Consider the following 63,527-nt stretch of genomic DNA (forward strand, 5'->3'; position numbering starts at 1 on the left):
GTGCTGAAGCCCATCAGACCAAACAGGTTCAGATGATGTCGAGTAACAACAAAGTGAGCATTAGTAAAGCTGGAGAAACACAGAGAAAGTCACGTTAGCTCGCCGGCAGTTGCTAATGTTATCCGGTGCAAAGTTATATCACTTTACACATTACTTTACCAACTAACGTGACCCATGTTACTATCCTGTGTACCACTGTTGATTTAGCCTGCAAGAAAGGATGTTAGGGTACAGTAAAAAGCAAATGTGGAGCTAATTGTTTACTAACGTTAGCCTAAAGTGATGCAGCCAGGAGCAGCCAGCTAACGCTACAGTAGCTCGGACGTGCCGCTGTTTGCTTCGTAACGTTCAGTTTGTTTAGTGTGGTTTTACCAATACTCAGGTGCACAGCATCTCCACCTCTCAGTCGCTGTAACTAATGTGTCCCACATAACATAAAACACTGCAACAAAACGGTCACAACAACACAGAAGAAGAGCCATGCACTAACACTAGCTACAGTAAAGTTACTTCCTGTGGTCTAACTGTTACAAAGTGTGACACAATCTCATTATAATATCCATTCCAGCTCACTACCCGTTTCATTATCATCCAATACATGTAGCTGTGCTGACATTGCTGAGCCTCCAGTGACATATTCACAGATAGTAAAGATGGTTAACGTTACTGAAAAGCAGCATGCGAGCTAATGATGTAGCACGTTGGCTAAATGCAGTAAATGTACCGTTATCATGTAACGAGCATGGATTAGTTCAACCTACAGCTGATAAAACTATTACTGTAATGTTGCAGTTGGTGTTTACCTGAGTTTCCAGCTCTGTCTGTTCTCCCTTTCTGTTCTCCCTGTCTGTCTTTAGCCGCTGTCACTCTGCCTGGAGTATTGAGCCAATAGCGGCTCGCTGCGCTGAATGAAAGGTACTGCGCCAGTGTTGATCTGCCTCTGAGATGGGAACGTTGAAGTAACAGAGCCTGAACATGTCTGGAGAAAAGCCACAGCCTGCATGCTGGTGTTTCTGCGTCTATTGTGGTATTTCTGTATGAAAGTGGTAGTGTTACGGATTATGCTCGCTTATGGCTTCAAGCGAGCACGCGTACGAGCACACGGCTGGTTGCAATCTTAGAACCGCACCGCTAGTGGCCGCTGGAAACTACGCAATGCCCCTTTAAATCAGTTCACCTTTGTATTCTGGGTTAATTTTGATTAGATCTACTGCTATTTTAGTGAGTTTTGCAGAGTTTTATTCCTGTCACAGTGGGGCTTGCTTCTGACTGGCTTCTTCTCCATAGAAACATATTGTTATTGTAATATTTAAAACCATTTACTAGTTTAATCTGACAAGAAACTGTGATTTTTAAAGTTGAAATAATTAAAACTGGTAACCTAAACCTACAGTACCATTTCATTCATTGTGTACGTGGAGGCTCATTTTTAATTTTATTAAAAGAAAACTTTAAAATGGATATGTACACTACACTGCAACTCTGTGGCTTATTATTTGTTCAACAAGGAATACAAAACACATTATTTGTCTAGCCAGTAAGGCCAAGCATACTTTCTTAAAGCTTGAAGGACGGTGTATTTTTAAAACGACTATAATCAATATTTTTAAATGAACCGTGAATCAGAGTATTGTGTCTCTCATAATGATGAACTCACAGAGAATTATCGCCTGACTGCAGTTCCTCAGCTCTACAGAGTATTTTAATGTCTTTCAACTCATTAGGCCTTATGCAAGCACATTTTTGTATTCTCTTACTCTTTACTGTCTCCTGTTTTTTTCATATGGTGGGCCTGTATGAGTGTGTCACATCAGATTCAGCAAACTTCAGATATGTGTGTAAATGACCCGCGTAAACATGATGAATGCCTTCTGTCGATAACTAAGCCTGCGTCCATGAGAATGTAAATTAGCATAACTAATAGCATATAAGGCTACGCCTGCCCCATATGTCAGGAAGTGTTAATTCATAAAAATGGTTTGAAGAGTAATTAGAATTTTACGAATTTGCTTTCGAAGTCTATCATTTTTAACAGCGTCAGCAGCAGTGGAATTAGGGGAATAGGATTGGATCTGTGTGTCTGTCTGCGGAGTTGCTGCTCTAACAAGTTTAACATTTGCAGAAGCACAGCCCATGGCAATCTAAACGACGACAACAACCATTCATCTGTCTCTGCCAATATATCAGCATGCTGTCACTCCCTTCCAAGGGCCTGATGCACCAAGGCATCCAAGAGATTACACTTACAGTTGACCATATTATATACAGAGAGAAATTAACCTTCAATTAGTGCATAATTTAAGTCATTTTGCAGTTTGAGATGTTTATATTGATATGGTTGTGTTATACATTAGCATCAAAATCCAATATAAATGCATGATGTTGTTGGGCTTTAAGAATACATTTCGAAATGTCAAACAGGATAATAACATAATTATTGTGAGTTGAGTTACGCCAGGAATCTACTGACACCGGGAATCCACTGACTCCAGCTACGGCACAGTCTATGGTTACGGCTGCGCCACGGTTTTGATGCGTCTTTGGCCGGCGTCAAAGTCCACTGGAAGCGTCTGAGAAGCGTTTCAGCAGTGGAGCGTGCAACCTGCCCCACATTATTTACTTGTTATTAATTTGTCCTTTTTGTGCTTCTACTACCTACTTCACAGCTCTATGCGACCCTGTTTCGTTCCGTCAACTTCAGGCTGCATTTCCCACACTACAGCCGCTTATTGGACGCTTCTGGGACGCACTGCGGCCGCATCTGGTGGACTGGTTTGACTTGACTATAATGGCCATGATTATGTCCGGTAACCGCAGCGCAGCTGAAACGCGCCATAGCCGGAGTCAGTGGATTTTAGGGGTTTATAGGATCTCCAAACTCAGAATTGCTTCAAAGCAATGAAATATACAATGCATAAAATTTAGGTTGGGATAACAGCAGACTAATTACACTGGACCCCTATGACAGGTTTAAAACAATAGAGGAAAATTGGTGAATGCAGCCAGTTCTCCTAAATCACTCATACGGTTGGTTAAGAACCAATCTGTTTGTATGAGGTGCATGGCGTTTTACTACTGGTGCCGGTAAAAACAAAGGAAAATATATATTTTTAAATATAGAATATCACTATTTTCGAAACTCCTGACCCATCCCTAGTAAATACATTCACATTTACAAATACATTTAACTGCTAAAGAACCAGATATTTCCCTGAGGAGTTGATAAAGACAAAAACAGATCCAAAAGAGGAGTCAACATTAAACTTACATTCATCAGTTGGACAGAAACATTTCCCCAAAAGTTTGCTGAAGCTTTGCTGGATGTAAAAACACACTAGCTACAACAATTTGATGAGATTATATGTCAGTGTTGAGTTTACAGCTTGATCCACTTCCAGCAAACTTTGAGTTCCCTTAAAATTCCCTTAGAGTTCACTTGTAATCTACATGCTCTCTGTGACTTGGGCAGAGAAAGGATAAAAACAAAAACAAGTCAAAACCTAAAACGCAGCGCCTGAGAACCTGTTTATGTGAAAGGATAGTTTTCACAACATCATTGATTTAAACGCTGTGGTGGTTATGCAGTTAAGGGCCTCTGGGCTGAATCTTTACTGCTGTTTGAGATAAAAAGGATGTGCTCTTTATCTGTTCTATCTCTAACTTCTAGGTCATGAAAAACAACGAGCACAATAGAAGCAGTAAATGAGCAAATACCCAACAGCCTTGTTTAGACAAAACCTGCATGTGGCTGACATTAAATTTATTAAGCCATTTGAGAATAAAACTGTCAACGACTAAATAATCAAATTACTCATCAAAAGTGCACACCAGATACTAGATAGTTAGAAAGCCATTATTATATAGCTTTCAAGTGATACAACATTTGCATTGATATCACCTGTGTTTGTTTATACTCAGCACTAATAGAGTTTCACAAAAGGCAATCTCTCCCAAAGCATAGTCAGCCTGCCACAAACGCAACACATACAAGCCATCTGAGATGCAGCAGTGTTCTTCATTGGATTTGTTTGTTGTTGCTGTGACACTGATGAGATCATTGCATGGATTGCACTTGTTTGACAGCTCTGTGGGACAAATCTGTTGAGGCGCTCTCTGCAAGAACGGCATCAGGTCAAGGTGTAATCTGTGGACTACAAACTGAATTTGTCATTCATTACACGTCTGTGTTTTTGTCCATGACACGGGTGAGAGAAAATGAAACCCTGACCTATTTTATTGGTTAATTATGGCCCTGTCCATCTCCTGATGATTAACATGAAATTATTTGATTCTTTTTCCCATCACAAACCTTGTTTTTTTTCATAACAAATTACTTTGTCAGAGCTCTAAATTATATGAATTTGCAACAGCAATACACCATCATTGAATCAGAAGACTGGATTCATACGAATATAAGGGCAGGGACACAGACTGATGAGGGGGGTGACAGGAAGGGCTGCTTCCTGTCCAGACAGTGTGGATGCGGTGTGATGTGCTGATGTGGAACATGGCCTGGGGCACACCCCTGCCTCTCCGCACGGCGCCCATTATCTCCAATAGTGTACAAAGCAGCCCTGCTATGGCGAGCATTTCCTGCTTCCTCTCCTGCGGCAGAGCCAGGTACGTGTATGAGGCAGTAACATGACTTCCCACTGTAACACAGCTGGAGAATAGAGGATGGAGGAGAGCATCTTGCTGGGTCTTGGCCTCTAGATTTAGTGGGCAGGAAGCATTGTTAAAGAACAAAGCTGGTCTGTCTTTTGGAGCTACAGTGCTACAAGGAACATGCTCAGTGAGGGTGTGAAGTTGTTGGAGAAATAAAAACAGATCTAGTCTGACCCTGTCATTTTAGCTCAGATTAGCTAGATTCAGTATACTGGCCAGCATTTGCAGGCACAAAGAAATGTGTTTTCAAAAGGAATGTGTTTTGGGGCCCGTTGCAGTTTTTGCTCATGTAAATGAAGAGTTTGAAAAATACAAAATAGACTAATTCCATGTTGACTGCTTTCATGAAAGTGAAGCACATCATGAGGTTAAGTATTAAAGTGACCTGTAGACATCTTTTCAAAATGATTTCCTAAAACCTCAAGGGAAATGCAATTGGGTGCAAATTTGAACTGAGGCGCGACCGTCCAAATTCAAACATTTTCAATTTGAGCAAAAAAATCGTGCTTATGCTGAGACTTTGTGACTCCAGTTCATACATGTAAAGGAAAAATAATGAGACACTGGAGGAAAATAGAGAGCCAAAATGAAACCAGAACCTCCAGGTCAGAAAACTTAATAAAAAATCCCGTTGACATTTATAATAACACAAATAACATCTAGGCTTGGAGCATAACCTTACTTACAATATGCAGTATGGTTCACAATATGTGTTAAGATACGGATGGTATATATTGTTGTAAATTATATTGTTGTTTAGTCAATATTTCAGCCTTTAATAAACACCATTTCCAATAATCCAAGACCATCATGAATTCAACTTCAGGGATTGACCAAAGAGGTGAGCCATGTCATGTCATAACAGCAGGACAGATGAGCAAATGGTGTAGATGTTTTTAGCAGAGATGACAAATAAAAAGTGGAAAACGGATATATATGTTTGGCTGGTCCGCCCCCACTTTCCAACAAAAAAAACGGGTCCAAAAACAGTACGTGCATTATTTCATTCTTTCATTTAAGTCTGAACACACTTATATCATGTGATATTCTTAGTTCTGCAAAAGGGTTTTTTTTTGGCAAATAAAAAATGCTGATATAGTCACATACGTCTGCACAAACAAACAATGTTGCCCTGATGATAGGGGCACCAGATCAGAAAACACTGATAATTCCATAAGGCATTGACAACTTATTTTGTCATTTAGGTTGGAGGACTTGTTGAAAAAAAACATGCATGTTGAAGTGTATTTCAGCAAGTATGTTTGTGTATTTCAATGGTGGCAAAAAGTTTTTCCTCCGTTCCCAAGGGCTTCAGGTGACTCAGTTCCACTGTGAAGGCAAATCAAAGAGGATTGGTTGTTTTGCCAAAAAATGCAAAGCAGCCACTTTGTTTAAACACTCTGCTGAAAGAACGTCTCTCCCAAATGCACAGCTTGGGCCTGAACAAAACATTTTTCTTTTCATGCATCTGACACTGCCGTCCGTCTGCTGCTTGGCTCGGCTTAGCTTGATGCATCTGTTTGTGGAAAAAAAAAACACCTGCATATCTCTCTCCCGGCAGAATTGCTCAGAAGTGCTGCCAAGTAGAACCGGACAGATGTGGGGACTGGATCTGCAGTAGACAACTCCATCACTCTCCCTGCTCATCCCTCTATATAAATCTCTGTCTATCATGGCTGCTATAGTTGTCCTCTGAATCCCATTAGGTTTTGTCTGCTGCAAAGGGCATTGGGGAAGGGCATTCAGAGAAGAGAAGGGAAGTAAAAACATGAAGACAAAAGGGTTGCTGCTGCTCTACATGCTGTGCACTGTAGGTCAGGAGCAACATGTGTTGCCCATCATGCCTTGACATATTACTGTCCTATGCGGTGGCGTGTAGCCATCCCCACGTTAGGCTAATGATGTGTCTACTCCTAAAAATGTACTCTCATTCAGCAGGGGACTGAGTCACAAAAGAAGTCAATGAGGACAAGCTATCATAGGCCATTTCCTGTAAACCACTCCCGCCCCTGACCATATTCTGCATCATCATTAAATGTGGTATTCGTTTCTCATGCAGACCGGTCCAGAGCAAAAAAGCGATGTCCACAGATGTGTTTACGGATGTAAGCGAGTTACCGATGATTACGTTTTCTGAAAATTCTAATTCTAATTCTCCTTTGCTGTCTTTCTGAGTATGTCTAGTTGTCCTATGCTTTACTCCCACACAAATCTGAATACAGTATTCCTTTTAATTAGGCTTAAATATGTGTTGGCGAGTGGTTTGCAAAAAGAAGTTCTCCAAACAACACGTATGGCTCTGACTTATTTGTCCTTTCAAGTCTTTTTCCCATCATGCCTCTTTCTGTACGGGCTGATTTCTCAAGTTGGGTCACTGAGTCAACATCATAAACTCTGCATATGCAGTTTTAAGCACAATTAAGTTTTCAATCCTGATAACATTGTTCTCACCAACTAAATTGCTAAGCCATTTATTAGAGTTATTTCCAGGAAACATCTTGGAAATTATTATGAAACTATTCTAAAATGAAGCAATATAGAAGTTTGTTTATTTGTCAATTAATCAAAATAGAAAATATAGGCCTATTTTAATGAATGAATTTTAATGGTGCAAACAAATGTTGATAACGTTTTAGGCAGTTTAAATTTTGTATGTTGGATTTCAGTGGCTTGGAGACACTTTTGTTTACATGTATCCCACACATTGTACCTTTAACCTCCAAGGGTTATGAGGTAAGTTATCTGGCCTTTTTGCTCCCTCTTTTGGAAACAGTAGAATCAATGGCCTGTTTGATCATATGAACCAGATGTGTGAGATGGGAACATGCCACCATTAATGCTGCTCACCCGTAAGCCTGTGCAAAGGCTTCAGCAATGAGGTGATGTATTTTTACATTTCTGTTTCACACTCTATTTGTGAGTCAGGAGGTTTGGCATTCACACTTCATGCTGGTAAAAATGCACTTTGGCACTACGAGGGTCCCTTTAGGGTAATAGTTGAAACTGACTTTCTTGTTACAGTCTTGTGAATTTGACAATGACATTCTTCACATGTTCTATTAAAGATGATTATTTCTCGGTCACAGCTCGGAAAAGTGACATACCCTTTGACCTGTATATTGTTTCTGTGGGCCAATAACTAGTGTATAACATACTTGGTTACTTCCCTGGCTTGTCACTTGGTACATATTAAAAATTGGACATGTGTGTGTGTGGTGGAAAGAGGGCGAGTACAAAGGCATTATTCACTGTGAGAGACAGAGAGGGGAATGAAATCCAGATTGGACAGAACCAACAAGGGTTGTTAGGCAGAGCAGGAGATGAAAGCCTGCTCAGTCAGTTCAAGTGTCCAGGGAGAAGTGCTTTTTAGACAGTTTTGAAATGATATGCGAGGCAATGAAAGTCACAGCTACGGCGTATGGTTCTGGTCATGGTCATTTTAACTCCCTCTCCCCTCGTGTCTTCTGCTGGAGCATGAAAATAAAAACAACACGTCTACTTTGACAAGAATGTGGGACTAATCAGTGCCAAAAAAGCTGGCGCTCAAGTACTTGATGCCTTGACTTAGATGTATGGATGTTATGTGAAAGGCTTTTTTGTTATGTGAACGAACATTTTAAACAACGCTTTCCTCAATACAGTTTTATGTCATGCTCATGTCAAATCAGAGTTACCATAATTACCAGTTTATGACTTTTAAATAGCATTTACATCAACATCCAAGTCCCAATTGCAACTGGGAACTTGGGAACAGCTTTTTCTGAAAGTTCCAATTTTCTGACTTGTTGCTTAACAATACCAAACAAACATGGATGCCTCATGTGAACCGAAATCCGTTGCTCAAGATAATTAAACCCTAATTTTATTGAGTGTTAACTGCACAGTATTTTTAATGCTCACAACACCAACTCTCAATATAACTTTCTTGAGAAATCCATAAGGCAAAATCAGGGAGAAAATTAGGCTAGTGTTATTCTATTTTAACCAATGCCATAAAAAGACCAAAGACAATAATGTGTAGTCTTCTTCTGACTTCTCTACCCTGTCTGTGGTACTCAGCCCCAAGGACTCCGCTGCCTTGGAGGGCAAAAAGACGTTCATTTCCGTTGCCTGCCAACCAATATGCAATTGATACACTGTTACTTACTTACTAAACATTACCGCAGTCCGAGCGGTGCCCGGGACCTGGCAGTAGAAATATGGCAGTGGATGCTGTAACGTTGTATGGATCAGATACACCCAACACCTGCAGTTTGTGTTCATATCTTTCTTTTTCTTAAGTTGAAAGGTGATCCAAATTAAAGCCGCTATGTTGGTCCGTTGTTTTGCCCTCCAGATCACTGTGCATGTCACGTGACTGAAAACTATGAATAGCACAAAGAAATGAGCTACACACACTTTGAATCAATTGGTTTTGATCTTTTCATGGAATATGTTGACAAAAAGAAAAATATAGACTATCAACTGACTTTGTCTTTAAGAAATTTCCAAAATATTATATTTACATCGCGTGATATTATTATATTATGAAATAGCTAGCTGTTGCCACGTTAGTAATGCTGCAAAACTGTTTTGACTGAAGGCATATTCAGTTGTGCACAATGCAAAGAGACTGAGCAAGCTGAGCAAGATCTGGGTCCAAAGAATATGTGTAAATCTCATTAGCTGTATATCCAACTGTCCTAGTCGTGCAATTACTAAATTATAAATGTGAAATTAATCAGAAAAAGGGCTTGGTGTTTGTGCGAGGGGATTAATCTTGTCCTTGTTGCGCCAATGGCAAGAAGCATTATTCATGAACCCTCCATTTCTCACTTCCCCCCTCCTGGAATGAAAAATATAACTCCGAGCCAAGAGCAAGCATTTACTCTCCAACTCCACAGATCCTGACAAAACAGAGTTGTAATTATGTGAAATTATTGACATAAACAAATTGATGAATGGCCTTTGCACTCAGTGTGCTTTTCAGATATATGTGTGCATGAACGTACAGTATTTGCATGCATGCATGTGAGAAGGTGCATTTTTGTTATAGTAAAGTGGATGTTTGCCCTTGAGTGAGTGAGCAAATGAGTGAAGTGAACAGGTCTTTGTTTGAGTGAGAAAAACTTTGAGTAATGTGGTGTGGATTGGGGACCATTTCTGTTTCCAAATTAATGCAGAATAAATATTATTTCATATTGAGACTATTATTCATAAAAGCAGAGGGGGAGGGGATTCCTATTACTTATCAAATGGGGAAAAAATAAAGTCACAAATGAAGAATACTAAAAATGTTGAGGTTAGGTGGCACTCGAAACTGGTTGTAGCACTAAATTGAAACTGTACAGCTCTCAAGAGAAAATATCTGTGCCAAACGCAGATCTGCTTGGCAGTAAAGAGGAACAGTTAGGAAATCTTTAACGGGCCACAATCCATTACGAAGAGTCATAAACGTCCTCAGGAATATACACATCATTGCAGAGTGGGATGTGACCGTACTCTTGCAAAGACTCATCCTCATTTATGTGCCCATAAGCTGAGCTTTTATGAGGACTTTGAATAAGTTTGTGAAAGTTGAGCCGAGGCTGCATTATGAGATTCTTAATATATATAATATTCACATGGTGAATGTTCTGTGGCATGAAAATCCTGGGTATACAAACTACAGCTACCTGCTTTCAACTGTTTTTACATGACAACACATTATGTTAAACAGGTTGACTTTTGAATTCTTTAATTTCCCTTTAATAATAAGAAAAAAGGTTCCCATTCCTTCCCACGGCATGAACATACACAATGAGCTCACTGAAGTCCATATAGACCTCAGTCTCTGCACTCTGACTCCACTTACATTCACGTCAATCCTGGTGATATATTCAAACCTGTAACAAATTACTCACTCCCCCACCGCACTGTGAACGACAGGGGCGTCCTGTCTCTGATTGGTGGGCTTGGCCCTCATTTGTCTTTGACACCCAGCACTGGCCAACCAGTAGTGCCATTTATCTCCCATGTCACTGGCAAACCAGGGCAGTCATGCTGTGAAAGGAGAAGTCTGGTCCTCCTCACAAACCACCGTTAGTGCCAGGTATATTCTTTGTCTCAGAGCCTTGTCAGGACCCCACAAGTCTGACTACAGTATCTACTGTAAAATATGATTGGCAAATTTGTCCCGGTCCAGCGGTTGTACTGGTCCAATTGCAGATGCAGTATCGCAGATGGCTCTTAAAAAGTGAAATCTACTTGATACTGATGAATGGGAATGTGATGAGCGATTGTCTGATGTCAACAGTGCATGACATTTTTGAGTTACAAGATGTTTGCACAACTCACACAGTGTGGCATGATGACCAGTCAGCCATCCTTGACAAGCGTAAGATTTAATGAGGCGTCTTCTCCCCATATGTCAAAATTTTAAAGTCATGCCACTCACACTTGTATTTAAATCAGTATTTTTATAACTGTCCATCCTTGACTTTGTCAAAAGGCTGTTTTGTCAGATTTGGTTTCAGGGTTGAAGTTGAAATTTTATATAGGTCAAGGCAAGGTCCAAAATTAACTTTTTGGCTCATTTGCCAATGGCAGGTAAACTGAGAAAATATACCAGCCAAAAATATTTTTACTGTCCATTGGACTGTATCATGCATAATTTGGCTCAGGTTTTCAAGTACCTCAAAATTGTGCAACACTACAGTAAATGTACATAGAAACATCCCCCCACTAGGTAACATTTGGGTTTAGGCAATGTTGTCAAGAGCCTTGTGGATGGGGTTAGTGTAAGAAAATGCATGTCAAAGAGGGAGTGTGTGTGAGTGTGTCAGTGTATACACAGCATTACTAAGAAGTCACATTAGTCCCTATATGGTGTCGGGGCTATGACCCCATGAACCGCCTCGCCCCTCTCGCTGTCACCCATTGCAGACAGTTTGCCCTTCAGCAGTTTCCTTTGTAAATAAGTCAAACCAAACAAATCCATGGTTGAGAGTGATGCTGAACTGCTTGCCATCAGGCCCGAGCTCTTAGAAGGCTGGGAGAAAAAGAAAACGGCAAGTTGCCAAGCAATTCCTCTGTTGCTCATTAAGTTTTCATAATAAATAATGTTTTTTTAATGGTAACCTTTGAAACGTGGAAAGAAATGACTGAAGAGAAACCACAGCATGTTCCCCTTTGTTCTTTTGTTCTGACACAACAGCGCGCCACTGAAAAAGCTTGATCCCACAATGTTGGAAGTGCCTTCATCAAAAGATCAATCTGGATGTGGCACTGGCTGGTACCATGAGGACATCGCATGTATGACATATCAAGCCATGCCATTTCCTCATGAAATTAGCATCCAACAAATTGAGACTCTGCTTTTCTCCTTTTCTAACCATATTGCTGTTGCCATGTGTCTGTTAGCCATTATTCATAGAGCATTCTTAGATCCTTTACTTTTTTCATATTTGGGGTTTTACAGGCACTTTTATTGGCACACCTGAAAATTCCCCCATGAGGGCCCCAAAAATTGAAATATTACGAGTTACAGCTCAGCACCTATCAGCCTTGCCAAACAACAGTCCTGTTGAATACTAAACAACTGAACTCAATTTGTGCCTGATATCCAAGTGCAAAACATCCTGCTTCATCCGCTTTCCACCACATCAAACCTTCTGTCTCGCCTCATTCTCACTTTGTCTCTGTACGAGGTGACTGAGACAAACTTCAAGTTGAACTACCTCCCTGTCTCTCTATGCATCTACTTGGCTCTAATTCTTCAGTAGACTTTCTGCGCGCTATAAAAAGACGGGGTTATCTATCCTTTTAGTTGAGCCAGAGTAGTTTATGGTCCCAGCCGTCCCTCTGGATCTCTGCCACAGTGTGAGAAGTCTGAAAGGCTCCACACTCGCTGAGACTTTTACAGAGAGAGACAGTGACAGAGAAGTACTTTGTACATCTTGTTTTTCAGCCGTGGCCTGAAATGTCTTCATTACGCTAAAGTCCTTTGAACATTTAGCTCTGGACTGAGATGTTGGGAAATCTTACTCTTAGTTTACTATATCTGCACCAACTGGAAGGTCATATTCCCACTATACACAATAATACTTATCAAATGAATGAGATTGTGTTATTTCTATGACAGCGCAGAAAACAGTCAAAACAAACATATCGCACATGAATTACAGTCTTAATAGGTTGTCCATTAATCTCCATGACCTGCAGCCCTATTCATCAGCGGTTGCTGTCATCACCGTTTGTGCTGTATTAGGGCTCTGGTGACGCCCCACTGTGGAACTGCTGATGTCTAAGGAATGATAAGTGGAGGGATAAACCTTTGTGGGGGTACATGCCAGCAAACAGACCCTCGACCACAGCTAAGCATCCAGTTTCAAGACTTCAGAGGCACACAGAGTCCCATTCAAAAGTTCTTTCTGTTGTCGAATCTCAATGTACATCATAGAATCACATTTGGTCTTCAAATGCACAGGTGGCTCAATACTGGGATGTCCCCAACACTAACATTTGAGAACCCACTGAAATGAGTCAGTTGATTCTTTTGATCATCTCTATAGTTGAAGAAATTGTTTGGCATTTTATGAAATACAGTATACCTAGTTGCTTTCCTTAGCTGAATGAGAGGATGCCATGTTGATGTCTGTATAGTAAATATGAGCCAGCAGCCGATTTGCTTATTTAGCATAGCATACAGACTGAAAACAAAGGGGAAACAGCTAGCCTGGTTCTGTACGAAGGTGCAGGACAGGGCTACGCTAGGCTGTGTCCCCTGTTTCCAGTCTTTATGCTAAGCTAAGCTAAGCAGCTACTATTTGTAGTTTCATATTTACTGTGCAGACATGAGAGTTGTATCCATAACACTCTTTTCTGACCCTTTGGAGCTTGTTCACCTCATTAATATATGAAAGATGATCAGTTAAGAAACAAAAGTATTATTCTTTTAAATATGAACCATATATTTTGATGGTTAATGAGTCTTTAAGCAAGCACTATAGGCACTCTGTTGGGTGTAAACCAACTGCAACACTGAATAGTTACAAAGCTTTGGCCCGTGTAAAGGTTTATGTTTATTTGTGTGTTAAATGCAGCCAAATAATTAGAGCAGGATTAAATCCTAGATCTGGATCACCACCTTCTCTAATGAGCTAATGCACTGAAGCAAAGGACTTCTGCCCATCAGATTTTATCCAATTCAAACAAAGACAAGTGAAAACATAACCTCGTTCCAAAAATGGAGAAACATTTGTTACCAGATTGACCATATTTTAAAAAATATGTTAATGAAGAGAGTGGGAGTATTCAAGAGCAACTGTTAGATAGTGAGAGGTTTTTAAATAATAGAGCCTACAAAACTCTGAATCACAGTTTATAACTAACATTCTTGACCAAAAAGAGACTATTTAAAGTGTATTTGTCTGCTTGTGGTTGCCAATAAGCAAGAGAAATCTCACAGTGAGACACATTTAAGTATATTAACTTTGGCTCCTTCCAGAGATCTGTTTGTATTTCAAAGGATCAGCGTCATATTTACGCACAAAATCTTCTTAACTCCAGGACACTGAGTATGATGCCCAAATATAATTTTTGCCAACCCTGACACATAAAAATGATGAATGAATTATGTAAGAGAAGATATTGCTTTAAAGTATCTTGCGACCAACAGGGACAAAACCAACTCAACATGGCTAACTGAACTGACCTGGGTTTTACATACTATACCTGATCATTTGAACATGCCAGGTCTGTCTCCTCATCACTCACACTGCTAACAGGTTCTGATCCCGGTGCTCCCAGAGGAGTCTGAAGCACAGCTGGAAACAGGATCTCACACCTCTCTTTGGCAGACTTTTGCTCCTCCACATCACTTTTTCCGTTCCCAAATGGTGAGACGTGCACATTATCAATTCACTCCTCTCAGTGATGCTAACCAAGGCAGTTTAAGCTGCATATCTGTCATTTGACACTGTAAGGGAGTGCATTCGAAAATCATTTAATTGGCATTCACTCTCAACCTCTCCATTTCCGCTCCTGCTGTTTGTTTGTGCCGCTCAAAGGGCCACGTTGCCATGGCACCTATCTGCATTTTTCATTTGCTGCTTTATCATGAGGCCATTCCCGGCTTTGTGGGTCTGCACATATAATTTTCTTTTATACAGTTGATTTTATGGTTGGCTTTGCTCTTTGCTTTACCCTGAGGGGTTGTTTCCTCAGAAAGTGATTGTGGTTCTGTTTGTAAGCTGGTCATCTATGCAGGCTAGAAAATGGGCAGCTGGAGAGCTTAAACTGCTTCAAGTGTGATAATAGACCTGCAGATCTAGGTGATCTTCGTTGGAAAGGGATGATTTTCATGATCATATCAAGGGATGTATGTTAAAGACACTAACCCATCCCACCTACCTTCTCCAGATCTGGCCCCGCACTCGTTAAAAATTAGAGTTAATGCCTTGTAACTTGACAACATGAAGGTTGGGGGGGGATATACATCGTTGCCTTTTTTTTTCTGGTCCTGGACGTGTTCACGGTGACTTTTCACAAATGAACCACAAGACAGGACATTCATCTTCAATGCTACAAGAATCTACATGGGGAAATCTAATTCTAGTAACTGACAGTAAGCCATGAGGCACATTGCTTCGCCTCAGGGATTTATATGTTCTCTGGTGACACAGAGAACATTTGGGCAGGCCTGTGAAACAATGGATTCACCTAGGTTTTTTGTATTATTTTGTGACACCAAAATACAACAAAATAAACTTAATCAGTTGTTTTTTTAATCAATATTATTATCATTTCATTAACATGGGCTTGACATAGGCTCTAACATGCACTTAGGCGTAAGTGTGATAAGCTCTAGTAAGAGTAAAAGATGAGAGCTGAGATGTACAGATCTAAAAAACAAAGCCAAACGACAACCAACCAGACCTTATCAAACTTCAAACATCAAGCAGCTTACAATCTTACATCCTCAAGCAGAAAATTATTTACTTAACCACTCTGAATACAAAGCTAACACATAGTGACAAACAACACAACAATCCCAAGACAGGAGAGCACCTTTAGTGACCTTCAGTAAATACCAGGTCATTAATAATGAATATAACGTGCACGTTATATTCATTATTAATGACCACGGTATTTATTGTCATTCAACAACCACAGAAGTAGAAGTTTTATCTTACCAAGGCTGGTGGGCTGCGGGAGAGTCAGCCAGCTTACATGACTAGGCTTAGACAGCTTGCAGTTAGAGAGCGTTTCGTTTTAATCCTACATTACAAAACAAGTCTTCCCACACTGCACAGGTCACTGGAAGTTTAGTAATGACCGTTAGGAGTGAATTTATATGCTGGAAAATATCTTGGGGGTAACTGTCAATCCACGGTGGAAGAACAGGTGACGTTACCTGATCTCAAAAAATGTAATTCTAATCTAAACCTCGGCAAGAAAGGGAATATTCGTCTACTACTATTTAAAAATATATATATATTATTTAGTAACATATTAGTTATTTAGTCATAGGTCTCAGTGGTTGGGTGTGCAACTTTACCTTCTTTTGCTCATGCTTTTTAAAGCTTTATAAACTATTATATTCTCATTCTTACAGTACATATACGTCCATGACCTGCCTTCTACAAAGATGAAAAAAAATCTTTTTGTGTTCTCTTTCATGCCCTGGACCCTTTTAGCACCTTTTTCATCATCCAAGGCGTGTTTATATGTGCTGTAACAGCACAAGTGCTGTAGCCACTGACCTACAGCGGATTGTTTACATATTCAGAATGGGCATGATAAGTGATTCTTATCCTTCACTCTGGTCTTGTATATTGCGCAGTGTGGTTTAATGTGTGTTATTCCTTGTCTGCGTATTTGAACCAAATGGATGATGAAATGCCAGTGGGAAAAGTAAAATAAATAAAAAATGATAAGAACATAAAAAATAATTTTTTTCTGTTGGCTCCCCGCAAGGTCACATTATTTGCAGAGCCATATGGAAGTGAACAGCATGTGTGGCACGCCAAACTGATAAACAGTCTTCTTCAAAACTATCATCATCCTGCTTTCGAGCTCTCGGGAAAGAGCACTATGTTGACAATGGAGCATGAAGTGGATGTGGCACTCTTCCTTTTCAAAATAAATCAAATCTGCAAACATCGCATCAACGTACATGAAAAGAATCAGAGGCTTAGCCTTGTTCCCCTCAACATTGGCACTGCCTGAACGTTGAGAACAGGAACTTCCTGGCACAGTTGTGTTATTGTTGCAGAGGATGAAGAGGGTGTGAGCCAGGTATACAGAGTTAGTTCAATAAAGTTTGGACCAAAAACAGCAAATTGGGTGGGTATACTTTAGAACAAGCCAATACTGTGTCTGGGAGTGCCCTTGAATATTTTTTCCTTTCAGTGTATATTCTGTGCTCGCATGAATATTTGCAGGTATGCATACAGAACAGCAACAAATGAATAAACTGTGGAAAGACAAAAGGTCAGCAGTAATTCAGGTGCATTTCCATAAAAGCCAGACTATGGACAATTAAGTTCATGGCATACTCAACACACAGTGAATCCATCAGTGGAAGGAGGAGGAGATAGGAGGAGTCATTCCTTTGCCAGCATAGAATATCGCTACCCAAATCTCAGGTTTGATGGTTTAGCCCTTGCCAACAGTTCCTGGAATGTCTTTCTTTCCATGTGGGAGAACTTAACCTCACATGAGATTTGAGGGATATTTGTTTTCACCTACTGTCACGTTGACGGCTTCCCCATTTCCCCACAAGCACGATGCCAACATCCTCTGTCACGTCTTTATGCCACTTGAGAGACATTTCCAGAAGTAAACACTTAACTTAGTGAAAGCCAGTCAAATATGGAATATTCACAGGGATGTTTGGAGTAATATTCTGGGCGCCTGTTTGCGTGGATATCTCAACATCTCCCTAGTGTTTTTCACGACACAGTGATCCCAGATGTGGCCTTTGTGTTGTCGTCCAGCCCAGCACTCTCACTCTAACCCGCCTGGGACACACGCCACTGTTTTGGTCCTAAAAATCATGGGTTCTCTTTTTGAGGCAACAGGCTGTTTATATGGGCTACGCCAACTGGATCCATGATTGCAGGCCACTCGTTTATTTTAATTAGCCATGGAGAGCAGTTCCGATGGATTTGAGTGTGACTCACCCCTTTTTCAAAACATTAGTCTCCACCAAGTCCCACTGTTGCCCTTTGAGGTTGGGTTTCATTTCAGATTAGTAAAAGGAGGGGGCCATCCCTGATGTGTGCCATGTATACTGTATGTGTAGCTGTGTGTGCATTTAGGTTTGTGTGTGATGTAGAGACTGAAGGCAAGTGTTACTCTCGCTAGGTGAAAAAGTTATTAATAAGACTGGGCACTTCTTCTCTTAAAAATGTTCTCTACAATGAACCTAACAATATAATCTTGTATGTTGAGATTTTATAAAAGCCCACAGAAATTTATTTGTGGACAAAAAACCTCAGATGCCATGGTGTCTGTAGGCATCGGTGGAAGAGGAACTCAGATCTTTTACTTAAGTAAAAGTATCTGTATTCTACAGTGCAGAGCAAAGTAAACGTCCCCTCTTTGTATACTGCTGGGTAGTTTATGAATTTCACCAAAGGATCAATAATATCTTTATTCATAATGATACATCATAATGTATTTGTTGATTATATTTTGTATTATTAATGTGAATCTGCAAAGTAACAAGCAAGTAAAGTTATCAAATAAATGAATTTTAATCAAGTGCAGTACTTGAGTAAATGTCAGTGGTGGAAGAAGTATTCCAATATTTTACTGGAGTACAAGCGGTTCTACATTCAAAATATTACTTACTTACAGTATTAGCAACAAGTATAAAAATAATGTGTACTTTAATGTTGAAGTGGAGCTAATTTTAAATACTTCAAACTGCTGGGTAGCTTAACCCACAATAATATATCATAATTTATTAGTTTTTTAATAATTTATATTTTATACTAATAATCTAAATCTTCAAAGTAACTACCAACTAAAGCCATCAAATGTTTGCCTCCAATAAGTAGTAATTAGCATAAAATAGAAATACTCAATTAAAGTAGAAGCACCTCAAAAGTGTTCTTAAGTACAGAAGAGTAAATGTACTTTTTTACTTTCCACCAGTGCCTGTAAGCCAGTCAAGACAATACTATACTTACAAGCCTTCAAAAACATCTGGTTTTCTGTTGCTGGTCCTGGAATAGTTCACCTTTAATTGTAAATTTGGTTCAAATAGATTATATTTACTTACTCACAGAGGCCATCCAACTCATCCACCATTCAGAGTTACAACCCAGAAATACTGAGGTACTGGCTAACAGGTAGCACTTGTAAAATGAGTAGAAAATGTTCAATAAACAGAAATTGATTTATATCTAAAAAGATTGTATTATAGTTATGAGCGTCCTCCCCCTCCACTTTAGTCAGTGTGTCAGCCAAAAACAGCTGTGTACTGCAGTACACAAGGCTCGCGGTGTCGTCTGTTTTCCATTTTATGAAATTAACAAAAGCGGATGTGTTCACAATTTGTGTTTAATATGGCAGATTATGAGACTAAGAATTTCTTTTCTTTTTGTAAACAAGTGGTCATTAAGTTGTCTGTTGTCTTCACAGCAATTTTTTGTACTTTGTATGTAAAAATATCAATGGTCACAGTTAATTACAGCTTCATGAAACTGATGTTTTTCAACTTATGTCGGGGGATGAAATTACAATTGAAGGTCAATAAAGTTGAGTTTCAAATATGTTATAAATATTTGACTTTACTCTGTACGAGGCTTTTGTCAAATGTTTCCATTCATAATATCTTAATCTTATTTCTGGTGTAGCCTCCCTGTTTTGAGATGTTAAAACAAACATTTGCTGATGAAAAACTTGAAAGCCTGGCCAATGCAATCGCAAATGTTTTTGCCACATTAAATCCTCAAACCCAGACAAAGGAAATCTAGCTAGTATTTCTAAATCAAAGCACTAGAATGGCTACATTATATATTTCTGTAAAAACCTAACTTTTTTGACTTGACATGCTTTTTAAAGTCAAATTCAAGCTTGAGAGTTATTTATTTTCTGTCTACATTAAGATGTCTGAAGATACTTGATTTTGAGTTGCTGTAAAATCTGTAACAGAACTTTTTTACACTGTAAAATCACTGGGGGATAGTGTTTTTCTCCGTGACACCGGCAGTTAATTTCCACTGTCTCTTTGGCAGAGTGCTTTTAGCAAATCTAGTTTATTCAAAACACATGAGCTGCATTCGAGACACTGAGCCACAGCTTCAAGCTTGCAGTGAAGATGGTTTTTGATTTAGCCACATCAATGCACCCAGTACACAAACGTAGACACTTGCAAAAAGAAAAGTGTCGTCTGACGTTTCCAACTTATCACATGGTATCAGGTTGCCTTTTGTATATATGCAGTGGCTTGGCGTTTTAAAGAGCTTAGTGTAATTGTTGTGGTCTGTCATGGACTCTTATTTCATCAGCCAAAAGATTGCAAATGATATTCTTCATACTTCCTGTAATTTTTATTTCTGCTCTGTATCTCTTCCTCTTTGCAACATTCGTGTGTGTGTGTGTGTGTGTGTGTACAACAGAACCATGTAATAATCCAGCTTGCTTTCCATTGCAACCACTAAACATGAATTTTAGCTTTTTGACAGTCCCTGAGAAGAGCTATAACTATGACAGTCCTATCCAACACACAGTCATTATGCCCTGCAAAATGTGAGATATTGTGTGGGAAAGAAAACTCCAGCTATGTCATTCTTACTTCATGCTTTTATTGTTGAAGGAAAACAGCGCACAAACCCAAACGCCTCGGCAGAGCACCTTTTAAACACTCAGAACTGTTAAAAGCTGCAGCTGCATGAGGATCAGTTACATTCTTTATCTCACCTTATAGAGCTTTTCAGAATGAGAACTATAAATTTTCAGACTTGTGCTGCTCAAGAGCGGACGCTTGTGTATGTGTAGTCCTTTTTATCTCCCTTTTTTTCACATTGGCTTCAAATTAATTTTCTTGCAGCTGTTGAAAGAAAAAATGGGTTGTAATTATTAAAAGTCTACAGGGGGAGGTTACATAAAACACCATTTGAGAGCAGTCAAAACCATTAGAGACATGGTGCTCGAGAGAAAGGAAAGAGAAAAATTACTGGCAGACAGATTTGTAAGAAATGGCCAATACTTTTCTGGTTACATCACAAATTTTCATTTAGTCATTAAGTAGCCTAACATAAACACCATAAAAAGAAATCTGATTAGCACTTAATAGGCATTAATGTCGGAGACTGTTCAATAGAGAAAACCATCTGTAAAAAAAAGTTGTTGTTATTTGCTTCAGGAAGACAATAGAAAAAGGGAATATTTAGAAAAAGTGGAACTTAACACAACCTCTTATTATTGAAGCCAAAAGAAATTTTAGAAACATTGGAGAAACTGTTAATTCATATCAATTCATAAAACCACCGTCGTTTCTGAGAAACGTTGCCTGAGTTAATGTTAACTCTACTTTTTTCCCCCTCTATTTCCATTTCACACTGAAATGAAATGCAAATCAGACATGTCAGCCGGGGCCAAACAGATGTATAATTATGTGTCTTATTGCAATTGGATGTGAAGCAGAAATATTACAGAAATGTTAAACATAGCAGGGATCCAAATGTGATGAGGAGCCGCATCATCCGGTAAGCCTGAACGGAATGTCTATGGGTCAATCATAATACAGTTCACTATTCCCTGGCCCATGCCTTTGTCAGGTTTTATTTGTTTTATGCTACCAAATCAAATGGTAATCACCTGATAATAAGGCAGCCACTCAGGAAAGAAATAATATAAATGTCAGAATGCACAGAAGAATGTCAGTAGTCAGAAAATACTTGCCTTTTGTACCGCAACAGTTTTCGATCCCTGACTCATCCAGCTTGGCACATTAAAATAACAGGCTACACACTGAAACAATTATGAGAAGAATATGGGGTGTTTTAACAGCTGTTGACTGGGGGAGGGCAGGGTGAGAGGCTGCGGGATTTGATGAAGAGAGGAGAGACCTATCACAATACCAGCGTCTCACTCACCAATGACAAAAGAGGCACATCTTGTTCAATATCAAATAAGTTGAAAATTAAACGCTTTACAAAGTGCCCGTGGAGGGTTCAGTAAGATGTGTGTATCCTGATGCATCTTTGGCACAGAGGTACTAAAATAGGTTGTATCTGTGAATATGTTCATGTGAATTCAAAGCATTATAAAGTGTTTTCATTCAAAGTGAGAGATTATTTCTTAGGTGGACAAATGATTATGGCCCTGTATTGAATGTCCTGTTAGGCCCGTGCAGTTTTTAAAGTGAACAAAGACTATATTTTGGATACAATTATTTGCTTTCTTGCCAAGAGTTAGATAATAGATCACCACCCGAAGGTGTTAGTAAGCTAGTTTTCGGTAGCCTTCCTGACTTGTCTACTGTGCAATTATCTTCCCTGCCCTAATGAGTTTCACCTGTGTCTTGTTTTCCACCCCTCTCTTGTGTATTTATAGTTCCTTGGTCTTTTGTCAGATCGTCTTCGTCTTCATGTCAGGCATTCCAGCTCGTTCCTAGTGGTTCCCTGTGTTCTTTGGATATTGTGCCTGTGTTATTGGTCTTTTTGGATTTGCTTTATTTGTATCGGGACTACTTACCTGACTTTGACCCTTGCCTGCCTCTGCTTGCTGTAAGCCTGCCCATCTTTTGTTTTACGGTTAGAAACCTTATAACTGTCCCAGTTCTGCCTCGCGTCTGGGTCTACTCCTGTGTCCTCGCTTGTACGGACTGCCACATTTCTTTATTTTTTCACATGCTAGCAGATTAGCTCGCTGGCAGTAGTGCCAGCTCAGCAACTTCTGTCAGTCAGGTAGCCCCCACCTTACAGGTCGTAGTGGTATGTCAAGAGCCTCCAGCCTACCAGCACTTTTAAAGCTCAGAAATTAACATGTGCTGTCTTGTTTCTTTAATCAGTACTCCACTTATGAACTCATAATATAAATAATCACAGCATGTAACTCCCTGTGAAACCACAACTTATTGTTTTTGACATTTCTATTAGTTTGCAGATTTAAAAAATAAGATATGTGTTAATTACGTAGCATTAAAGGTGCTGGTAGGTGGATATTTCTACTTTTGGACAGAGTCAAGCTAACATTTGCTTTCAGTCTTAATGCAATGCTAATGCTCACTTAAGCTTCATATTTAGTGTACAGACCTGACAGTGGTATCGATTTTGTCTTAACTTGGCAAAGAAGCGATTATCAATATATTATCACATATATTATACACCACACCATACAGATTATCGACTGGTCTAGAAGTTTAAACTTCTTCCTTTCCAGTAATAAATTCTTACCTTCAGACTTCCTCATACAGATTACCCTCTAGTGGCCATGACTGATAATCCTCTCACCACATGAGCCCCTGGGAAACATACATAAGATGCTCCACTCCATGACCCAAAACATCTGCTGCTAATATGGGTCAGTTTTATCCTCAGGTCCCCTAAAACAAAGTCCTGCACATGACAACTAAATGAAAAACACAAATGGCATGAATCATCCAGGCCGTGTGTTATTTCCCAGCACTTGTATCAACATGCTAGGGAACCTGCTGAGCTGTGAAATATCTAAGCTAGGACACCCGTTGGTTCAGCTTGGCTCCAAAAAAGGCTCTTCCTGGGCCAGGGTCAAGCGAGGAGAGTAGGAAACCCAGTGAGTATTTATTGTACAAACAGCAGTCGAGTTATCATGTCTGGAAAGTGTCATTTGTTGTGACTGATATCAGGTGTGTTACAAAGATTTCAGCTGCAGGGTAAATAGCAATGCATTTTTTCAGAAGTTGCCTGACTTGCTTGAATATTGGGAATCATAAGTCTTAAGTAATAACGTGAGCTAGAAAGTTTCTTTATGAAATTATAATCTCCTGAGGGGAGACTATGGTGGGTGACAAGGGCAGCAGTAGTTCACCAATTACTGCAGTTACTTGACTAATACAAATTAAATGACTCACTTTTCTACAAAAAAATGAACCAGCAGTGATTACAGAACCAAAATTCAGCTGTAAAAGCCCCCCTAGAAGTATGACTTTGTATGTGGGGGCGTGCATATGCACTGTGCAGTTGCTTGGCCCACAAGCCACGGGGGCCCTTTCTTATCAGGCACTGTGACCTCTCCAAACAGCGTGAGCTCTGCTGGTATCAGGAGTCAGAGGAGAAACATCTGTACTTGACATGAGCGAACAGCTAATTGTTTGTCAGACTGACTGTGTAAGTGCATGACTTAAACTACGAGGAAAGCGCTGATAAAGATATCCATTAGCTGTCACACGCTGTCGCTGTGTTGCTGAAACTCTGAGCTCTAAATAGAAACACTTATTTTTATTGTGGAGATTATTGCAGCCAGTCACCATTTAATGTGTGTAACCAAGATTGTTAATAATGGAAAATGGTGTCGGCATAATTTATAAATACCTCTTCAGTGAATTATCAAGAAAAGGATAATTGCGTCCAACAAGTCCTCAAATCCTCCTTGGCAGCTCTGAGCCCACCACCAAGTGTTTTGTTGTTCTTCAACGGTGCATGAAGACCTTTGTAGTCCAGTGTTACAAGTCATTTTCTGTTCATTTTGTGGCAGGAAGTAGAGTCAGATGCCGTTTGCTATAACTCTTGGTCTGTGAATTGCCTTCTTGTTCCAAGTTGCCACTCCCCTCCCTCAGACGATATGTGTCTACTGACCTCTAAATAGGGAAGTTTTATGCAGTTGACCTTCGACTTACGCGTCTCCGTATTTATGTCTGAGAAAATAGTGACATTATAACACTTAACACTGTCGCCTGCATGTGTCTGGAGCTGCTCTGTGAAGACTGGGTGCTATTGAGACCACAGGTCAATTCACGACACCCTTTTCTCTTTAATAGTGACGCACATTCACATTGACAATAAATAGATTGAAAAGCCTGTTATTAAAGTAGGAGTTTCATGCTGCACTGAAATTCTGCTCTTATTGCTTTTATGGGAATTTAATTATAGTAACACACACAGAGAAAGACGGTACAGTGTAATTTCACATGCAATTTACACTATATACAAGATTCTTTATAAATCATTGTGAAGTCATTTCTAGACATTATCTTAACAAAGAGTCGGTGAGGTTTCAGTCGGAAACACAAAGAAGAGATGAGACATAAACTGCTGAAGCAATGATAATTGCTTGAAACATTTAGGACTTGCCACTGAACAGGTCTAGTGGGCCCCCCAGAGGACAAGTACTAAAATCAGTGCTCTCTGTTAATAATGGCACAGAAACATTCAACCTTAAATGTAATATATGTGTGTTTGATTTTGTTTTTGTTTATGTATAGGTCTTTTTTATAGAATAGGTCTTGCAGATCGAAAATAATCTCTTTGCAATTATCGAAATACATTCCAGATGTCACGCTGTAAAAACAGATGGTCTCACAGTACAGGACAATGAGTCAATTCTTAAATAAAAAAATAAATGAACAAAAAGGTTTAAAGTTAATGACATAAACATAAACAAAATCAAGGTACAAATCTTGCTACCTTTACAGTCCGATTACACAATGGCTCTTTATGTGGAATGTAGCATTTACATCAACCTCTTCTATTCAGGTGGCACCTCTACAGCACATATCAGTGCACTTTGACACGACTGAGCCATCTGTGAGTAGCAACTTTGCATAATAATCTGTTGGGGGTTTGTCTTGTACAGGAGGAGCCAGAAGCCAGCAGTAGGCTCTTTGATCATCTTCCTGGTGTGTGGTCACAGTGGTTTCACTCTGCTCTTTTTTGGCTCAATCAAGGGCCCTTGAACGCAGTGACGTCCAACTTTAGAAAACAAGAACCTGCCCACTGCAGAGGCACCAATAACATCCAATCAATGAGCAATCAGATTCCCTCTTATCTATTTGGCTTGGTTGGATGTGGATGTTAATCAGTCCCATATCTGGGTAATGGTGTTCCTGTTAATTGCCTCCCTTCGTTCGGGCTGTATCACTTATGATCTCTATCTGCAAATGAGGTCAGAAAGGCATATGGATTTTGTTTCCAGCCTGGCTCCACTAAATCCTAACAGGGGGCGGTTGGAAACAGTGCTAGCTGTGTGACCTGGTGTTTAAAGCTGTCCTAAGGCGATCAAGGATCAAGGCGCTTGTCATCACTCCCATGTGTTGATGTCACTGCTGTTGGTGAAGTTGTTCGTTATGATACCTGTTTCAGCTTAGCTTCAGTTCTCCAAGAGCTTCTAAGGTACAGCACAGTATATGGCTGTCTTTCACAGCAATGTCGACACAATGGGGAGAATTTAGTCACTGCTCTTATCACGAGTCCGTTCCCCATGAGAATGGTATGATTTGCATATTCATTGGGCTTTTGCATCTGATGCCCACCTCGTTAGACCTGGTAGCGGTGTGATATCTGGACAGCTCCAGGGCAAGTCAGCCACTCGTCTGAGTGACATGCAAATATTTTGTTAATCATATTCTATCCCATGGAAGGCCTGGACTGACCTGGTCTGGCAAGAGGGTTGTAGTCTAAAGCGAGCTAAGAGTTCAAACCTGCTGCTGACACAGCATGACAAAAAATGTTTAATTAATTTGACAAATCAACTATGATGCAAATGTCTGAATTTGGAGATGGAGATCCATGTAGAGCAAAGGGCAGCTGGGTCATACCGAAACATCTTTTGTCACCTTCAACCCTTAAAACCTTCTTTCACTGCGAGAGGGTTAACTGTCATTTCTTTCAAGCTTCTTCTCATGCATAAATAAACCTGTACCCTCCTCTACCCAGCCAACCCTTGGGACTGCTCAAGGGAGCAGAAGGTCTAGGAGCATTCCTCCATGAAGACTTTCCTTTTTATTACTTTGCTTTGATTTTACGCCCATTATCCCCCCTGCAGCTCTGCTGGTCCTGGACAAGAGACTCCATACCTGATGTAACAATGGGGGAGCTGTGCTGCATGATGAAGCTAAACCCAGCTTGGGGTGGCAGGAGGGGATTGCATTGTTTCCCTACGTCACACTGCCACAGGAGAAAAAAGGCGGCGGCACCATTATCCCAAGTTTTCTGCAGATCAAATTAATTAGCAGCAGTGCACTCCTGAAAAAAGAGATTCTCCAAAGTGGGACGTCTTACCCAGTCAGTTCTCCTCATGACCCTTTGTTATTCACTGGTGCCCAGCTGCTGTGCTGCTGCTGTCAAAGCAGAGGACCCTCTCCCTGATCTTCAACCTCCTCGCCCCTAATGATGCCCTCGAGGCACAAGGACTAGAGGGCAGTTGGCAGGGTGAAAGGTCTCTCTGAATAGGACAAACTCCTCTCATTCTGATCACTTAACTCATCTTGTTTGAAGCTAAAAACCCACAAAGATTTTTTTCTTGCTTGATTTATGACGAAAGATGCTGACTGTTGATTCAGGAAGATGGAACTGAAGGAAAAATTGTAGATGAGAATATTCCCCATATGGAAACATTTAAACACTGTGGTACAAACACCAGGCGTTAACTGACAGGTAGCCTACTGATTATTAGAACGGTTGGAATTTGAGAATACATGTTGAAAAGGCATTTTTGTATAGTTAATTATAAAAAAAGTCAAATTAGTACTAGTGTTCTAGTATATGAAAATACTTTTTATTTCACAGGTGTACAGGTGCAATTAAACTACAGAATAACAACCTATATGTCAAATATACTGCATAAAAAGTGTGACTTAACTGTGTGCTTCTCACTCCTATTACTAACATTAACTGAATATATAAATGGAAACTCAAGATACATTCAACTTCACAAAAAGCAAAAACAAAAATCTAAAAACTAATACAGAATTACATCTGATGAATAATTAAATGAAAAAAGATTCTAAATAAAGTTTAAAAAATAATAAAAACTAAAACATACTGAAAAGCTATGGTATAGCAAACCTGGGTCATCATCCGGTCATCAGATGCAACAATACTGACCCCTAGTGGAGTTTAATGAAACATCACATGTAAAAATGTGGTGCCAAACCACCATGTGGTGGATTAACAAATATGTCCAGAACACTAAGTGTGTACTGGTAATAGAGTTCTGCTAACACATTATATCATAAAAAGAATAAATTTGCATCTAATGATGCATATGTGACTTTCTTTGCAGTGTTTTCTCCTGCTTCTTATCCCTCTTGGACAGTTTTTGCTCACAGCTCTGCATGAGATCCCTCTTGGCCAAGACACAGTCTTCTAGCCTGAATGCTTCCTGGTCTCTGAATGGACCCACAGGACTGATCCTGGGCAAGCTGGTACTAGTTTTCATGGCACTTTCTGGGTTAGGTAGCGATCTCATGATCCTGCATTCATGAGCCCGTGGCCTTTCTGTGGCACTTGTAATGAATCCACTCACTCTCTTGATTGCCCTATGTGTGTCTGCACTGCGAGGCTGTGTTTTATTTGAAAACGAACAGGGGTGGTGTCTCCTCGTGCTGTCAGGGACAGTGAACACATCTCTGTCTGAGATTGTGTTTGTCATATTTTGACTGACAGGTCTCTTTAAAATTGGCACACAGGTCTTGGCCCTCCTGGGATGACCATCACTTGTGTGCCACAGTGGATATATCTGAGTCTGCTTCAGGGCCATAAGGTCAGAGTGCAGAGGCTCCAGAGATGTGTAAGGACCCCAGGAATCTCGTAGCCTGGCATTCCACTCCATGTTCATGCTGACTTCATCCGTGCACTGCGCCTTCTGGATGGCATTGACCCTGAGGAGGATGGAGTCACGTGTCAGAGGATGATGAAGACCCCTCCTCTTCATCCGTTCACTTGTTTCCTTCTCACTCAGCATCACTGAGTGTTTAGCAGCCCCCCAGCGCTCTCTGGCTATGAAGGATAAGTTTCATTTACAGCAACGGCCTGATTTTAAAACACATTTCTGCTATTTTTGACATATACTTGAGCATGCTTACCTTGTTCTCGACATTTAGTGGAGGTAGACAGGAAGCAGGTGCGGTAAAGCAGCTCGGCTCTCTCTGGCCTTTTGTTGTAACAGTTATGGACCTTTTGGCTGGTTGAAGCCACCTGTGCCGTGTGATCGGCCCCGACAGAGGTTAAGCAAAGCTTTCTGAGCGAAGCTGCAGATTTCTCAGAAACCAAGCCATCCTGAGCCATCCCATCACCCCAACCTCCTTCTGTTGGCTCTGTGTAATCCCAAAACACTTTGGCAAACTGGTAGCGCTTCACACTGGATGCCGCGTTCACTAAAATACTAAAGCAGGGTGTAGAAATAAAACATGAGACATCTGAACGCCACAATAAGAAAATATATAATAATAAATACGCTTTCATGAGAGTGCATGGGACTCACCTGTTGTCAAGGAAGTGCACAGACAATATTCGGCCTGTTTCAGCCTCTGCTGTGATGTCTCTCAGACAATCTCCGGTGAGAAAATTAAATATACGAATCTTTCCATCCACACAGCCGGTAACCACACGGAGGTAGATGAGAGTCAGAGATTTTACCTCCCTGCAGAAAAGTCATCATTAGATTCAACATTTAAGGTCACTGGAATGTAACTGCTTTTGAGAATACTGTTATTGTGAATGCAGACCAGACAGACACATCATTTGTTTAGGAGGTGATTCAGTAGGGATATTTCTTTTAGTTAGAAATGGCACTGTCAGGGACAGGCAACAAGGTAAGAAAATGTGACAAAAACATATCTATAATATACTGAAGACATTACTATACCATTAAAATAAAAATGTTGAAGTAACTTTCAAGGCATGTCAGCTCCAAAGGTTTCTTGCTTACTTTGGGTGGTTGAAGGTCATAAGACACTGTTTAGCGTCACAGTTGATGCTCCAGGCCATGACCTGACCGTTAGAATCCCCGGATAAAAAGTGCCATTCATTGAAGAAAAGGCACTTCACTGAGCTTCTGTGGGCATCGATCACCTTCGGGAAAGTAATATATTATACAAACAAATGAGCGAAGGTATGATAAAGATATTATTAATTGTAGATGAAGTACAGTTTGGCATACTGTATGTATAAAAAACAGTTTATTAAAAGAAAGTGTTAATATAAATCTCACCCTACGCAGCGATGCCTTCTCCATGTCCCATATTTTGACAAGGCCCCGATCACAGCTGCTATAGACTGTTCTTGTGTTGATCCTCACACATTGGACGGAACTGGGGTGCTTGAAATGAAAATCCTCAAAATGCTTCCCTGTGTGTAGACTCCACACTGGCAGTATGGTAGTTAATTTTAGCTTACATGCACACACAGTATTAGTAAAACAAAAACACAAAGTTAACATTAAAGTGTTAAAACAATTTCTAAAATCCTGTCAGTAGGGTCAAATAAAGCCTTATCAGGTGGCTCTGCTTAATAAGTAGGCCTATACAAAAAATTATTGGATTGAAAGCAAACACAGGCAATCATATGTGTAATTTCATTGGTACTGTTGCACAACCAGAATATTGTTGTTTCTGCATGTACGATTAAAGATGAGAAGATCCTGTAAATGCACAACAAAATAATACCATCAGTTGATATATTGCAATTTTGGGACATATTTTAAAGAAGCTCTGGGAAAATGTTTTCATAAAAACAAAGTAGACACTGAATTCAAGATTCTAGGACCTACGTAGAAGAGTCCGAGATGTGGGTTTACAATATAACTTTGCTGAACAAAAGCCAGAAATCATTTAAAGAGCCTCTGGGTTATACAAAGCATCACAATCCAGATAACTCAGTAAATCTGCTTTTTGGAACAGGTCCCTGATAACTATTTCTTATTAGAAAAATGTGATTGGTAGTGGATGTGTGTTTCTGAAGATGAAATCCTATGTCTGAACGATGATATGCATCGTTCAAAGGCTGTTTACCTTTTACTATACAGTCTTTAGCTCCTGAGACAAGTCTATCAGCATGGAGATCCAGGCAGTTCACAGCGCCAGTGTGACCATACAGCACCATCACACACCTGTCTGTCTTCAAATTCCAGCACCTACAGGTGTGATGAAACAACAAATAAACACCCACCCTATCGGACCTACTTTAGTCACAAGGAGGAATGTATCATTATCAGTATCGTCATTTAATGAATAACGTGTTAAACGTGAGTTATGACAACATGCACCAGCTTCCATCTCCTCCTCACCTGATACTTGCATCGCCGCTCGCAGTTATCACCAGGTCTCTGTCCTCACAGAGCAGTACTGCCCGAATGCTGCCAACATGGCCCTTCATCACGGACACAGCTTTAGTTTCTGAAGCCACATAAAGCAGATGCACCACACGGTCCTTGGAGCCCTTGGCCATTAGTGATCCACCTCTGTAGTCCACCACCCGATGAGGGTCTTCTCTGTCAAACCCAAACACAACCAAGTGAGTTGTACAACATAATGTATGCTTTTACTCCAATGAGTAGGGTTTATTATGGTACTCTTAAAAAACATGCATACAGCTACATCCAAAAGGGAAATTGAACACACTAACTTGTCCAGCAGCACTGTGGTAAAGTATGCACCACAATAAACATTTCGTTCTTCCATTTGCACTGTCTTGGTATTGCTTTTGGTATAAGCAGCTTCAAATGGCTTCACCTGTGAAGACAATCACAGAAAAGATTATTCATGTATTGACAACTGTATTTCTAGAACATAGAGCTCTGGTGTTGGTGTGTTGACCTTTTGAACGCCAGGTTGAATATCCGCTTTCTCATCATCCTCGACAGGTACAGGAACTTCAACGATGCTGGCGTAAGTAGGACTTACTATATTAATACGTTTGCCCTTTTAGAACAGAAAAAAAATGTATTATCAATTATGTCATTTTTATTTTAAATAATTTTATAGAGAAATACTTTTATTGTTAAACTTCACCACCACACACTTGATCATCAAAAAAAGGTTTTGTGTCATCCTCATCGCAGAGAACTACAACAACTCTGAACACATTTAAATATACAAATATTTTGCATGATTAACAATCATGTAAACACAAAAAATGTTCAACCTTCATCATTGCATTCATTTGATCCTGAAAAATTCTTCTGAACTTGATTTCCTCCACCGTTTCCTGTGCAAGGTGCTGCCAGAATCCACAGACCTTATGGCAGCATCTCAAAGTATGCTCATCTAACAGACCTGGTGGAAGACACACATGTAAAGGTCTGCATATATATTTATTTATAAAATACCAAATGTACATTTTCTTGGCATCACTTTCCTCCCTTTCAGTAAAACATGGTTTTAACCTGCAGACAGAGGTCACTGGGAGCAGACAGCCGTTTGCTTGGCAAGGCTTTATGGTTCTTACATGTGCTAACCACACAACATTAGACTGGCTTAGTTTCTTTATATTGTCAATGCACACTTTAGATTGAACATGGAGACAGTTGAAGGTTGACTCCTGACATAACATATAAGTGAAGCGCCATACCTAATATCCTCTTTGACAGATCAACAGGTAGGCAGGCTATGAAGTCTCGGTATCGGCTAACTCCAGACACAGACTTCGAGGATCCAGGCACTACCATAAGAGCTGGGTCCTCCGAGTCTTCATCGCTGTCCTGATCATGTTTATTGCGACTACTCACTGAAAAGGGGATAATGTCAAGAGATAAGAATTATTAATAACCAAAATAAACAGTGCAAAGCACATGTGTCATTGAGCGAAGACCTTGTGTCATTAAATCACTTCACAAATTAAAAGCCATCTCTGGAGCAACCAGCTGTGCATCTCTGACCTTTACAGATCTTTAGCGGTACCAAACAGATATTGCAGTGGAAGTTAAATAAAAAGCTCTGAGGTGAGCGTGCACAATTTAAAATTCAAAGGACTCTGTAAAGATTTAGGTCTGGGTAAAGAAATAATAAATAAAAACGACAAACATTTACCATTAAATTGCAGTAGACCTCGCTTTTGTCTGACCAGAAGCACGCTGGTTAAATTAGCGACCATGCGTAAAAGTTCTGAGTCACAAAGTGAAAAAAGACGGCAAAGATACCGCGATTTTATACAGTCGGGGCTGCTGCTGAACCAGTCCCAGATCTCCTTCATGTCCATGCCAAGTGGTTTCCCATCCAGTGCCCGGTCTGTGCTGCGCCAAGGGTAATCTTGAGGTGAAGTTGGGCTCCTTGCCCTGGCGTAAGTGAATAAAGTCCATGATGTTACACCCAGCACGCTCTGGATTCTTTCGAGCACTTGGGTGTTTCGGCACCGTAAAAGCAGCTCCACCACGAATCTCCTCTTGAATTCATCCGACACCTTCCACAAACACTGAATTGAGCCCGGTGGTTTGGGGGCAAAGGCGCAAGATGGACACATCCCGCACATGCTGAGACATCCCTCCGCAGATTTGTAGTTCAGCTCGCACGCCGACGCACTTCTACCAGACTTTACGGACTCCATATCGATGCTGTAAGTTTGTGGTCCTCTTACAGTCTTGTCTCTGTTGGCTACGTCGTTCCCAGGCAACATTAGATGTTGTTGTTTTTTTCTTTTCTTTGAACAATATCGCACAAACAGACAGCATTCAGCAGGTTGCCAGGTAACAGGTTCCACGCGCCAGCAGGGAATAGATGCTCTCCAAGTAATGAACCCAGCAGGTATTTAGTTTCAGTCTTCATATAGTCTGGTTTAGTCCTGCTTTTGGAGTTTGTGTGATAGCTTTACTGCTAGACATTGGAATTATTTGCTAAAATAGGTCGTTTTCTGTGTCATCACGAAAAAAACAGAGGTGCACAGATATGTAGACTCAGTTTGCAGCTGTGGAGAATATAGGCCTATAACATCCACCTACAAAATATAAATCACATATTTAGGTTATTTATAGCTTAAACACACACTGTTTTTAACATGTACATACTATTATCATTGTTAAATATAAATCTAACAATGGCCTATAATAGGCCTACGCTGTATAGCGTAGACTACTGTACAAGTCTATATATTGCATTCACTGAAGGCGTATATCCAAGGTACAAGGTAGATTCATTTGTCACATTACAACAGGTTGTAACTCCCTTCTGCTACGTAGCAGACAGTATACAGTAATAAACCTAATTATAAAACTAGTAAACAAGAGTAAACTATAGTACATAATAGCATATTGTACATATTACACACCTAGCCTACTTCATAAAGTAGGCTATTAATCATTCAATATTTATTCCAGCTCTCTTTGCACTCTGACCCTTACACTATTGTGTTCTTGTTTGCAATTTTTAGAACAGATCGACTTGCAGATTATGCTTAAATCCATTATGTTGTTCATTGATTCTTTTTATAGCCTATTAAATATTTTTTACCTATTTAGCCTACATGTAACAACATTAATAAATATTTTCCACATCTATCTTTGTTCAGCTTGTTTTTAGCTGTAGGCCTATGTGTATTTTCATCTGTCTTCCGTAAAATTTGTTGTTTTGTGTAGTTGTGTAAAACCAGAGCCCCTGCTGAAATTCCTTGTTAGTAGGCCTGCACAAACAAGAACAAGTAGATTAACCAATTGAACAATATGTTATAGAAGATACGATATGTAGATAACATATTTCATTAAAGCTAACAGCTATAAGTAGCTGTACTTGCACATTAAATCATCATCATCAAAAGGTGTGCGCCGCCCGGGAATCGAACCCGGGTCGCAAGAATGGGAATCTTGCATGATACCACTACACCAGCGGCGCAGATGTCTTATGATATAGCAAAGGACCTTATTACAGACGAAGTTGCGAAACCTCATGCCTATGAATAAAGTAGCCCGGTGTGGTATCATATGTTTCGCTTCAGTGTTGTTGGTTGGACTCGATCCGAAAATACTGTGAACGATTGCGATACCAGATAAACGACATATATTACCTAACGTGAATATAACACTTTTATTTGTATTAGAACGGACATGAATGTGAACTCTTACGCTGAAAGTGGTATTTCTTTACTTCCGGGTAAGCGTCTTCGGACTCGGACAGTTATGTGTTTCGGCTGTCGTTATTTAGTCCGAGACCGTATATCAACAGCTATCACCTGTTTGGAGCAGCAGATACCAAAACAGTCAGAGCAATATAGCCGCTGAAAGTCGAGTAGGTGCAAAAGTTAATAAACATTAATGTTGAAAGTATTAATTGGAAATTGTTCTGATACTAGTCTTCATCTTGCTGATGCATCTCTGATAGCCACATAGCAGGTTAGCTATGATAATGCTGTTTTATTCGCCATAACGGACTAACTTGACAGCACTCTTTCCACTTAATCTTATGTAGGGTTCTTCCCCATGTGTATAATCTAATGTTAGCCAGCTGAATGGTTGCTGGCCAATGTGTAACTTAGCGAGCTAGGTTAACGTGCTAACGTTAGCTGCCTAGCTGTTGTTTTGGCGTTTTGTGTGAGCAGCTGTCGTAAAGATTGATAGTTAAAAGTTTCCGTCAACTCTCTCCTCAGATTCTGCACTCATGTCGGGCAGGGGCAACGGTATGGAGTGGGTTGAGACAACCGAGGAGGTTGTTATAACAGAGGAGTGTCTACCCCTTGAACACATCACCCCTGCAGGTGTGATACGTTGCCTTAGTTTGACATTTATGTGACACTTGTTTTCATATGTAAGTGTCTGAAATAGTGTTTTTGTTTTTCTAGTGATACCGGTTTTAGAGCCAACAGAAACGCCAATCCAGAGGCTGCTGGAAACTGTGGGACATGGAGATAACCCAGAGGGTGATGGTGGCTTTTGTAAGCAAGAGACATTCTTTCCTCTTCTACTTACATTCACAGCATCCACATTATCTTGGAACACTTAAGGAACCACAAACTAAAGACAGAAAATGAGCGATATGTCAGAGTAGGACATTCGTTTTATATCTCTTATTACTGAAATTACCTTTCCATTGATGGGAATTGAACTAGCCTGGTTCCTGATAGTGTAAACTAAAATACTAAACAAGGATGTATATGATCTAAATATGGCACTCAAACTAACATCAAATTTTCAAACTGACTACATATCATCTGCATGAGCTACACATCTTAGCTTATCTTAAACTTACAGAAGCATTCGGTGTAGTTTAATACCTAACCAGGTGCCATAGTTTAAGTTTTTTTATTGTAGATATAATGACATTTAAATAAAATAATACAAAAATAAAATAAATGCTAAAACTGATCAGACATGTTGATGCATTAATAAAAAAAAGTTTGTTTTAGGTAAATTTTGAGAAGTATCAATGTGCGTGCTAGTGATATCTGCATGTGTTAAATAAGTGCTTTTATACTGATGAGCAGAACATTTAACTTCTGTATTCTTCTGTTTTCTACTTTTTTATGTTTTCTAGATTGCGAGGAGTGTCTGACCCTCTTCCAGGACCAGAGTGATCCCGCTAACATTAACGGCCCATCTTTTGTCCTTGACTTTCCAACAAGCATGGGTGTCCCCGAGAGGGCCCTCCTCACTCTCCCCTATGGCCTGATGATAGGCAGATCTAGTATTCCCAGTGCAGGCGTTGGAGTCGTAAATCACGGACCAGTTGTGTCTCCGGGTATGCATTTTGGACCATATGAGGGGGAAGTGACAACAAGGGAAAATGCCATGGCAAGTGACTTCTCCTGGGAGGTGAGCTTGGATATTTTAAACTGAAAAATGATAAAAGTGACACTGAGTCTGACATTTCTCCTTTCTAAATACTTCTTGTTGTAGTTATTGTTATTTGTCCGTGTTTTGTTTTGAAATTATTCTCATTTTCTGCAGATTTACAGAGGAAAAGACGAGTATGAGTACATTGATGCTGCCAGAGAATCACACTCAAACTGGATGAGGTAATGTATTCTGCTATCATGGCTGTGGATGTCTGTTTCTCTGTCTCTCAGAATTCATTTAAAACAGTACTCCACCGATTTAGCATTGCTCTTCTATAACATTGTCAGACTCATGATGGACTACTTAAAAAAAAAAAGAAGAATTCAAAATGAGATAACAATGCAGCAATTTGCCAGCTACGAGGTCCACAAACAATAATGACTTGGACCATTTCCTGGAAGGTTGGACTTGAGTTTTCTAGACTGTAATCTCACTTCACAGTGCAAATGATGGTGCATCTAATAATCCACGTCAATGTTTATATTCAATCTCTGTTGTTCCACTTAATATTTGTTTTTACCGTCTCTCTTCTTACACAGGTACATCAATTGTGCTCGTAATAAAGACGAGACAAATTTGCTAGCGGTCCAGTACAAAGGCAGCATCCTCTTTCATTGCTGTCGCACCATACACCCCGGAGATGAGCTCATGGTGTGGCCCAGCAGCAAACTTCTCACCCATTTTAGTGATGCTTGGGCCCAGGTGTGGTTGATGAAGTTGAATACAGCAGGTACGTTTACTACGTTGTGTTTCACTAGTCATGAAAAATGTGATATTTGTAGCTATTCTTTATTGACTATTTTCCCATTAGCTAGTCACTAATGTACAGGAAACATTCGTACAATGGAAAATTATTTTCTGCTCTAATCTCATCAATTTATGTTGACATAATTTTTTCCCTTTCTTTTCTAAATTGCAGAGACTAATTCAGCAGCGACATCTCAGATCTTCCTGTGCTCCCACTGTCAGCTGTCCTTCACTACAGAGGCCTTTCTGCAGCGACATACAGAATACTTCCACATACAGCCTAAAGGGGACTGTACAACACCAGCAGCTGAGGCAGTTGAACCTGAAAATCCAGTTTCCAGTGCTGACTCGGCATCCCTGGTGCTATTATCTGTCGATCCTGTCGAGTCCAATACATGTGGCGATTGCGGGAAGATTTTCAAGCAGTTACCTCACCTTAGGAGGCACAAGCTTTGTGTCCACTCAAACAAACGTCCCTACTGCTGCCCACAGTGCAGGCGGAGTTTTAGCCAGGCATCTGGCTTAATCAGACACCAGCTAGTTCACAGGAAGCCGGCTGTGATGAAAGAGGCAAACATTGTCCCCAATCAGAACAAAATTCTTAGTGAGAAGAACGAGAGCTTGGCGCAGAGGTCAGAACCTTTTAACACCACAGATCCAGTTGTAGCTGAGGAAGCAAAGGAAATGAATGTAAGTGAGAATTTAGAAGAAGCCATGGATGTAACTGAGAATACTTCTCCAGGAGAGGCAGAAGCATCCCAATCTAATTGTTTAGACTGTGCTAAGAGCTTCACAAATGAAGCGTCCCTCAGAAAGCACAAGGTGACTGTCCACGAAAGGTTACGTCCCTACGTCTGCACCGTGTGTCAGAAGTGCTTTGGCCAGTACAACGACCTGACCAGGCACCTGCAGCGTCACCAAAAACAAAGCAAAAGGGGAGAACTAAACGAGTCTTCAGAGGAATGTGCCACCATGCCCTTTAGCTGTGCTGAGTGCTCAGTGGCTTTTTCTTCAGTGGACACACTTCAGCAGCACATAAGTGAGCACCACTCAGAGGAGACCACAGTGGAAAATCAAGAGGATGATCCACTGCCTGCTGGTAATGAACAGAGCCACGATCCAGATTTCATTCCACAACCCTCAGTGGCTGAAACAGTTGAGTCAATCCAAAAACGCCCCTCTCAGAGGCCTCAGCGACTTGGAGCTAGATCTAAAATTTCTGCCATAACCAAGCTCATAGCTCCAAAACGGAGAGCGGCCACCTGCAAGAAGCCATTAACCAGCCTCGCTAAGACTGAGAGCTCTGCTGAACCAGAAGCAGCTGCTGCCAGAAATGGAAAGTTAACAAAATACAAATGGTTTAGCTGTAATCGCTGTAAACGAACATATGGAAACCCAGATGATCTCAAAGCGCACAAGTGCGCGTTGAGACAGCACAAGTGTGGTCAGTGCGGGGCGACTTTTAATAAGTCCGGCTTTCTGAAAAGACATGAGCAGACGGTACACGTGAATGCAAAATCTTACAGCTGTGACCGCTGTGGTAAAGTCTTCAGTACATCCGGTAACCTTAAACAGCACCAGAAGAGCAAGACTTGTATGAAGTATCACTGCACGTCTGAGCTGTTCCCATGTTCGTTTTGTCAGTTCTCCTTCACCATGAAGAGTTACCTTATCAAACACATCAAGAGGCACCACCCTGTGGAGTTTCTGTCACACTGCGATTCAGACAGCCTGATGGATCAGCAGGAGGAAGAGGAAGGGGGTAAAGAATGTAAATGTCCTAATTGCGGGAAGAGCTGTGAAAGCGCAAAAGCTTTCAAATCTCACGAGTGCTTCCAGCAGGTGAAGGTACTGTACTTGTGCACCGACTGTGGAAAGGGCTTCTCGAACCACTACGGTCTCAAGCAACATCAGCGCATTCACACAGGCGAGAAGCCGTACAACTGCCCGCACTGCAGCAAAAGCTTCTCTTACATGGGCCAGCTCAACGTGCATCTCAGGACTCACACCGGGGAGAAGCCATACCTGTGCACACACTGCGGGGAGAGCTTTCGGCAGTCGGGGGACCTGAAGCGACATGAGAGGAAGCACACAGGGGTGAAGCCCTACAGCTGCCCCGAATGTTGTAAAAGCTTTAGCCGCCCGCAGAGTCTCAAAGCTCACCAGATGCTTCACCTGGGACAGAGAATGTTCAAATGCACCCAGTGTGGGAAGAGCTTTTCCCGGAACTATCATCTCAGGAGACACCATCAGAAGATGCACCTGTAGTCACATTTTTAGGATGCAGAAGAGTTTATATTTCAGTGTTAACTGAATTGCACTTAACGGTCAAGTTCTTCTCGATATTATTCTGAGAGTTGCAGAGAATACTTGAATGTCCTGTATGTAACATTGTTTAACTTAAACTTAAGTTTGTTTAAAGCTGAAGCATTTCATGCCCAAAAATTTTGACATTTAGAATTAAACATTGTTGCTAATTATTTGAAAGGGGTAAAAATTAATATAAACATTCATCCAGCGGAACTACTGCAGGATCTCACCAGTCACCTAAACAAATGCCAGTCTGTGTCAACTTGCTTTGAAATAAAAACAACCAACTTGCCGTCACTGTTGACCATTTATTCCACAAAACATACAATGCAAAGCATGTGCACTGTACAAGCCTTAATATTATGAAAATACTCATAACCATGCCTGTTTTTTTTTCAATTCATTAATCTTAATTTTCTTTTTATAATCATCAAGATCTACTTCTTTTTTACATGACACAGTATAACTGTCTATTGAAGACTGCTTTTTGCATTGCTTTTGTCAGTTTTTGACCTTATTAGCTCATATTTCCACCTTGACTATATTATAAATATTAAGTAAAATTAAAATATTTCAGTCTTACCTGAACTATACAAATGTACTGGTGTGACAGTTGACACAAGTAGACTCGATTTCATTTTAAACTGTGCGTAAATTGAAACAGGTATAAACCTGGCAGTGTTTTCCATGTGCTACACACAGCAGTGTCAAGTGCAGCCAAGTGCTGGTTAGAGACACAAACTTCTTGAATCTGTAACTTTGCTGCTGGTAACGGCTTCTTTATCATCCCAGTCCAGTAATGTTTCTTATATCAGTAGTCCTAACTAATACCAGTTACACAAGTCCTTGACAACATCCATTTTGAGGGGAAAAAAAGAGATCCATTTTCATTTGTGGCACAGCAGTTGTGGAGGCTTGTTTCTGTGGTCCTTTTTTGAAAGAAGCGAAGGGTTGAAACCAGAGGATTGAACGCTCATTAATGAGTCTTAATGTGTAAAAAACACAAACACTTCTGAAAGGTAGGCAGCAGGTGGTTCTCAAGGTTAAGTGACAAGACCCCTACGAAGGCTGGGTTATTGTTTGTACAATTTTGAAGACACCTCAAACACTGTTCTTGTTTATTCCTCCAATCCAGTGAAGCACCTTGTTGATGTCTTCAGTGCAATCTCCGTCCAATGTACACGTTTATGTTCAACACATAAAATATACAACAACCCTCAATCTCATTAGTTTATATTATGTTAAATGTTATACACATATTAAAATTTTTTACAAACCAAACTGATTGTTAAACCACACTATCACATCTGTACAAACTCAGAAAAAAAAGGTCACAAAACGAGGCAAAAGAAAGAAAGGAATTTGTTTTTTGGCAATTAAAAAGCAACAGCATGGTCTGTCACACAACCACAAATTAAGGGATTAAATACTGAACTCTGGAAATTAAAAAAGGAACAGTACACATCTAGAGCTCAACAGAGTCTGTATTTGTAATGATAAAACCGTTCTTCGCGTTCCCATAAACGTTAACAGAAAAACATGGTTAAGAGGGTTAAGTGGCTGAAATACAAAGCCTGAGGACACGTATACAGTATGCAACCAGAAACCAAGCTCAAGTTAGAGACAAGAAATACCCTGCAGGTCATTGCAAGTACAATAACACTATCTTCTGCTTTCTGAGACACATAACGGACAGAGGCTTTTATAAAGGTTCAGATTTCAGCTCTTCCACCCTGCACTCCAGATCAGCCACCTATAGAAGGGAGAGGAAAGTGCAATTATATCAATATTTAATAACAATAATAATAATAATAATATGCTGCTCTTGTGTGTTACAGCATGTGAACATCATATACAATAGGGTCCAAAGGTCTGAATAAGCTTTCTCAAATCATTGGCAAACAATACTGCAGTGCGAGTTACATGGTCTTTTACCAACTAATACAACATACTGACTAAATATGGTCCTCTGAGGTTTTGTTGCTGTTGCTATAGCTTTTACTTCACAAAAAAAAAAACTGAAGCAGTTTCTAGCACAATCTAGCACAGCCTCGAACTGCAACTAAGTTCCCAAAATCCAATTAAAAGTTTCTTTGCAACTAAAATTGGAGATTTTCATCCAAAGCAAGACCAGGTAGACCTAAAGTGAGCTACAGAAGTATAGTCTGCATTTTAATGGATGAAAAACAGAGCTACATGAATGGGCCAAACTATACCAACATTTCATTGAAAATTGGAAGAAAGTATTGTTTGCAGATGCCGACTGTAAGTTTTTTAATTTATTTCTGCAGGCAGAGAGCTTAGACAAGGAAAGTGCTGTACGAGGTGCTGGCTTACAGAGGATCAACTACACCGAAAAGAACATCTGCACAGCACGTCGTCTCCTCTGGCTTAAAAGCAGATGATTGATTTTCCAGCAGAACATTGTCCCCTAAACATGCACCAAAGCTATCCCAGGCCCGTTAGTCCAAAGAAGAATGCCGACTTTTAACGGCTTTTCCTTTACACTCAAACAAACCCTGAACCTACTAAGAGGGAACATTTGGATATTTGTTCTGAAAGAGAAATGGGCCATGGTGGAAAAATTCAAATGAATTCCAGTGAGAAAGTACTGTATGCTGACAAATTGGGATTTTGTACCTCTGGTGGCCTCTGGTTTATGGCGCAGACCATGAAAAACAGCGTCCCCGATTTGCATTCTGCCTGGTAACTTTTTTGCTTAACATTCCCTATCTCGCCCCTTTTTTCATGTCATCTTTACACAGTTAGCTAACTCTAAATGGCATACAATTATTATGCTCAATTATACAATAAAATGCCTTTTGAGCCTTTTATCAGATAATAGTCTGATCATCACTAAGGACATATTACTCCAGCTTGTGTAAATATCAGACTTTTAACTAATGGGTTATCAAAGCTTAAAGTGAAAGCTCAAAATATATATATTTTTTAGGGTTAAAGCTAAAAGTACTATCAAGACAACCTCATTTGAGGCCACATCCCGTACCTGCTCTTGGAGTTGTCCAGACTCCTCTTTCAGAAGAGAGGCCTCAGCTCCAACTTGTGCACAACGCTGGGTCTCCTTCTTCAGGTACTCAATCTCCCTGGTAAAGCAGCAGATCACAGTGTCAGACTGTAAAATATCACACAACTCTATTAGCTCTAGTCTGTTTAGCCATGCTGTCTTACTTCTGCTGATACTCCTTTATCAGGCGTTTGGCTTTGCTGTACTTGCGCTCCAGGGCCTGATACTGGGACTGTGTCTCCTTCAGGTGCTCATCCACCGCCTGGCACAGGCTCTGAGCCTCCATCCAGTAGCCCTCGAGCTTCTCCATACGTTCCTTGTTCTCCTGCAGGGTCTGTTCCAGCTGGGCCTTGTCCATACGCCAGCGCTGCTTCTCCTGCTCCGCGTGGTGCAGCTGGAAAGACAGGTGAAGCTTCCATTTCAACCACACGATAATGTAAACAGACACCTCAGATCCTTAAGATATTCAATGCTTCTCTGCATTGACTACTACTTAATATAACACAATTATTAAATATCATCTTAATTTAACAACGTACCTTTCTTTTCAGCTGTTGGATCTCAGCCTGGGTCACAGCATGCTTTATTTGGAGCTTTTTAGCAAAGACAGATAACATTGTTAAATACACATGTTAATTTTAGGTACATAAGAGGAAATAAGCTGTGATTACCCAAGACATGGTCTAATTAAGGAGTTAATTTCTCACCTCTTTGTATTTATGGGCCAATTTCTCAGGGTCTGTCTCCAGAGGCGACATGTCCTCGTTCTCTGCCAAGTCAAACACCTCAATGGCACTGGGATACGGCGGACTGACCTCCTCATCCTCATCCTCTTCCTCATCTGTGCCATATTCACCACCCTGTGGGCATGAGGTCGAGGTAGTCAAAAATAATGATATAAACTCTAGTTATAAATATAACTGCAACGTCGCTGGTTCGACTCCAGCCTGTGACCTTTGTTGCATATCATGCCCCTCTCTTCCCAAATGTACTGCCTATTCATTCTCATGCTGTTCAAAAAAGGAGAAAAAAATGCTTTAAAAATGTATAATAATAATTAAATTAAGTTGAAAAGGGAAACACTGTTTTTTCCTCTAAACCCTGGGACTCACTGTTAACAGTTTTGTTAGGGACTATTCATTTGGTAGAAAGTAGTTTCCATCAAAAGTGTCCACAGTGTGTTCTGTAGATTATCCAGAGTTAATCAGTTTTTCTGGGAATCATTTATGTGCAACCTTTCTTTGTTTTGAGCCCCACAATAAAATCCCATCCACCTGCATTTTTGGCGAGTTGACAGCAAAAAATAACTCAAAACCTAAGCACATAAAGCTAGAACTACCTGCAAGGCTAAATAGAGTAAGCTGAATTTTGGGAAGACACATTGTTAACACGTCTGTTACGCACATTTCTGTGCTGTGTCACCAAATGGACACTAGATGGTGTAAAACTCCAAAGAGCAGACTACACTTTCCATTTTACAATCTAATGCTTTTCAAGAACCACCCACCATCATCCTTGCATGAATGGTGTAACTTCCTCTCTGTTATTATAATGAAACTGCACACCATATTTGAGTACATGTTCTGTTTATGTAAAACTAAAACAGAGAGAGAACATCTGAGACACGTGGATTAACAAAGCAAAGGGCTTCCGAGGGCACCAAATTTGAGTCATCCTGATTTGTCCTCATTTTCGAGCTGAGCTGATCATTTGATCAACATGCTGGATACAACAGTGTGGCTTTTCACCAGAAGCACACACAACACAGCCACACCAAAAAGGGTCACTTCTGTTCACGATGGTGCTGGGATAAATTTCATAATACTAAAGGGGAACCAAAGGACATACAGGGCCAACGAATGATTGCAAAAGATAAGACTTGTTTTTCATTTCAGGGCAGTATTTTGTGCCTGAACGGGTTGAAAATGTTACATAAACTTCAAAGCTATTTAGTGATGCCTTTGTTCTGTTGTCAAGAAGCTTTGTGTTGGACTTTTTTTTCAGTTCCAACTTTTAAATAAAAATGTCCCATTTGTTGTTTTTTAACTTTAAATTTTGATAAATGCTTTCAGATATTTTTTTTATCTAAAATTAGAATCGATCCTTTGAATTGAACGACTGAGCTGTAGAAGATCATGCTACTCACATGCGAACCTGAATCTTCCATTTAATTCTCAAAAATCTGTTGGCATGATCATGGCTGTGTGTGTATGTGAAGGGAGGGAAGGAAACTGATTAGTAAGCATTGCACCCTCACTTATGCACTGTGCATGTGCAGACATTGCACCACCGCTGATTCAAGAATGACAAACCAAGTCGTTTTTTTATTTTGCTCACACTGGATCCTACACCAGTGCTCCTTGTTTCAGAACGTTTTAAAAATAACAGCATAAAGACTAACCTCTTGTTCTTCCATATACTGGTTGTATCGCTGCTCCATCATCTCCCTCTGCCAGCGTTCCTGCTCCAGGGTCTGCTGGATGAGCTGGGCCACTTCGCTCTGCTCTCCCGGCTTCTCTCGACCGATCACAAACCTGCATTTTGAAAATTAGCAGTCCAGCTTGGTTAGGATGGAACAACTCTGACAAGGCGCTAAACCCAAAACATGGTAAAAAAGTGTCTGGCTGAACTGAAATAGTCCTTTATCTGATATGTATAATACTATATGTGCATGCTAAATAATACATCTGATGATCTTTTCTTTCTCCTGACTACTGAGAAGCATGAACACTAGCTCAACAAGGACCAAGAAAGTGTTTTTCATATATAATAGACTACTTTAGTAGGTATAGTATTAATGTTGTAAGGAATGTGCTGTCTCTCTGATAACAGAAAATGGCTTCCTGTTTAGAGTTGAACAAAGGAAGTCTCTATGGAGTTGGCCTTTGATTAAAATCAAACCCTCTATTCTGCCTCTCCTTTAGCTCATTGTACAGTTCATTATAGAGGCTATATGTTTTCTGGTTAATGCTCACAAATGTCTGTCCAATTAAATGCACTGTGTAAACTGTAAACAGGAAAAAAAATACAGTAAATCATGATGAACCCAGGCAGTCATTAAGCCAGCTGCTGCAGCCTTTCAATTTCTGCATCACTAACGGATAATTAAATGTTCACAAACACACTTCCTGCCCCCGTCTATTTGCCTGCCTGACGTTTATTTGTGAATAGGTCTGAGCTCTAGTGCCCTTTGTCGTCACTGCAGTAGATCCATAATGTATGAGCTATCTATGGAGGTCTCTGATCTTCACAAGTCACACTAACAGTTACCCTACAGTGCTGACCACTAAACCCTGAATTATGAATGAGCTTAGATGACAAAAGGAGCACATAGGAGAGCTAGGCTACAAATAGCCCTCTGGCATTTCAAGATAATACTTTTGATGGCAAGTGTATTTGTTCCAGATAAACCCGTTTTCTGTGGCACTAGTGTGGAATCTTTGAACCATATTCAGGATGTCTCCAAAAGGAGCATTTCGATACTGAGGGGTATAATAATGACCCTGTGAGAGTCGAGATATAATCTACAGTCTGGTGAGCTGAATGGGCAGGATGTGGTAGAAGTCAGACCTGCGTGTAAAACTGGCTGTGGGTATATATCAAGAGGAAACCACCTCTTTAAGCAAGAATGCTGGATGTCATGGAGAGTTGTGGCAACAAAGTGTAACAAAACATAAGTCCTGGTCACAGCTAAGGCATATAGCAAGCCCAAGGGAACAACAAAATGGCAGCTCTAAAAATAAATACCCACAGCAGTGCTCTGAGATAAATCAGCAATGACAAAGGTAACATGTTGATGTTTAGCAGGTACTGTTTACCATGTTCACCATCTAAGTTTAGCATGCTAGTATTTGTTAGTTAGTACTAAACGTCTATCTATATATGATGGCGCTAGATGAAGCTTGAAGTATGAAAACGTTATTATAATTTATCCAGAGGAGGACATGAATGTCTGTACAAAATTACATGGCAATGCATCCAGTGGTTGTTGAGATATTTCAGTCGAGACAATATTGGTGGACCAACTGGCAGTCCAACATCTCTACTCTACGCACTGTTGTGACAAATAAACTCTACACTGTCGGATGGTTTTGTGTTTCCCGATGTTAATTAAAATGCATCAAGGCAATTGCAATAGCATCAAGACTATTCAGATTAACTCTTACTTGACAGTTCCTGAGGTGTTCCTAAGTACAGAGGCGGCAAAGCTCTGGGTGACTCCCACCAAACTGGTCCCGTCCACCTCCACAATCAGATCGTTCACCTGGATCCTGGAGGAGGCAGTTAAGAGAGAGGTTTAGGATTTACAGTAATCGCTCAACTGTGGCCTCTGTTCATCATCTTTATCCATAAGCCCACACAAGCCAAACTCCATTTATAAGTCCTCATTCTTGGCAGCAAGAGCTGTTTGCAGTTGGCACGAATCAGAAAGACAATGAAGCATCCACTCCTGGAAATAAAACTACAACTACTAAGCTAACCTCAGGCTGACATTTGGTTTACAAAGCAAAGGCCTTTTCAGTTTGAATTAACATACCTGCCATCCCTGTGTGCTGCTCCTCCATCTGTGACTGTCTTGACAAAGATGCCAAGCTTCTCCAGGCCCATGTCAGCCCCTGCACCCATCCCAATGATACTGATGCCCAGGCCATCACCATCTAAAGGAGAATGAATAATAATAGATGTTAACATACTGCTTTTGTAATCCATGTTTATCTGGTTTTGGTCACTTTTAATATATTATACTGTCACGTCATTGTGAGTCAAGCATCGGCGCTCATGGACTAAGGCGGTGTTACCACTCTCTGTGGGTGGCAAACACGGCACTGCTTCCATCTTCATCGTCATCACCCTAGGGATTGACATGTTTGGTAATAATTTGCGGCTGGGTACTAATTTCAGAGACGTGGGCTTGTGACTGAAAGATCGCCAGTTCGATCATGGAACCATTAGGATAAATTTGGGTGGGGAAGTAAAAGATTAGTGCCTTGCCCCTTTCCCTTTAACACAGATAAGATCCAAATTAAAGGTGCCCTGTGGAGTTTTCTTGTAAACAAACAGTTACGTTTAAATTCAGTGTTACTCATCAAATTGCGTTGTGTCAATCCATTTCCTTCCTTATAAAACATTTACATAGACAGTTTTTTAAACTATTTTTGCATTGTTTGCATCCATGTTTGCTTGGTAGCAGTAAAAACACCGCTCATAAAAACATTAGCACTGGTACTGGTCAAAAAATCAACAGGGTACCTTTAAGTTATCCTCCATGGTAACTCAAAATACCAAAAAATGTAGAAGAACAATCTATAGACTGCATAATAATGCTTTACTTGAATAATTGATAAGCAGAAGACAAATTTTATTTTAATAAATGTTTTATTACACACTTGTGTAGTTGTACGCAGCCACAGTATAAAGACGTGTTTATCAATGTACAGTGTAAAAAATCATAACTTTGAGACCGTGTTTTTACTTTATTTTAATGGACTGTTTATACAGCAACATCCAATTTCAGGTACCAGCAGGAGGAGTTATAGCTGTTGACAAACACATTAATAAAAACTTATATCTGTGTACAACTACATTATAGTGCGTTATAATCCATTATTTCAATGTTTAAAAACTGCTTATAAAGCAGTATATTATTTTCAAATGCAGAAAGACAGAATATATAATTTTATCGAGTAGTGTACACACCAGTGTACTAAACAGGTAGTTATAAGCAAGGTAGGAGTTTTGTCGCAGTCAAGTCGGGCAGTAGGGGTGACGATGGTAGAGTGAATAAGACACATAGCTTTGGTGTGGGAAATTCAGGTTCAATTCCCACTCCGACATCAACCAGTGTGTCCCTGAGCAACACACTTAATCCCTAGTTACTCCAGAGGAGTGCAATCTCTGACATGAATAGCAAATGTAAGTCGCTTTGGATAAAAGCTAAATGAGTTAATGTTAATATTAATGCAGTCAAGTCTCACCGCAGGTCTTCGTCTGTTTTTTGGGGGCAATGAGAAGCAGAGAGTCTACCAGGGGCATCCAGCATATCAACCACATAGTCAGGGGAAAAAAGATCCTTCTGCTAAAGTAGCAGAAGGATCTTAAAGCTAACACTAACCAGAGGCTATGCAAGGATCAGGAGGGATTTGAGCTCTTTTCTTTGCCCTCTTAAAAACAGCAGCATTCTGTACGTTGCAGTAATTGATTTATAGTTGTAGTAAAAGCATGCACGAGTTTCTTTTTATCTCTAGGACTACTGACCTTCACATTGGCTTGAATTGATAAAACACTATTTCACTTAATTTCTTCATAAGCAACTTGAAAGTTAGATTAGAATCAGTTATAACACCCAGATTTCCTGCCTGAGGTGTAATGTGCTGAGGTAGTGTGTACTGTTTCTCTCTTTGCTCTCTTGCAGCAGCCTCTCTTGATTAATTAAAATAGACAGTATACAGAGCAGCACATCATTTTGTATAGAACATGGTAACATATGGTATCCTCTGTAACATGCCCTATACACAATTCTAAATATAGTCTTCTATAAATATATTAATGCACCATAATGTTGAAGGGATGTTGTTAGTGTGGTTGACTGGGGGAAACAGGGTGGTTGGCAGAAGGCAGTTGACTGAAGGCCTTTTTATATAAGTATTAAAGAAATGTGGTTGGGTTTTTTTTTCATTTGGCTTCAAAGATAGAATAGACAAATTTAACTATCCAATAGGAGGTTAATCGTACCAAAATTCATTTTTAAATACCTTTGTGTGAATGTAAAACTTCTTGTACTCATTTTGCTTCAACGATATCATGCAAACCACTTACCTGATGCCTGAAGTAGGTTGAAATAAATGCATAGAATTGTTTGTATGACCAAACCCCAGTTTAATTTTATAATTTTTGGTACCTTTCTCCAGCTCCACGGGGAATAGGTCCAGCCTCTCCACCCTCTTCTCCAGCTCATACTCAGCAGATGCTGCCATGGGATCCACATCTTCATTACGCCTGTCATAGTCCTCGTTGGGGTAGGTGGCAAACACCTGCAGGAGGAAACAGAGACACTGGATCAGACTGAAAATCTTAAACACTTCGGCAGTGTAGATTTTTGTACTGTATTTGTAATTGTCCATAGTTTTTTGTATTTCCTTGAAATTTGTGAGATGCTATATTTTTAAAGGAACAATTAAATATTTTGGAAAATACACAGTTATATGAGAAGATCAATGCCTGTCTCATATTTGTCTGTTAAATATGAATCTGCCACAAGGAGATGGTTAGCTTAGCTTCGCACAAAGACTGGCAGCAGGGGCAACAGCTATCCTCTACCCATAGGTGAAAAAATGGCCTTCCAGCATCTCTAAATGTCACTGATTAACAAGTTAAATATTGTATCATCTGTTCAAAAACAAGCAAAAATTTGTGGCTTTATGTTTGAACTGAGCCATACTAACTGTTTCCAGTATTTGTACTAAGCTGAGCTAATCGTATACTGGCTGTAGTTTCATATTTAGTATACAGACATGACAATGGGATCAATGTCCTCATCTAACTCTCGGCAAAAAAGCGAGTACATTTCCCATTTTTGCACTGCCCAAAGGTCAATGTTAACGCTGTGGTAAGCTATCTCTTTGGATTTTCTGCCACTTTAAGTTTTAAGTTTCTTTAGGTGATGCTTTCTGTTCTTTGCAGCCATGGTGGCTTATCACTCTTTCATTCTATTACCTAGTTATTCTTGCATTCACTCCAAATATAGTTACTGCTGCAGCTTGAAAACAGAAAACACATCACTTAATGTGCACCCTGGAGACAATGGTAGATGTTGAATCACGTTTGAATAATGGATATGATGTATTGAATAAAGAAGTTACTGTTCTCAATTTTCATCACAGAAGAATGGCTGTGTGTTGTGTCACTTTGAAATGCTCAAATATTTGAGATTCCAAAAATGATTGCAGCTTATCACCAAACGCAACAAGAAGTTGTAGAGAGGTTTGCTGCTGAGACAGACAAGCAGGATGCATAATGTTGATAATAACTGACCACCACTGTTAACGCAGACATAATGCAATTGAAATTTATCGACTATTTCAACGGAGACAGCCGCAGCATTTCCTCGAGGCCTCCGAGCTGTATCACTTCACAGCCGTAATGTGTATCACACACTGGGGGAAATCAATCACAACCACAGAACTTGTTCTCATGAAGACAGAGACCTCTGTTTCAGGGCCCAATTTCCTACATTTACTCGGATCTACCAGCATGACAGTTTACATAACCACCTCCAGCATGCTAATGGCAGCCCTCTGCAGCTGCTGCTCACAGGCCTCGCATACACACACTCTCTCACCAGAGAGAGAGAGAGTGTAAAGCTGAATCTTTAAAAGCCTCACTTTTAGTCTTCCAAGGTGATTATGCATGCACCACCTTGCATGCTCTGCTAGCCAGACTAATTCAGCGCTGGACCTTCTCCTTTCACACATTCTTTCATTTATTTGATTACATTTCAACTTTTAACTCTTCACCACTTTTCTCTCCACAATCCTTTGTTCTCTCTGCCCCACCATTATTTCAACACTTTTTTTCTCGAAAGCTTTGTATACTTTTTTCCTTTTAGTTGGTTCCTCTGTGTTACAAAGGAGCATCTCGTAGCTTCAGTGCTACCCTTCCATCATACGGGCCCCGTCTCCCTGGCAAGCAACCCCACAGTAAAGACAATGCCAGTTTTGACAGCGCCTTTGAAATGTAACGAGCCCCTCCTCTCTCAGATTTATTCAGTATTATTGTATTGTCATGCATCACTGAACCCTCTACAAGCGTCTGCTTCTACTTTTAAACCTTCCTTACCCCACTAGAGTAGGTTTTAACATGAGATTGCCTTCACTGTAAGTTCACAAAAGTGGCGACGAGGCTGAAGCACAGAAATTATGTTTCATTTAATGCATACATTACATTTATTCATTTAGCTGACGCTTTTATCAAAAGTGACTTACAATTGCTATTTATGTCAGAGGTCGCACGCCTCTCTCACACCAAAGGCATGCGTCTTATCCATTGCGTCATCACAACTCCCACTGCACCATCACCACCACTAATGCAGGCAAACAAAAAACATTAAATGAATAAATTATTTGCTGAAATGAACTTAAATATGTGGTGCTGAAGTGATTAGTCAATTCATTCATTCATTTATAGACAGGAAATTGAAGGACAAGTTTGCCATTTTGGGAAATACGTTTATTTGCTTTCTTAAGATGAGAAGATTGAGAACACTATGCCTGTACTCTAAATATGACGCTACTGCCAGCAGCCTCTTAGCTTAGCTTAGCATAAAGACTGGAAACAGGGGAAACAGCTAGCCTGGCTCTGCCCAAAGCTAACAAAAAGCAGCAACACTTAACCCTGGCACACTTAACCCCATGTAAAACCACACTGTCATATTTACACAGATTACACAAACAACATATAGCATCTCAATTTGTGAGCTTTAGAGGTCAAGCTAGTCGTTTCCCATTTTCCTGTCTTTGTGCAAAGCTAAGCTAACCCATCTACAGTGATAACTGATCCTGTGTGATGTCTTCACACTACTTAATGCTCAATAAATGTTAGCTCTATGGTAACATGCCTTATCTGTTACTTGAGGTTTGACACTTTCTGTTCTTTGCAGCCACAGTGGCTGTTCAAATTTTGAACTATTCTTTTAACTTAAATAATTTTGATATATCTCAATTAGTTATTTATTAAGCTACTGTTGATCAGACAAAACAAGCAATTTGAAGCATTTAACATGGGACCTGGACATTTTACCCAAATTATTGTTTTTATTTTATAGACTGAATGATAAACAAGGCACTGACAGATTAATCTATAATGAAAATAATACTAATGTCATTATTTTAATTGCACTTAGTTTCCACTATGAATTAAGTGAATCAAATTGAACCTGACCCTGTTATAGAAGACAGACAGCATGGGAGCAGTATTGAAGTCTAATGGCTTTTGATTTAGGTTACCTTCGTATTTAGAGGGATTAGCAGAATGTGGATTACAGACACACAAAATACACTGTTTACATCCTAAGTAACAGAATATAAAACAACAGTGCACTCCAAGGCTTCATGCCCACTGTGATGCTCTCACGTGGCGCTGCTTCCCTCCTTGAGTGTAAAGAACAAGAGTCCACAGCTGGTAGCTCGTGGTGCCCTCATTTTACACCCACGATGCTGCAGATCAAACTCGGAGGTTTAGCAGCGTTTAACGTGGCACTGGCAAAAAGCAGCCATGATCAGATGTGCGTGACCTCCAACCTTGTGTAAATTCCGGACTGGTGCTATGATGCCGGCCAGGCTACAAACTCGCCCTCACTGACAAAGACTTAACACTTTTGCTTCCCGACAGAAGATATTCTCCCTACCTTATGAGCGACGAGCCCACATAGGAGCAGACAAACTAATGGGATCCTGAATGATACAACCTTTCACCCCAAACTCATCTAAGTATGTAGAGTAGTACATGAACTCCTCGAACTGTGAGGTGGCTATCTTTGGAAGACAAACATTGGGATTAAAGGCGCGGGGGGGGGGGGACGCTGTACCAGTTGTGGCAGATAGTAGGTCAGAGGAGCTAACAGATGGCCAGGAAACTCCCTTCCTCCCTCCGCCTGGGATGTCCTACAAAAGCTCTGACGGGCAGCTAGCTAGAGTCCCTCACCAGCTAACAGATTGTGTTTGTGTCTCTAAAGAGCACCCACTTGGGACAGTAAAGAGTATTAAAAATAGGCAGTAAGTGAAAACTACAATTTTACAATGCAGTTGTTTTGACAGAGAAATGGCTAAATGACAGAGCTACTCTGGAGGCCTCTGTTCTCCTACAGTGTGGTTGCATCTTGATGGCCCTCTGGCTATAATGTGATTGGGTAACACGGTGGTGGTTTAACTGGCGAGTCATTACCACCCCCACCCCCCCTGCCCACAGGAGCATGTCAACTGCTGTGTTTCTTTCCCTCTTGACTCTCCAAAAACAGATCTAATTTTGGATTCAGCCAATAGGATGTGTGGAGGTGGTGACATTGGTTTTTCACTACAGAAATAGCATGTTTCCACTCTGTTATTCCATCATTCTGTTGCACCCAACTTTCCATAATTTTTATTACTCACACTGTTCTTCGCAATTATTTCAGCTGCTTTTGGGAATGTGAGCTTCACTGCGATTCTCCATTTCCACCTTAAATGCCGAAGTGAATTAGGGTGATCATGACCATGAATAATGTAAGATCTGAACTTTGGGTGCCTCGATGTTCGGTGTATATATGCTGCAAGTACTTAACTATTCTAACGGCCAAAATGCTTGTGTGATGTTTAATCAAGCTTTACTCTTCCTCTTCACGGTTTAATGGCACCAACATTAATTGCTTTCCCGACCAGCACAGGTTTAACAGGTCCAGAAGTGGCAGGTAATTGCTTCTAAATCCTCCTAAAATTGGGAGTTAATCCAGATCCCAGATGTGCAACACGCAGACAGAAAATAAGGATGTAGTCCTGGCTGCTATCGCGCTGGACCACTCTCCCCCGGCCAATAAAAAGGATACCGTAGGTTCATCAGAGTAACGGTTGCATGGCATCAGAGCCTGTCTATTTTGGCAGGCCAGTCGTTGGTCAGCAGTAATGTTTAGGCTTAACGCTGACCCCGACAGCAGCATGAGAATAAAGTCAGCCACAGAAGACTAAATAGCGCTACAGTACGTGGAGCAATACAGCAACAATATGATGTTTTATAAGTTTGGTTTATTGCACATATGACTGTATGCATATTTATGTTTTGATTATATTCATATATATTCATAAATTATATTGATTATATTTACTATGACTGGTATAAGTCCCCATAATGTATTTAAAGCAATATATTTTGTTTTATTGTATCTATTATATTTACTAAAATATATGAAATAATAGGTATATTGGGTTTTTTTTGTAATTTTATTCTTATGTATCCCTTTCCATCTTACTCTTTACCTTTTTCATGTGTAATTTGAAAGGATAAGGCTGGCAATGTTCTGTATCTTTCTTATTGTCAGCAAAAATGAACAGTTAACTATATAAGTTTTTGGCATCAGTTAACTCCCCTGTGTCATAGACGTCCATTGTTCCACAAAAACAATTAAAACCACATAAATGAACCACACCATTACACTGGTGACACATTCCCTCACTACAATGAGCATGGGCACTTTATTTTGAGCACCAAATAGTATTAACTCAAAATTGAAAATAGTACCAATCAAATGCACCTTTTACGATCCAATATTTGCAACTTGTTTTAAAAGATTTACATCTTCAGTAGCAACGAATGGCCTCAAGAGTGAGTGCCACAGACTGGGTAGAGAAGTCTTAAGAATCGGACTAACACATTGTTAGCTTTGGTCTTTTAATTTGTCTAGATGGTAACATATGGTATCCTCTGTAACATACCCTATACACAAATCTAAATATAGTCTTCTATAAATATATTAATGCACCATAATGTTGAAGGGATGTTGTTAGTGTGGTTGACTGGGGGAAACAGGGTGGTTGGCAGAAGGCAGTTGACTGAAGGCCTTTCTAGATTTCTTGACAATAATCAAAAAATCTGGGGACCAATAAAGGAAGTAGACCTAAATCTTCACTACAGTACTGGCGCAGCCTCGCAGATTGCTGTAACCAGTGTTTGTTAGGTTTTTTTTTTTTTAGGTGTGACAGGACAAAACAGCACTCAGACAACATGAGTGAGACATTGCATAACACGGCTTTTCGCAGTAACCTGAACGAGTGGGCAAGCTTGCAACCCACCACCACTGCAGGACTGAGAAATGGGGCAGAGTGACCTTGCTGATTATCTGTCTGGTCTCCCAGCCCTCCTGGCTGTGAGTAATGCACTGTATGAAATACTGCAGGCCCGTTGAGTCTAAGTAATAGACAGTTTGAGGATACCTTGACATATGGTGATGCATTAATTCTCCCTGGGGAATCCCTCATTGGCTATCCTGAACGGTGAACACAAACCACCAAAGGTTGGATTTTGGGCATATCCTGTTTTGCAGTTTGTGGTACAGTGGCAACTTTAAAATGCATTCTTCCTTCTATGTTTGTCAAAATTCAACGCCCTCAGTTTATTACAATATAAGTGTAGTCCTCGTTTGTGTTAATGATACAGTGCAAAAGAAAATCATAGGTGTTCTTTGAGCAGCCTGGCATGACTGCGTAGGCAGCAGAAACCCACGAGAAAGTGTATGTGTGTGTGTGGTGATGGGGGGATTAAAAGTGCAAGAGTAGGCTAGATTCTGTGTATGATTCTAGTGCATAAAAAATAAATCTGATTATTTCTGATTTGAAGGGAACATAGCGCAAATCCAGTGGGCAGTCACATTTAACACGTTTTTTTTATCTTTCCCTCAATAAATAGGATAAATAATTAAAAATCACTACATGCCAGGAGGCTCCATCATGAACTACAGTACTGGTACAGAGTGATACAGAATGAAGCCAAAACAAACAAGCTAAACACATAAATAAGACACGAGAAGCAGCTTCCTGTGTTCGACAAGGAGGCAGCCCTGAAAAGCGAGGCAAGTCTGTGATGCTAACAATGCTGCTATTTTTACTAACAGTAGGAGACTGGTGACAAAGAGCGAAAGGGAGAAAAGAAGGAGCGAAAGAAAAAGTGTCAGGAGGAGCAAACAAAGGGTCTAGTGTGAATTCTACCCGAAGCAGAACTGCTATTTTTGCCAGTTTGAGAGGACAGAGACAGACACACAGACAGACAGACAGACAGTAGAGTGTTTAGTGTAAAACAGGGACAAAGAAAGACACGCGCCCAGACGTCCAACCGCCATCACCACAACAAGACTTAATTGTGGCCAAAAGCTGAATTGTTGCACAGAAGGGAAACATGCACTAAAAATGGGCACTTCCTGTTTGGAAGAGAAACCAACTGACACTGTGACTTAAGAGCTGGCAGTTATACAGTCGCATGACATTTGAGCTGCATAATAACGCCCCACCCATTTGACCTCACCCCCCTCCCCTACACCCTTTACACTCTCATCCACCCCTGCATCAATCTCCATAACAAAGGCCACACTGATACAGTGTGAAAGGCCTCAGTGGGAGATTTTTCTCCGATCACGGCTGCAGGGTCACAACCAAATTCTGCCTTTTTATCCGAGCCCTTGAGTTATGACTTCTTTATCTCACCGTACATAATGCTTCCTCTTGCTAACCATCCAAGGATCTTATGGAGGATTAAATAATGTGATTGAAGTCTGTTTTTGTCTGTTTGTTCCTGCATTATGGATATACAAAGCTCAGGCATAATTTATATGGGATTCATGGGATTTTCAGCACAGCAGGGACAGTTTGCTTGCGACAGGACATATGTCAATATTAATATTGACATATATTAATGTATAATTAGCACACACACACACTCAAAAAAAGTGCTATACATAAATGTTTTAAAGGCTGCATTTCTTATTTTTCTCAAGTCAAGTTTGAAATATTGTATGATGTTTTTGTTTGTAGATATTATTAAGAGGTGGAGATATTATTTAAAGGTGGACTCCCGTTTACTGTGAGTGTTTCTCTTCAAAGCGCACAGCGAAGCCCAACAAACGTGTTGAATGCATTTCCTTCCACATAAAAACATTTGCAAAGCCTTTGCCAAAGCATTTTTAAATATTTTGTAACATGCATTGCTTACATGCATGTTTACAATGTCTAGTAATCTTCCCTGCGTTTTAGCTGGTAAATTGCTACGTTTCTTGGTGCATTTCAACCACCAACTAACTGTCAATCAGTGGAAAGGTTTGCAACTGTTCGCGATAATGAATATTGTGACACCTATATGCTTGTAAAAGTTCTATACATATAAGATGCAAAACAGGTACGCACTGATCAAAGCATTGCTCCACAGTGCTACCAGTGGTCAAAAATCCTTTCAATTCAAATGAAGCTTACTTCATTTCATACTCTCTAGCTAGCTGTAGCTCCATTTCCAGTCTTTGTGCTGAGCTAAGCTAACGCTAAGCTAACCGTCTCTTTGCTGTAGCTTCATATTTACATTAAGGACATAAAAGTGGTATCAGCCTTCTCATTTAACAGTTGGCAAATATGCATCTGTATTAAAATATCAAACTATACTCCTTTAAAGTTAAGTGTTCAGATATATTTTTTGTCACAACAACTATTTTATAGCCAAAAAGAGTTTGTGTAAAAGATATTACACAAATCCTCTTTCAAATCCAGAAATATCAAGCTCTAGTGACTATGCACTACTGGCCGATGTGCAGCCATGAATAGAGAACAAGAGCAACTTTCGACTTGACTGGTCGTGATATGCGACAGGAGCCCTTAGTCACTGACATGACTTTCTGCGTGAGGGAATGGGTGTGATGTACAGTGTCAGGGCTCGCTTTAGCTGGCAGAGGCTCTATATTCTTCAGACCTGAAGGCAGAGCAGAGCAGCAAGACTGAACTGGAGAGGATCTGATGCTCTTCTCCAGATCATTACGCCACCCCCAGACACAGAGAGACACTTTAAATCAACTCTACCTCCTCCTCTTCGTCTCTCCCGTTCTTTCATCTTACTGCTCTAAGAGATCACAGTCTCTTTTCTCACTCCCTCCCTCTCTCTCACACATGCAGTTCCTCACCCAACTCTCCATACACTGTCTGTGTGGCCACGGCAGAGTATCCACTTCTATAAAAACTGGGCTTATTATCCATCCTCTTTGTTCCTCCTCCCCCAGCAATTATTTACAGAAGCAGCTCCCTCTGCATTTCAGATAAGTATCTACATCGCAGCTCTTTTGGGGCCCATCCAGCTGCACAGTAGGAATGCAGGACCATCCATTAGTAGCTGGCTACTGTGGAGGGAGGGTGTTAGTAGTGTGCAAAGCCCCGTGTTGAAACAGGGTAAAATCAAAATGTCAGCATCATTCTGACACCGGCAGAAGCTGAGTGAGTTCATTAAAACAGCTGACACTGGCGCTGGCTATGACTGTACCACAGTAGATAAGCTTTAAGGTCAAGTTTAACAAGCCTCTCAACACACACAAAAATAAAACAGCTACATATTTACAAATCAGAAATCAGCACCTCAGCCTCATTAAACAATGCTCTGTGGTTACAGTCTGAAAGATAACATATTTATGTTCTACATATAAATATTTATATTCATTTTATGTGTTTTTCTACTGCATATTTTCTCACCTTGATGGGCTCAACACTGAAGCGGATCTTCCTGGAAGGGGGCGGGTCCTCCTCCACAGGCAGCCCAACAATCTCCACACAGCTGGACTCAGGCTCGTAACGGTCATCAACTTCATCTTCCTCCTCATCCACCTGACTTCCTCCAAAGTCCTCCCCCACCGCGCTGTAGGTACTGATATCCACAGAGTCTGGCCCCGACTGGTCGTCTCTCAGAGTCCTGTCTTCCTCCTCAGCATCCTTAGCATTCTGCCCCTCCTGCCTGAGCATCTCACCTCCCTTCGGATAGCTTTGCTTCTCAGCAGTGGTTTCTCCATTCTCCACAGAGATGTGGATGTCACCTTGCAGTGTTGAGCTGCTATGGTCCTTGGCCCCAGACGGCTCCTCAGATGTGACCTCAGCTTTCACCCCAACACCTGCATCTGAAACAGTCTTTTCTCTCTGCTCATTTGGCTCTCCTACAGTACTGAAAAGGTCAGTAGTTGAGGCGCTTTGTCCAACACTTTTACCTCCATTAATGCTTTCAGTCACCCTCCCCCTGGGGCCCCTTGGAGGCCCCTCTTGGCCGTTTTGATTGCTTATGTCTTCCTCCTGGTTGCCTGCTGCAAAGGCACAAACCCTCTTTGTGATTATTTTGGAGTTCAACACACCCACCTTGGCGCTGACCCCCCTGGAAGGGAGTGGTGGGGTAGAGGAGAGGCGGTGGAGGTTGTTCCGGAGCTCAGCTGCCCGTTCGAACACAGCACTGAGCTGGCTGACTGTAGGGGACACAGCCTCGCTGGTGTCCAGGCTGTCCAGAGACTCTGTGCTGCCATTGAAACGAGCCACCACGTCCAACCTGCTGTCCTGGAAGCTTGAGGCCTTGTCTGTCTTCAGTAGCACCCTGGTGGTGGCCAGCTTCTCCTGCTGCTGCTTCTCCTGCTGTTGCCTCTCCTGCTGCTGCTGCTCGAAGATGCGACGGGTCTCCTGCAGTTTGGAGTAGCTGGGTGACGAGGCCCGCTGGTGCCCGTTCTCCGGTTTGTCGAACTTGTTAACGCGCTCGGACACGGTGGATCCGAGCTTCAGCAGGGCGCTGTGGTCCACGTTCTCGTTCAGGCTCCCGGCTCTTGGGAGGGAGAGGCGCACAGATTTGTCGGCGTTTCTGGCGACGTCCTCTCCCTCTGCATCGGCTGGGGATGTGGTCATCTGCTGGAACATGTTTTTGATACGGTGCACATTGGAGCCGTACCTGCGCCCCCGGGGGCCATCCTGCAAGTCCCCGTTTGCAGCATTGTCTTTGACGGGCTTCAGGGCCTGCATCCCCGCCTCGTACGCGTTCCTGTGCGGGGATGGGCTCCTGAGCGTAGAGCCAGAGCCGGTGCTCTTGGATGTGGATTCGGTCTTCATCATGGTCAGTCAAGCGTCGCAACGGATGCTCAACGACGGCATGTCTCCTTTCTCAACCCCCGGTGGCAAATCTGTATTATCCACCCGCAGCCGATCCTCGCGAGGTGGCGCTCAGACTAGACCGGCAGATGGGGAGAAACAAAAACAACAGATCATATTAAAGGCCTGCTTGCATCCGCTGCAATTCTCGTCCAATGCAACGGAGAAAGTGAGCACGATGCATCTGTCATTAGCTCGCTTGCAGTTACAACAATGCAAACCTAACCCTCATAGATATCTGCGTTAGTCATTAAAACATGTATGCACAGAGAAGTATAACAGTAATGACCCGCGGATTTAACGCAACTGACGACAGATTGCTTACGTTTAATCCCTTTTTGCAGGCAGCATCATTTTGATCTCTTCATTCTGTGAGCTGCAGATTTCTGGTCCTCCTCGCGCAGCGGCAGAGTGCTGCTGCATGGAGGAGGGAGCAGCTGGGTCATAGTGCCCGTCTGACATTCCGGCTATAGGTTTAGCCTGCAAATAATCCTAATTAATTATTCTTAGAAGTGTATGAACCATAATGTGTTGTAGAGAGTGATTGGTATTAATTCGCTTCTCATATATAGTAAATCAGTGATTCCAAAACAGGGATAGCCTACTTGTAAGCATGGGTAATACTTGTAAGATGAAAATGTCAAGTAAAGTTAGGCCATTAGCTGAACTAGTTTGAAAATATAATATAGGCAATAATGATTAGATTAAAACTAAATATCCGCATAATGAGTCAGATGTGATTAGCCTATGCTTAAAATGTAGTTAGCAAGCAGAGAAGTCTAAATGGCTAATGGTTAAAATGACATTAGCTAGCTAAAAGTAACATTAATGGATTGACAGTTGAAACTGGTGTAAGTTAAGTATTAAATGGCTAATGTGATGGATAAATTACTGAAACTGATTGCTAATCGTAATGGGAAATTGTGAAAAAGTGAACAGTAACTGTTGGATAAACAGCTGAAATAAAACAGCTAATGTCAACAGTCAAGTTAGCTAAAAGTGGTAGCCTAGAACAGTTAAAAAAAATAATGGATACTTATTTTTAGCCATTAAAAGTAGTGGATACATGTTAGAGTTAGCTCAAAATAATGAATTGTTGGAATAGGTTGCCATAACATAAAATTGATTAAAATGGTTAAATAGTTGGGTAAGTTTTATGTAGGCTATTTTCAGCTTCTGTCTCTAAAAGTGGTAATGCAAACATGACCAAACCGACCTTAATACTCTCAGTTCAGTTGTATTAAAAAATATCTAATACCCACTTACAATCTGGTTTCAAAATGAAATGAATTTGTAGCATGTCGTGAGGTGCTGAGGGAGGCTAACTAGTTACTTTAGTTAACCTGACATGGTTGTGTGGGAGCACATCAGACAAACAAAGGTTAGGGACCACTGTGGTACTTACAGTTGTATTTATTTTATTTTTTAAAGTATTTGGATATGGTTAATGCCAAACACTCAACAAAAAAAAAGAAGCAATTCTTCATGTCAGCACAACAGTCATGAGACCAGATTGCCCTGCCCCCTTCTCGCCTAAACAAATGAAACTTTTCACACACACTAAATAAAATATACAAAAACCCTGGGCCTGGTTAATATAAAATGGCTGACCACTTATCAGTCCCTGAAAAATCTGTGTAGCCCTGGAATATCAAACTAAAGTGGCTGTGCTGTCAGAGAACACGACCAGCACTAGGACCCAGTAAAACACCACACACGTCAAACACCCTTGGCCAATAACACATCCGTTATTTGCAGGCCACATTGTTGCTTCCTGCATTCTACATCTGTGCTGATAGATACATTAAATATTATTACTGAAGGTACTGGTAGACAAAGCACTTCCCTTTTTGGGTAAAGAGCTGGTTCTGAATCAACCCACGCTGTCTCGTGTTTCTAAATTTTTACGGGGGCTGATTTATCTACAAGGCCAACACATTCATGCAGCTGTCCCACACACACGAGAAAGAACAACATGATAGGCTACTTGTTTTCAAACTGTCATCCACTTTCCCTGTTATCATAATAGTTACTGTATCTCACAGCAGTTGAAGGTCTAGTCTGATGGAGATCATGTTGAGGACTACTGGCTGAAAATATTGTAAGTGCTGTCAATTAGGATGTACAGTACTTTCAAGTATAAATGCACTAGCTAGCTTAGTGCAATCAAAGTGGGGTATTGGTGTGTAACTGTGGCAGGGTAATGCCCTGTCCTTTAGTTTGTGACTGAATAAAAAAGTAAATTAAAAATAAAAACAAGTTTTCTCTCTACATTAACTCATATTTATGGTAGGCTAAATGTTGAAGGAAAACAATTTCTCAGTATATATAGTCTTATAAAATCATTTATATCTGCTTATTTGATCTGCAGACACCAATGGCAACTTGCTAATTTTGACACGTATTTGTAATATTTTGGGTCTGAATACACTTTGTGAGCACCAGGTACTTAAATTTCCTTGCGTGAGATCAGTAAAAGTTGATTTGATTTATCTTTGATGTATTAAACATGTATTTAGGTATTTCATTTCAAAGTTTATTTCGCAATATTGTTGTTAAAAATGAAAAGCAACAAAAAAGTACAATATTTTCCAGTGGATTAAAAGTAGGCCTACTAAAGTACTTAGTTTCCTTAAGTGTGGAAAATGGATCTCTAAAGTATGTCTATGCTTTTATATTGCCTGAAGGAATAATACAGCTCTTGATGCACTCCTCTGACAGCCTTGCGGATGTTATTAGGTGCATGAGGTAAAAATAGCTCTGACATGTCTTTTGCAGTGACCAAGCCCCTCTCCGTTTGCCTCTGTCAATCACAGGCCAAAACAAGATGGCAGGCTGCTGGAGCTGGATCTTCTCTTTAACAGGCAAGTTTATTCCTGAAATTGTTTAACTTCCTGTAGTGTGACAATACCGGAAAGCCTGTATTAGTATCGGGTCTGTGTTATTTAGTGTAAATATTTGGTCCTGATTCCAGCTGTCAAGGACTGTAGAACTAACTGTTAAGAAAACATCAGGGGTTGTGTGTATTCATAATATAATTACAGGTTTAAGGCTTTGTTAGACATTTTTAACCATTCAGATAAATCCTTTGGTGTTTTTCTCACACTTCCACACAGTTTGTGCTGTCAGTTTTCTTGGGGCCAATGCAGAGATCAAATTCACCATTCCTGTGGGGAGGTTATTTACATTTGAGCTGATACGAGAGACTTTCCAGAATGACTTTGAACCTTTGTCAAAACTCTACAGTAAGAGCGTAATATCGATTCACTCTTTTGTCATATTAACAACATTACAAGATATGTTCTTACTGTATGTGCATATATCTCTACTCCTTTTTTTGTTTGTTATAAAGCTGGGCACTTGTACAATGACCCCATGATTTTTAAGTGCAACCGGCAGAATTTCCCAGACCTCCCAGAGTGGCTGCGCTTCACCCAAAGGCACCCTTATGATAATGGCTTCCTGTACGGCAC

The 63,527-nt window shown here is 40.5% G+C and overlaps 4 protein-coding genes, 1 long non-coding RNA gene and 1 other non-coding gene across 9 annotated transcripts in view; 3 read left to right on the forward strand and 3 right to left on the reverse strand.

The window, feature by feature from the left end:
* Positions 1-27,317: 27,317 nt before the first annotated feature.
* On the reverse strand, positions 27,318-33,243 carry fbxw10 (F-box and WD repeat domain containing 10). Its single transcript, XM_046068145.1, has 12 exons — positions 32,588-33,243; positions 32,130-32,285; positions 31,704-31,834; positions 31,376-31,480; positions 31,185-31,291; positions 30,847-31,050; positions 30,572-30,693; positions 29,773-29,927; positions 29,491-29,633; positions 29,044-29,202; positions 28,646-28,944; positions 27,318-28,559 (listed from the first exon to the last, which is right to left on the reverse strand). Exons 1-12 carry the CDS (start codon positions 33,168-33,170, stop codon positions 27,814-27,816), a joined length of 2,910 nt encoding a protein of 969 aa, XP_045924101.1. The 5' UTR covers positions 33,171-33,243; the 3' UTR covers positions 27,318-27,813.
* On the forward strand, positions 32,921-39,669 carry LOC123982553 (histone-lysine N-methyltransferase PRDM9-like). 4 transcript variants are annotated; one of them, XM_046068147.1, is made up of 7 exons: positions 32,921-33,110; positions 35,130-35,237; positions 35,322-35,414; positions 36,014-36,291; positions 36,427-36,494; positions 36,855-37,045; positions 37,235-39,669. In XM_046068147.1, exons 2-7 carry the CDS (start codon positions 35,141-35,143, stop codon positions 39,328-39,330), a joined length of 2,823 nt encoding a protein of 940 aa, XP_045924103.1. In that variant the 5' UTR covers positions 32,921-33,110; positions 35,130-35,140; the 3' UTR covers positions 39,331-39,669. The 4 variants fall into 4 exon arrangements, with proteins under 4 accessions (XP_045924103.1, XP_045924106.1, XP_045924102.1 ...); XM_046068150.1 differs by lacking the exon at positions 32,921-33,110 and adding an exon at positions 33,247-33,298; XM_046068146.1 differs by lacking the exon at positions 32,921-33,110 and adding an exon at positions 34,617-34,771.
* On the reverse strand, positions 34,308-34,378 carry trnag-ccc. The gene has a single exon. It is a non-coding gene; the product is annotated as a tRNA-Gly (tRNA).
* On the reverse strand, positions 39,667-60,502 carry LOC123982554 (neurabin-2-like). The gene is made up of 11 exons (XM_046068151.1): positions 60,380-60,502; positions 58,633-60,131; positions 49,296-49,428; positions 46,935-47,055; positions 46,564-46,668; positions 44,799-44,931; positions 43,105-43,257; positions 42,937-42,990; positions 42,562-42,791; positions 42,380-42,476; positions 39,667-41,125 (listed from the first exon to the last, which is right to left on the reverse strand). The coding sequence occupies exons 2-11, from the start codon at positions 60,016-60,018 to the stop codon at positions 41,075-41,077; spliced, it is 2,463 nt and encodes an 820-aa protein (XP_045924107.1). The 5' UTR covers positions 60,019-60,131; positions 60,380-60,502; the 3' UTR covers positions 39,667-41,074.
* Positions 44,621-45,521, forward strand: LOC123982555. Its single transcript, XR_006827999.1, has 2 exons — positions 44,621-45,005; positions 45,120-45,521. It is a non-coding gene; the product is annotated as an uncharacterized LOC123982555 (long non-coding RNA).
* Positions 60,503-61,834: 1,332 nt separating the features above from the next.
* sgca (sarcoglycan, alpha) overlaps positions 61,835-63,527 on the forward strand; it is a 6,857-nt gene continuing 5,164 nt past the window's right edge. Inside the window, exons 1-3 of the mRNA XM_046069297.1 lie at positions 61,835-62,155; positions 62,833-62,918; positions 63,171-63,299. Coding sequence (XP_045925253.1) covers positions 62,882-62,918; positions 63,171-63,299 — 166 coding nt within the window. The 5' untranslated portion in view covers positions 61,835-62,155; positions 62,833-62,881. The remainder of the gene's footprint in view (positions 62,156-62,832; positions 62,919-63,170; positions 63,300-63,527) is intronic.

This window comes from Micropterus dolomieu, linkage group LG14 (assembly GCF_021292245.1).
Source record: "Micropterus dolomieu isolate WLL.071019.BEF.003 ecotype Adirondacks linkage group LG14, ASM2129224v1, whole genome shotgun sequence".
In the NCBI taxonomy this organism is placed as follows: Eukaryota; Metazoa; Chordata; class Actinopteri; order Centrarchiformes; family Centrarchidae; genus Micropterus; species Micropterus dolomieu.

What these genes read in the sequence shown, in the direction of transcription:
- fbxw10 (XM_046068145.1), bottom strand. Translation starts at nt 33,170, where the DNA reads ATGTTGCCTGGGAACGACGTAGCCAACAGAGACAAGACTGTAAGAGGA. An exon ending in TAAAGACTGTATAGTAAAAG is followed by an intron (nt 29,928 to 30,571) that starts GTAAACAGCCTT and finishes CCATACTGCCAG; the next exon opens with TGTGGAGTCTACACACAGGG. An exon ending in GTGCACTTCCTTGACAACAG is followed by an intron (nt 28,945 to 29,043) that starts GTGAGTCCCATG and finishes ACCCTGCTTTAG; the next exon opens with TATTTTAGTGAACGCGGCAT.
- LOC123982553 (XM_046068150.1), top strand. An exon ending in TCACACTCAAACTGGATGAG is followed by an intron (nt 36,495 to 36,854) that starts GTAATGTATTCT and finishes CTTCTTACACAG; the next exon opens with GTACATCAATTGTGCTCGTA. An exon ending in GATGAAGTTGAATACAGCAG is followed by an intron (nt 37,046 to 37,234) that starts GTACGTTTACTA and finishes TCTAAATTGCAG; the next exon opens with AGACTAATTCAGCAGCGACA.
- LOC123982554 (XM_046068151.1), bottom strand. Translation starts at nt 60,018, where the DNA reads ATGATGAAGACCGAATCCACATCCAAGAGCACCGGCTCTGGCTCTACG. An exon ending in CCCCGTGGAGCTGGAGAAAG is followed by an intron (nt 47,056 to 49,295) that starts GTACCAAAAATT and finishes ATTCTCCTTTAG; the next exon opens with ATGGTGATGGCCTGGGCATC. An exon ending in CTGGACAACTCCAAGAGCAG is followed by an intron (nt 41,126 to 42,379) that starts GTACGGGATGTG and finishes TCCCTTCTATAG; the next exon opens with GTGGCTGATCTGGAGTGCAG.